This window comes from Ictidomys tridecemlineatus, chromosome 10, assembly GCF_052094955.1.
Source record: "Ictidomys tridecemlineatus isolate mIctTri1 chromosome 10, mIctTri1.hap1, whole genome shotgun sequence".
In the NCBI taxonomy this organism is placed as follows: domain Eukaryota; kingdom Metazoa; phylum Chordata; class Mammalia; order Rodentia; family Sciuridae; genus Ictidomys; species Ictidomys tridecemlineatus.
In genome coordinates this window covers 111,342,043-111,414,131 of record NC_135486.1, presented here as the reverse complement: position 1 = coordinate 111,414,131, position 72,089 = coordinate 111,342,043, and the positions used below count along the sequence as shown (strand labels likewise).

Sequence of the window (72,089 nt, the reverse complement as noted above, 5' to 3'; positions counted from 1 at the left end):
GTGTGGGTGCACCAGTGTACTGTCCATCTACATGTATTGCCATGTCTACATATATTTGGTACAAAAAAATTGACATCTGAGCTTATAAATTAAAATTAAAAAATAGATCCAAATACCTTTGGTTAATATGATTTAAAAGGTACAATTTAAATTGGAAAAATAAATAAAAGTTCAAATGTCATTAAAGTTACAGTTACAGTTATAAAGTGTCTGATATCCATTGTCTCTAGGATTTTTCTTCAACAGGAAAAAAGATTACTAACACTATTCAATGCACTTGTATGATACCTTGTTTTTTAAAAAAGAAACAAATTACAACAAAACATATATAAAATTAATCATGAATGTGTTTGTTAGAGACATATAATTGTTTTACAAACTTAAAATGCTAACTGTTAAATATAATATCAAATACTCTTATCTTCTTAAAATCCATAAGACAAAATACTCAAACAATGATGGTGTTTTCATAAATTGGTAAATTAAAAAAAATTATTTTGTGTCTGGCTCGGGATGTGGCTCAAGAAATAATGCGCTCCCCTGGCATGTGCAGGGTACTGGGATTGATCCTAAGCACCACATAAAAATAAAATAACGATGTTGTAATCACCAAAACTACAAAATAAATATTAAAAAATTCTCTCTCTCTCCCTTTAAAAAAATATTTTGTATTATCATAAAAATAAGGTTACTATAAATTAAAAGTCCCAACAGGTATAATTCTACATACAAGGAGTCAAGAGGTTTCAACTACATTTCAATTAAAGTACCATAAATAACAAAATATTTCATCTTATTAAAATGGATTAATTTATCTAAATTCAGAAATTTATAAGGGTTATTTCAAGGTACAAACAGAAAGAAGGATCAATGGATTAAAAATTATTAAAAGGTTCTAATATAAAACTATATTTAGTAAAAACTGTTTCCAGATAAAAAGTCTTTATGTAGTAAAGTATAATTATAATATATCTAAGTAAACAACAAAAGGGCCTAATTAATTAAGATATAGGTCTACATATAAAAGATAAATATTAAAAGGTTTATATGAAACTAAGTTGGTTATGTATGTAACACAAATAGTTAAAACTATTCAAGGTTGTTCCCTACAGATAAATATTAATATACTGATATATTTATATGCTAAAAGGACAAAAACTTCTAAAAAATTAATTACATTGTGACTGTTAATTTTATCCTCTAGAACAAGTAATCTTGGTTAAACAGCAAAGTTTATTTTAAAGTATTGTCCTACATTACAGAGTCTAGATTTTTCTTTAAAAGCTAACCTTGATTAATATAAAAACATCAATAAAAGTGTGGTAAATTACTCTTCTTTACAGATTAAATATGTTCATATCTTTCAGGTATGCAAGTCTTTAAGGTAAAAGCTGAAAGGAACATTTTATCAAGTTGGTATTCTCCAAACTAAAATTGTCTGTAATGATAATTTGAAACTATGAGGATAATAGATTTTATTGGGAAGTTATTTATATTATTTGATGTTTTGTAACAAAACTTTATGTTACCTTTTACACTGGGATATAAAAATTTAAAGGTATTTTAAAAGATGAGAGCCTGATCTGTTTAAAGGTTAATATTATAAAACATTTTTTCCACTTTTCCACATAAAAAAGAGAGCTCAGCTTTTTCTTAATTAGTGTTTCAGATATATGTCATATTGCGCTAGCTAATATTTATACAGAGTCAGAAAACAATATATGTAAACTTCATAAAATAATATCTAAAAAGAGAGACAAAGATCAGCTTTAGAACTAAAACACTAAGATTTGTGAAGAGCCCTGCCTCACTTGAGATAAGGCTCTGCCTCCCACCTTACAGCATATCAAAATAACTCCAAAGTAGGCCAGATTTCAGTTAATTTAATGTTATATTCAAATATTGATTTTATTAAAAAGATTAATATGATCTCAAATAAAAAATATATAACTCAGGCAGGGTTCAAAATTATATACAAGCTAGTACAAGCTAGATATGTTTTTACTATTGTTAATTTCACTTTGTATTTTCTTTTTTTAAAGAGAGAGAGAGAGAGAGAGAGAGAGAGAGAGAGAGAGATTTCTAATACTTATTTTTTAGTTTTAGTTTCTTTGGCTGACACACATCTTTTGTTTGTATGTGGTGCTGAGGATCGAACCCATGCTGCACACATGCCATGTGGGCGTGCTACCACTTGAGTCACATCCCCAGCCCTGTATTTTCATTATGACTAAAAAAAGTGATCATGACACTCAGAACAACCAACAGATTTTTATAGTGGCATTGTCTGATTAATAGGAAAGAGAGAGAGAGAGAGAGAAAGTACAAGGGGGAGGACAAAGGGTATGAGAGAGGGAAAGAAAGAAAGAGAAAGAGAATGAGAGGGAGAATGAAAGAGAGCAAAAGTGAGATAAGAAAGAGAGAACAAGAGAGGGAGACCTGGCAAGAGAGAGATTTTGTAGCCAAATCTAATGGGCTCTCTGGGTCTACAAGCTGCCTTGTTGGAGTACAGTGATTGTATCACTGTAGTTGCTAAGGGTGTCATCTTCTGCCTTCAGGCAGACCAGGCAAGGGACAGATGTGGGTTTCCATTATAACAGATGGGTGAAAGATGAGTGTTCAACCTTGAGTGGGGTTGAGTATTCAGACTTGAGGCAAACAAGTGAAGCTAACATTTGTTCAGCCTGCTCCGCAACTAAAAATAACTGATGTCTGTTAATGTTTTACAGAGGTAATATTTCATTAACACACAACCTAAGTTAATTTGAGATATTAAGCCATCATCTGTAGACTGATAATAATTAAAATGAATTAAACTAATGGTAGGATTCCAACATGGCGGCGGGCGCGGAGAGATCAAGTCTCTGACCTCTACAGCTGTGCAGGCATAGGGAGTCGTAAACAGCCTAATTCTGTTTGCTCAGGATCACTAGGCAATGCTGAGCTGACGTGGATCTGGGACGAGCAGTCTGGGCCTCTCAGAACACACACTGAACCCGGATCGGCTGAATTCAAGCTCCCGTTCGCCTGCTTCCCGCAGACAAACAGCTGTGACTCAGCACTAATCCATCCGGCTGAAACAACTGGTCAGCCCTTCTGATCCTACGGAGGTAAATGCCAACCGAGCCTTCATAGTTAGTGGCCACAGGTTTGAAACGGGGCTTGGGAGAGACAGTAAGGACCCACCCGTTGCACTGGTCACCCGGCAAAGGGAAACGAACTGTCGCCATTTGCAAGAGATACCACCATGGCAGAGAACTGACGTCATCAGACTGCGGCAGAGGAGATTACTTCATTGAAACCTGCGGCTACAGGTGTGTAATCCCCTAGCCTTCCCTCTCCACACATCGGGGAAACCTTAAGGGCCAATCTCAGCTCTCCTGTAAGGGCCCCTCCCAGCTCTCCCCTGAGCACGGTAGCCAGACCGAGGGAATTAGAGGTGGCGCGGGACCCGCAGCGCGGGACCACCGCTCCAACCAGTGCTAACAGCTGAGGTCTCTTGCACCAGCTACCGGGGGTGTGGCTACCGGAGGGGCAGTAAAATTCGCTGAGGATTCTCAGCTCCAAGCTCTACAAACTTAGGGTCTGAGGGATTGGCAAACTGGAAGAGTGTGCCCAGTCATTCATGACAACAGGGCTCCCGGGAGCAGCAGACCTGGCGTGTACCCAGTATTGTGGTGAGCGGCACCCGTGAGAGGGGCCTGGCTAGAGGAAAAGTGGGGAAGTGACTAGACACAAGAGGACGCCCTAGGCACCCAGGATTGGAGACTCGCCCAGTCTGGGAGAAGGAGCTGCTGCACAGTGATTGGTTTCTGCGTATTGATAGGAGAAACTTGGCCTGGTGGTCACAGCGCCACCTACTGGAAGAGAAGTTAATCAAACTCTAAGACTGCATTTATTAGTTTTTTTTTTCTTTTTTCCTTTTTTTTTTAATTTTGATTTCGTGTTTTTTTTCATTTTCATTTTTCTTTCTTGTTTTATTAATTTTTTTTACATTTTTTTCTTCCAATTTTAATTTTAATTTTTTTCTTATTATTTAAAAATTTTTTTTATTTCGTATTTTTTTCTTCTTTTGTCTTTTCATTTCTTTTCATTTATCTTACCCCCCCTTCCTTGAATTCTACCTGCTTACTCTCATTCTCTTTAGTGACTTTTTCCCTTCCCTTCTAATACCTTTCCTCCCAAGCATCAAATAAATTTATAGGAGTAAACAGTAACTCAGCAGTCAAACAGAAGAAGAAGTAACATGAGCAGCTTCAAAAAGCAAGGAAGAAAAGGAGTACAAACAATGCAGGACAGCCTAAATATTCAGGAGGACCTAGAGTCATCAGAAAAATGGTCATATAAAGAACTCAAGGAACACCTTAGACAGATGGAATGGAACCTTAAAGAGGATACGAGACAGCAAATTCAAGCAGCGAAAGAACACATTGAGAATGTATTACACAAACAGATAAAAGAAGAAGTTAAGCACCTTTATCAGGAGATAGAGATTATAAAAAAGAATCAAACCATAATCTTAGAAATGAAGGAAACTATAAACCAAATTAAAAACTCAATTGAGAGTATCACTAACAGAGTGGAGCAAGTAGAAGCCAGAACGTCAGATAATGAAGACAAAATATTTCATCTTGAAAAGAGTCTAGCCAACTCAGAAAGGCTGGTAAAAAATCATGAGAAAAACATCCAAGAGTTATGGGATAACATAAAAAAACCAAACTTACGAGTCATCGGGATAGAAGAAGGTACAGAGATTCAAACCAAGGGAATGAGTAACCTGCTGAATGAAATAATTACAGAAAACTTTCCAGAAATAAAAAAGGAAACAGATATACAAATTGAAGATGCATACAGGACACCGAGCACACAAAATCACAGTAGACCAACGCCAAGACACATTGTTATAAAGATATCCAATATACAGAACAAAGAGAAAATATTAAAAGCTACAAGAGAAAGGAGACAGATTACATTCAGGGGTAAACCAATAAGGTTAACAACGGATTTTTCATCACAGACACTGAAAGCAAGAAGGTCATGGAACAATGTATTTCAAACACTGAAAGACAATGGATGCCAACCAAGAATTCTGTATCCAGCAAAATTAAGCTTCAGGTATGACAACGAAATAAAAATCTTTCATGATAAACAAAAGTTAAAAGAATTTGCAGCCAGGAAACCAGCATTGCAAAGCATTTTGAGCAAAACACTACACGAGGAAGAAATGAAAAACAATAACCAAAACCATCAGAGGGAAGTGCCTCGGTAAAGACAGAGGGCGAGGGGAAAAATAATCATGGAGAAACAAACTAAATTTTTTTTTTAAAAAAAAGGATAAATAATCAAACATGGATGGAAGTACAAACCATATATCAATAGTAACTCTGAATGTTAATGGCTTAAACTCTCCAATAAAGCGACATAGGTTGATATCATGGATTAAAAAAACAAATCCAACAATATGCTGCATCCAGGAGACACATCTGATTGGAAAAGACATACACAGGCTGAAGGTGAAAGGATGGGAAAAAATATACCACGCACACGGTCCTCGTAAGCAAGCAGGGGTGGCCATCCTCATATCGAATAAAATCGACTTCAAGACTAAGTTAATCAAAAGGGATAGAGAAGGACATTATATACTGTTGAAAGGAACCATTCACCAACAAGACATAACAATTATCAATATTTATGCACCAAATAATGGCGCTGCGACATTCATAAAACAAATTCTCCTCAAGTTCAAGAATCAAATAGACCACAACACAATAATTACGGGTGACTTCAACACACCTCTCTCACCATTGGACAGATCCTCCAAACAAAAGTTGAATAAGGAAACTATAGAACTCAATACCACAATCAATAACCTAGACTTAACTGACATATATAGAATATATCAACCATCATCAAATGGATATACTTTTTTCTCAGCAGCACATGGATCCTTCTCAAAAATAGACCATATATTATGCCACAGGGCAACCCTCAGTAAATATAAAGGGGTGGAGATAATACCATGCATTTTATCTGATCATAATGGAATGAAACTGGAAATCAATGATAAAAGAAGGAAGGAAAAATCCTACATCACATGGAAAATGAACAATATGTTACTGAATGATCAATGGGTTACAGTAGAAGACATAAAGGAGGAAATCAAAAAATTCTTAGAGATAAATGAAAATACAGACACAACATATCGGAATCTATGGGACACAATGAAAGCAGTTTTAAGAGGAAAATTCATCGCCTGGTGGTCATTCCTCAAAAAAAGAAAAAACCAACAAATAAATGAGCTCACACTTCATCTCAAAGCCCTAGAAAAGGAAGAGCAAAACAACAGCAAATGTAGCAGAAGGCAAGAAATAATTAAAATCAGAGCGGAAATTAATGAAATTGAAACAAAAGAAACTATTGAAAAAATTAACAAAACTAAAAGTTGGTTCTTTGAAAAAATAAATAAGATCGACAGACCTTTAGCCATGCTAACAAAGAGAAGAAGAGAGAGAACTCAAATTACTAACATACGGGATGAAAAAGGCAACATCACAACAGATGCTACAGAAATACAGAAGACAATTAGAAATTATTTTGAAAACCTATATTCCAATAAAATAGAAGATAGTGAAGACATCGATAAATTTCTTAAGTCATATGATTTGCCCAGACTGAGTCAGGAGGATACACACAATTTGAACAGACCAATATCAATGGATGAAATTGAAGAAGCCATCAAAAGACTACCAACCAAGAAAAGCCCAGGACCGGATGGGTATACAGCGGAGTTTTACAAAACCTTTAAAGAAGAATTAATACCAATACTTTTCAAGTTATTTGAGGAAATAGAAAAAGAGGGAGCTCTTCCAAATTCATTCTATGAGGCCAACATCACCCTGATTCCGAAACCAGACAAAGACACCTCAAAGAAAGAAAACTACAGACCAATATCTCTAATGAACCTGGATGCAAAAATCCTCAATAAAATTCTGGCGAATCGAATACAAAAACACATCAAAAAAATTGTGCACCATGATCAAGTAGGATTCATCCCTGGTATGCAAGGCTGGTTCAATATACGGAAATCAATAAATGTTATTCACCACATCAATAGACTTAAAGATAAGAACCATATGATCATCTCAATAGACGCAGAGAAAGCATTCGACAAAGTACAGCATCCCTTTATGTTCAAAACACTTGAAAAACTAGGGATAACAGGAACGTACCTTGACATTGTAAAAGCTATCTATGCTAAGCCTCAGGCTAGCATCATTCTGAATGGACAAAAGTTGAAGGCATTCCCTCTAAAATCTGGAACAAGACAGGGATGCCCTCTATCACCACTTCTATTCAATATAGTTCTCGAAACACTGGCCAGAGCAATTAGACAGACAAAAGAAATTAAAGGCATAAAAATAGGAAAAGAAGAACTTAAATTATCACTATTTGCAGATGACATGATTCTATACTTAGAAGACCCAAAAGGGTCTACAAAGAAACTACTAGAACTAATTAATGAATTCAGCAAAGTGGCAGGATATAAAATCAACACACATAAATCAAAGGCATTTCTGTATATCAGCGACAAAACTTCTGAAACGGAAATGAGGAAAAACACTCCATTCACAATATCCTCCAAAAAAATAAAATACTTGGGAATCAACCTAACTAAAGAGGTGAAAGATTTATACAATGTAAACTACAGAACCCTAAAAAGAGAAGTAGAAGAAGATCTTAGAAGATGGAAAAATATACCCTGTTCATGGATAGGCAGAACTAACATTATCAAAATGGCGATATTACCAAAAGTTCTCTATAGGTTTAATGCAATGCCAATCAAAATCCCAATGGCATTTCTTGTAGAAATAGATAAAGCAATCATGAAATTCATATGGAAAAATAAAAGACCCAGAATAGCAAAAGCAATTTTAAGCAGGAAGTGTGAATCAGGCGGTATAGCGATACCAGATTTCAAACTATATTACAGAGCAATAGTGACAAAAACAGCATGGTACTGGTACCAAAACAGGCGAGTGGACAAATGGTATAGAATAGAGGACACAGAGACTAATCCACAAAGTTACAACTATCTTATATTTGATAAAGGGGCTAAAAGCATGCAATGGAGGAAGGATAGCATCTTCAACAAATGGTGTTGGGAAAACTGGAAATCCATATGCAAAAAAATGAAACTGAATCCCTTCCTCTCGCCATGCACAAAAGTTAACTCTAAATGGATCAAGGAGCTTGATATCAAATCAGAGACTCTGCGTCTGATAGAAGAAAAAGTTGGCTCTGATCTACATATTGTGGGATCGGGCTCCAAATTCCTTAATAGGACACCCATAGCACAAGAGTTAATAACAAGAATCAACAAATGGGACTTACTTAAACTAAAAAGTTTTTTCTCAGCAAGAGAAACAATAAGAGAGGTAAATAGGGAGCCTACATCCTGGGAACAAATTTTTACTCCTCACACTTCAGACAGAGCCCTAATATCCAGAGTATACAAAGAACTCAAAAAATTAGACAATAAGATAACAAATAACCCAATCAACAAGTGGGCCAAGGATCTGAACAGACACTTCTCAGAGGAGGACATACAATCAATCAACAAGTACATGAAAAAATGCTCACTATCTCTAGCAGTCAGAGAAATGCAAATCAAAACCACCCTAAGATACCATCTAACTCCAGTAAGATTGGCAGCCACTATGAAGTCAAACAACAACAAGTGCTGGCGAGGATGTGGAGAAAAGGGTACTCTTGTACATTGCTGGTGGGACTGCAAATTGGTGCAGCCAATTTGGAAAGCAGTTTGGAGATTCCTGGGAAAGCTGGGAATGGAACCACCATTTGACCCTGCTATTGCCCTTCTCGGGCTATTCCCTGAAGACCTTAAAAGAGCATGCTACAGGGATGCTGCCACATCGATGTTCATAGCAGCACAATTCACAATAGCTAGACTGTGGAACCAACCCAGATGCCCTTCAATAGATGAATGGATTAAAAAAATGTGGCATCTATACACAATGGAGTACTATGCAGCAATAAAAAATGACAAAATCATAGAATTTGCAGGGAAATGGATGGCACTAGAGCAGATTATGCTTAGTGAAGCTAGTCAATCCCTAAAAAACAAATACCAAATGTCTTCTTTGATATAATGAGAGCAACTATGAACAGAGCAAGGAGGAAGAGCAGGAAGAAAAGACTAACATTAAACAGAGTCATGAGATGGGAGGGAAAGGAAGAGTAAAGGGAAATTGCATGGAAATGAAGGGAGACCCTCATTGCTATACAAAATTACATATAAGAGGTTGTGAGGGGAATGGGAAAATAAACAAGGAGAGAAATGAATTACAGTAGATGGGGTAGAGAGAGAAGATGGGAGGGGAGGGGAGGGGGGATAGTAGGGGATAGGAAAGGTAGAAGAATACAACAATTACTAATTGGGAATTATGTAAAATTGTGGATGTGTAACCGACGTGATTCTGCAAACTGCATTTGGGGTAAAATTGGGAGTTCATAACCCACTTCAATCTAATGTATGAAATATGATATGTCAAGAGCTTTGTAATGTTGTGAACAACCAATAAAAAATAAAAAAAATTTAAAAAAAAATAAACTAATGGTAAAGGGGCTAAAGTTATGGATCAGCAGTAGAGTGCTAGCCTTGCATGTATGAGTCACTGGGTTCAATAATCAACATTAAATAAGTTAATAAGTAAAATAAAGATATGTGTTATGTAAAAAATGACTCTAAAGTTATAAACATTAAAGTTAAGACAGAGTATTCTCAGTTTAAGACTTATAAAACTGACTTGCTAGATGCTTAAGGTCAAACTTAAAAATTAAGGTTAAAATTAAGGGGACAAGAAAATCAATATTTGGCTCTTGCCCTCTGAGTCAGCCTGAACCCAGGACAGGAGGAAGAGCTTTGCAACTCTGGGCCACATAACCTCCTGATAAGCGAGATTAATGAGACTACTGGAGAACAGAAAGCCAATGAGTGTGTATGCTGCAAAAGAGGAGGATCATTAAAAAGAGGAGTCATGCCTGATGCTTCCAAGGGAAGCCATATGGTCAGCAAGACCTTGACCCATCCTATTGCAGATGGCACTAGCAGAGCTGAAATATGGCTCACAATTTCCCAAGAGTGTCCTCCAAGGAAACTCAGCTGACTCTTACCAATAGGTTGGAAAAAGTTCTGTTTGACCAGCTTGGTCTTAAACACGTAGCAAAAACAATTAAAAACCAAAGCACAGCCATTCTCATTCCTGGGCATTTAAAATAAACAACAGTTATTTTAATTTAACTTAAAATGTACACTTGTGTTAACACCCCCCCCCAAAAAAAAATAAGTAAGACTGGAGGCAACAAAAGAAAAAATTTTAGGCAAGAATGCCTGATAATAAAAATTGCCAGAGCCAGAAGTTTTTAGTCAGATTAAGGCCTACATATTTTCCTAACCTCATACACAAGTAGACATAATCAGTGTTCACTAGTATAATTATCTACCCCTAAGTAACAAAGAAATCTCTACTGAATGTTGAGGTCATGCCAATAAAGATATTTTACAAAAATCAGATGACATTAACTAACTTAGAACTAAATGTTGTGTCTACATTCCTGATAATTCTGAAAATGTTAAAGATTTATGTCCATAAAAAGGGATTTATTAGTCTTTGTTTTGCCTTGTTATGGAGACAATTTCTCAAGTCTTCCACCTCCTGGTAAACAATAATTAATTTATGTCATTTTCATAATATTCATAAAAAGATTTCAGATGCTACAACTACTATTTTGCATTAATATTATTTCAGTACTCATGTCTTTTTGTTTCTCTCAGAGAAGTACCCATCCCCAGGTGAATTTACAATCTGTTCTTCCTGAACCAGACTTTTACCATGGACTCCTTGACCCTCTCAGTTTCCACAAAGGGACTCCAAACTGCTTGCCCACTCTGCATTGTCCCCTCTCTGCTCGAAGCAGCAAGAACGGTCATCGCCCTTTTCCCTTACAGCAGTAGTAAGTCCCTAATATTAGAGAAAAAATTATGGTCAGTATAGATGTTCGCCAATATGTCTAGTTCAGAAAGATATACCTAGAAAACTACCCCCAATATCACCCTGCATCATCTCCCAGAAAGAGACACTTGCTTCCACAACTCAAATTATTAGTGGGACAACTCTCTGTTCACCAAAAATTGTGCTTCCCAGCTTCCACATCAAACTCCTTGCCTAAATCTCAAAACTGTCAATACTCTGAACTATATAACCTACTATTTTGATAGAGAAAAAGGAAAAGAACCTGGGCTTATTAAAAGACCAGGGCCCACTGATTTATCAACATAGACAGGCTGCCTCCATTTTAGTTCCCCTCCTGGCTGGTATGGAAATAGCTGGATCAGTATACTACTTTGGGAACTGCAGATCTTATCACAGTCTCTAAAAATTTCACGTCCCTCAGCCATCAAATAGATAGAGATTTAGGAGAACTAAAAATGTCAATCTTCAAATGAGAGATTTCACTAGACTCTGTGACAGAAATAGTATTACAAACAGATGGGGTCTAAATCATGTCTTTCTAAAACAAGGAGGACTTTGTATGGCTCTAGGAAAAACTTGTTTTTATGCAAACCATTCTGGGAAAATAAAAAACAGTTTGGTGCTAGTGAGAAAGAAAAAAAAAACATAAGACACTTCAGGCAATTACTTCCAAAACCTATTATCATGGTCTCCTTGGCTGACTACCATCATCTCAGCCATAGGTGGCCCCCTTCTCCTGATTGGGAATACTATAGGGCCCTGCCTCTTAAACTGTGTAGCTGAGGTCCAAATTTTGGTCTTGTGAGCTTAGTATGGTTCCTTAGATGCAGAAGGATGAAAAAGAAACTGAGTTCTAATGATATGCAGAATTGACATCAAATCTACTAAAACTAGTGGAGAATGTGATAGTAAAAGCAAATGTGACTCCATTTTGTTTCTTGACTCCATTCTGTAAAACAGTAATGTAAAGTAGAAGGGTCATGACTAGGTCAAGATATTCTGTTTCTTTTGCTATGGAAACCTTTAAGAATATGGAAGTACCTAATGGGGAATTGTTTCTGTAACTAGGGTAATGGGGCTCTGATTCTGTAACTGGGGTGACTGGGACCACTGTGATTGGTTAGGCTTCCTGCCACTTGACTGCACTCTCCTGCTTCTGTAATCTGGCTTGCTTGCATTTGCTCGACTCCTGAATATCCCTTTTGAGATTTTCAGGCTTATAAGGAGCACCCTTGCAATTGTTCAGGGCTGATCGGGGGAACAGGTTTATGTTCTCATCAGTGGCCACAATAAAGTGTGCTTCAATAAAGGGTTGATGAAATTATATATGAGTGCAATGGAAGTCAATTTCTGAAGCCCTGGGATGAAGCTTTAACTATAACAACATAATAAAATTAAATTACATCACTTCTAGATGCTATATATTCATTCTTCCATGCTGGAGTGTAGAGGGAAATAAAAAAGAAAAGCCCAATTGGGTTAGCAGTATTTGTCACCCCAAATATAGATTTCATATTGGGGGTAAATAAATCTCTTTACTGATGCTAATTTCCCAGAGGGAGGAAAGATAATACAAAAGAAAAGAATAAAACTTCTTAAAATTTCTGTCAGGTATTTTCTGTTCTAGACACTCACCATTTAGATATTTCTCTGAATTTCAGGGTGGGAGAATGGAGTTTTAGGAGGAAAGGATGTGCTATGAGAGGTTCATAGAAAAGAGGGAATTGTTCAGTCAGCCTCCCAGGGAGTCTAAGGGGCTATGGTGCATTGTACGAATGGTTCTACAGCCAGGAGGTCATAGGAATCACTATATAAATGGGTACAGGCCTCCAGAATGTCATTTTGCAGAAAACCCAGAAGATGGAGAGATAAAACCCAAGAAACCTGGTTTGCCCCAGAATTTCCAAAGCTTGAAATGGTGAGATTCCCACTGCATGTGATAAGAACTTACGCATTAGCTGTATATGGTGAATTCTGGTTCATCACTCTATGTGCAAACTCTGAGCCAATCAGATTATCCCTGGGGACACACCTCCGCATGAATCCCCAAACCCATAGTAAAATAGATTTCAGGACAGGGAGAAGCTCAAGCAGTCTGCCTAAGATCAGTAGAAAATTCTTAAGTGTTTATAGCAATTTCAATTACATCATCTATTTTGATCTTCCAAACAGTTAAGGAAAACAAGAACCTGATTAGGCCACCAACTTCAGGCTTCTGGAGGAGAAAAGGCTGGACAGTGACTCACAGATAGAAAAGCATAAGGCTGATAGCCAGGAGGATCCGGGTCTCTATGGAAGAATTTGGGGTCAGATTCTTCACCACTTTACTTCATCAGTTTTGAATTCTGTATCTTTCTTTCAGCTATGTGGGCTGCCCTTTGAAGAACTGTGCCTGCAGAGTGCCCCTTAAAAAGCTGCGATTCAGTGAGGCCAGTTGTTGTGCTGGGGAAGGAGGGGAGGCCAGAAATGAATTCAGCGAAAAGGCTACCTTTGCATCTCCTGGAATTGGAGGGGTCAAGTGTCCTCTTTGCAGTTGGCAAAGAATCATGCTGTCTTCAACATTCACCTTTGTTTGAAAACAGGGACGTACAGATACTGCCTTGGGTAAAGACAATGACTCTGGGGCCTGCAGCTGTACAATGAGTAACTAAAAGCAGGATAAAGCTTGGCATTCTGCCTTCATTCAATATCCTTTACTAACTTAATATTTGTGACTGCTCAGCTCTGCACATAGACATGTTAATGATTTAAGGAGTGCTCATATAAAAACTAGCAATAGATTACAAATTTATCTAACCTATCTTATCCCCCTTGAAGATTGAAGCAAGATTGAAGGGACATTCAACTATCAGCTTTTATAAAAATTTTCTTTTTAGTTGTACATGAACAAAACACCTTTGTTTAATTCATTTTTAATGCACTGCTGAGAGTCAGACCCAGTGCTTCACACATGCCAGTCAAGTGATCAACCATTAAGATTGAGACACAACCTGGCATCAAGAAAATTTGGCTGAGTTTAATTGGGTGAGATTGTTGTGATTGTGCATGATACTTTCTCGGGAGTTTTTGGTGACCACTCCATCTTCCTGCTTTGTTAATATACCTAGAAGAGTTTTCTCTGTGTCAGTCACCTTCACTGTACTTTCAGGCCATTCTGTACTAATTCTGTTGGGAAGATGGTCTCTCAAGGAGAGATGGGACATAGACAAGATGGAGCTGATGGTCCCACCAGTGTGTATTCATGTTGCTGTGCAGTCCCTGAAGGAACATTTCAGTACACAGCAAGTTACCCAAATTCTTGACAAAAGAGAGGTTCATGCTTTCTGGAAACTCTGTATGTCCCAAACCAATGGATGTGAAAGGAAAGAAAAAGAAAACAGCGGCCTGCATGGACACATAGACCTCCAAACACCTTGGTGCAATGCCAGAGCAGATACAAGATCTAGGAACACCAAAATATGATTTGAGCTTTTCCTTTGGGATGATAAGTCAGAATATATGGCCTCATGATTTTTGGTGAATATATGATTAATTAAATGGGTAGACGTTGAGTCTGGGCAGCTAAGAGAGGAACAGCTCTGTAACAGGTGTCATTACTACTTGTGAGCTCACATCACTTTAGTGATGAAAGACATCCCCTGTTTGCTTGGAAATAACACGAGTTCATTATCTAATGTCACTATATGATGGACTATCTATCTAATTGGAATATTATCTAATATTCTGTGTCTACTTGGTTTAAGGAATAAAGAATTAAGTGATAAATCTTCAAAGTTCTTAAAAATCAACAGAAAGAGTAGAAATTTAAGCAGCAGAAGCAGGTCATTCTTCTTTTATCTGTTCTTAGTGTTAACCTTCTGTATAAACTTATAACCACCCCAGACAACTCTTCCCATCCCTCTCATCTGTAAATCCCCAGGGATTCCTGACACTGGCCTGAAAATGTGGACTTCTCATTGGCAAAATATGATAAGATTTGAATGCATGTAAAACAACATTCATTCAACAAGGAAAGTTTGGCATATTATTTTATGACTATAAACAATTTAATTAGTCCACTAAAACCCCAAAACTTTTTATTTTCTTTTAGAAACACATTCCTATGGAAACTATATGTTTCAATGTTATAAAAACTTGTGTTTTTCTGAGATGATGTTATGACTAAATCCAAGATGACTTTCCACCTGCTCTGCTTACATGAGGAACAGCTCATACATGTTAAAATGGACATAAAGGAGTTTTACTCAGCCAGAAAGAATAATGAAATTATGTCATCTGATAGGAAATGCATGCAACCATAGAACATCAGGATAAGTGAAATAAACCAGATTCAGACAGACAAGTGTTGAATGTTTTCTGTTATATGCAGAAGCTATACCAAACTAAGAAATAAATAGGGGAGTGGAATCCCATGAAAGTGAAAGGGAGACCAGTGGGGAAGAGAAAGGGAATTGAGGGGAAGGGAGGAGGAATGGGAAAAAAGGGAGAAAAAATAAAATCAAATTGGCCAAATTATGCTATGTCCATAAATGAATGTACTACATACATTGAATTTCACCTTTGTGTACATCTACAAACACTAATTTAAAAAGCTATAAATAAATAGAACACCAATAGATTAAATGAAGTGGAACAGGGGAAAGAGGAGAGGAGGGATAGTGGACGCACTGGGGACAAAAGTGAAGCAAATCATATTTTATTTTTGTATGATTATGTCAAAACAAACCCCACTATTATATATAAAACACACAAATAGAATCATTAAAAACTGACATCAATATCAATAGGCTAATCTGTGCTTAGGATTAAAATATATTATGTTCCAGGTCTTAACCAATGCATTGGCCCATTCATTGATTGGATTATGTGTTTTTTGTTATTAAGATTTTTTTAGTTCCTTATATATTCTAGATATTAATGCTCTATCAATGTGTATGTGGTCATAAATTTCCTCCCATTCTATAGGCTCTCCGTTCACCTCATTGATAAGAAGCTTTTCAGTTTGAATACATCCCATTTATTTATTCTTGATTTTTTTTCTTGGACTATAGGAGTCTTATTAAGGAATCCAGGGCCTAATCCAACATGATGAAGATTTGAACTTACTTTTTCTATTAGGTGCAGTGTCTCTAGTTTAATTCCTGGTTCCTTGATCCACTTTGATTTGAGTTTTGTGCAATGGTGAGAGACAGGGTTTAATTTCATTTTGTTCCATGTTGATTTCCAGTTTCCCTCGCCCCATTTTTTTAAAAAGCTATCTTTTCTCCAATATAATTTTTGACTCCTTTGTCTAGTATGAGATATCTACATTTATATGGGTTTATCTCTGTGTCATCTATTCTGTACCATTGGTGCCAATATCATTCTGTTTTGGTTACTATTGCTCTATAGTTTAGTTTAAGTTCCGGTGTAATGATGCCACCTGCCTCACTCTTCTTGGTAATGTTTGCTTTATGTATTCTGGGTCTCTTATTTTTCCAGATGAGTTTCATGATTGCTTTTTTTATTTCTATGAGGAATGTCATTGGAATTTTGATTGGGATTGCATGAAATCTGTATAGTGCTTTTGGCAGTATAATCATTTTGAAAATATTAATTATGCCTATCCAGGAGCATGGGAGGATCTTCCATCTTCTGAGGTTTTCTTAAATTTCTTTCTTTAGTCTTCTGTAGTTTATTTTAGTGGTCTTTTACCTCTTTCATTAAGTCAATTCCCAAATATTTTATTTATTTATTTTGATTATATTGTAAAAGTGGTGATTTTCCTTGTTTCTCTTTCAGATGATTTGTCACCATGTAAAGAAATGCCTTTGATTTATGGGTATTGATTTTACATCCTGATACTTTTCTTAAGTCATTCATTAGTTCTAGAATTTTTCTGGTGGAATTTTTTTGGATCTTCTAGGCATACAATCATGTTGTTGGAAAACAGTGATAGTTTGAGTTTTTCTGTTCTGATCCATATCCATTTAATTTCTGCCACAATCTAGCTGGGCACAAAATAACCAAGCCACCACAAAAACTTGTAGATTCCAACAGCAACTCTTTATTCCCGAACACTCACTGACACTCTACAAGCACGTTCTGGGAAAAATACACTCCCTCCACTGGGCTCTGAGTACCAATTCTCTCAGAACCCCTCGAGAACTCAACAGGAACTCCAGGAGCGGACACCTAAGGCAGCAAGATATGCCCTATTCCCAAAAGGATCCACCCTAAACTCGGATCCACCCTAAACCCAGAGCCACCCTAAACCTGGAGCCACCCTAATCCATCAGGATCCTTTCAAAGCAAAATGCCATGCATGATTCCTACTTGGCTATGGCTCTCATCAAATTTCTTTCATCTATCTAATTGTTTTGGCTAGATTTTCAAAAACTATGGTAAATAGAAGTGGAAAAAGAAGGCATCCCTTTCTTCTTCCAGCTTTTAGAAGGAATGCATTCAATTTTTCTCCATTTAGAATAATGATAGCCTGTGGCTCAGCACAGATAACTTTTACCGTATTGAAAATATTCCTGTTATCCCTAGTTTTTCTAGTGTTTTGAGCATAAAGGCATGATGATAATTTTGTATTTTCTGCACCTATACAGATGATCATATGATTTTTATCTTTAAGTCTATTAATGTAATAAATTACATTTTATAATAAATAGTCTATTGATGTGATTAGTATTGCCTTCATAGTGTCCCAGAGATTTGATATGTTGTGTCACTGTACTCATTTACCTCTAAGAATTTTTAAAATTATTTTAGATTTTTGAGTAGTTGTACATGGACATCATGTCTATTTTACTTATTTTCATAAGCAGTTCTAAGAATCAAACCCAGACCTTATACATGCTAGGCAAGCACTCCGCCACTCAGCCACAACCTCTAATAATTTTTAATCTCCTCTTTGATGTAGTTCACAACCCATTGTTCATTCAATAGAATAATATTTACTCTCCAGGTTTTGGAGTATCTTATATTTTTTATTTTATCATTGATTTCTAATTTTATTCCATTATAATCTGATGGAATGCAGGGTAGTATCTCTACTTCTTTGTATTTGCTAAGAGTTGCTTTGTGGCATAATACATGGTCTATTTCAGAGAAGAATCTATGTGCTGGTGAGAAGAAAGTGTATTCACTCATTGGTGGATGAAATATTCTCTATATGTCTGTTAAGTCTAAATTCTTGATAGTATTAATGAGTTCTATAATTTCTTTGTTTAGCTTTTGTTTGGAAGATCTATCCTGTGGTGAAAGAGGCATGTTAAAGTCATCCAGAAATACTTTACTGTGGTCTATTTGACTCTTGAAGTTGAGAAGAGTTTGATTGATGAGCATAGATGCTCTACTGCTTGGGGCATACATATTTATAATTTTATGTCGTATTGATGTATGGTTTCCTTAAGTAGTATGAAATGTTCTTCTTTTTCCCTTTTGATTAACTTTGGCTTGAAATCTATTTGATATTAGGGTATAAACCCCTACTTGTTTCCATAGTCCATGTGCGTGTGTTTTTTCCCAACCTTTCACCTTTGGTCTGTGGATGCTTTTTTCTCTGAGAATGAATGCAGCATATTGTTGGGTCTTTTTAAAAAATTCAACCTGCCGCTCTATGTCTTTTGATTGGTGAGTTAAGGGCATTAATATTGAGGGTTACTATTCAGACATGATTTGTATTTCCAGTTATTTTTGTTTATTTTTGGTATTGATATTGACTTGGTTTCTCTTTTGGCTGATTTTTCCTTTAGTGTAATCACTCCCTTTGCTGATTTTCATTGTTGTTTTTCATTTTCTTCTCATGGTCTGTTTTCCCAAGATGTTCTGTACTGTAGGCTTTCTAGTTGTAAATTCTTTTAAATTATGTTTGTCATGGAAGGTTTTGATTTCATCATCAAATCTAAAGTTTATTTTTTCTGAATATGATTTTTGGTTGGCATCCATTTTCTTTCATAGCTTGGTACATATTTTTTCAGGATATTCTAGCTTTGAGGGTCTGGATTGAAAAATCTTCAGAGATCCTAATTTTTTCCATATATGTGATCTCATTCCTTTCTCTGTGGCTTTTAAATTTTTATCCTTACTCTGTAGCTAGACCTTTTCATTATAATGTAACTTGGTGTAGATTTGTTTTAATTTTGTACATTTGGTTTCCTATAGGCCTCTTGTATTTGATTTTGCAATTTATTCTTCATGCTTGGGAAATTTTCTGATATTATTTCATTGAAGAGATTGTGCATTCCTTTGGTTTGAATCTTTGTGCCTTCCTCTATCCCAATAAATCTTAGATTTGGTCTTATGATGTTATGCCATAATTATTGGGTGTTCTGTTTATGCTTTCTTAACATCTTCACTGTGTGCTCAACTTAATTTCAAGATTGTATATTTTGTCTTTATTTTCTGACATTTTTCTTCCAAGTGACCTAATCTGCTCTTTATGCTTTCTGTTAGGTTTTTGTTTGTTTGTTTGTTGATTGTTTCCTTGATTTCTAATTTTATTTTCAGAATCTCTCTTTCTTGAAGTACTCTTTTGCTACCGGTATTTGCCCCCTTATCTCTTTGTTGGTATGATTAATGGTTGCCTGTGTTTTCTCAATTAGGTCACTTTTTACTTTGTAGGTCATTTTAATTATGTATATTCTTAATTCCTTCTCTGATATTTCATCAACTGCACTTTCCATGGATTCTATTATTTTAGTATCTTGGTGTGTTTTTTCATGTTGTCTATGTGTCTTCCTTTCTTGCAGTGTAAATCTGAGTTATTACAGTTTCTACCCTATAATCTTATAGCGACCCTGAAGATTACTTGTACCTCACCTTGGTTTTGAACTTCTAGCCCCCAGTCAATGCCCCATGATAAATGCTACTGCAAATAAATGTGGTGGTGCAATAGTGGAGATAACTCAAGATAGCTGTGAAGTTGTGTCAAAATGAATGCAACTGCATTCAGAGATGGGGCTAAAAAAGTGGGCCTTACAGAGGCTTTGGGCTGCTGGTTCTGAGATGCAGCTACCTCCAATCCCTACCTATTGTCCCAAGGTGGAGGCTATTGCATGGTGAGGGCCATGGCGATGCTTACAGGGGCCCAAGATGGAGGTGGGATAGGCCTGGGTACACCTGGGACACCTTCCTCCCTTTTTTGAATGTGTTCTTGAATTTTGCACAAAAAGTATTAAAGGTTCAGTTTGGACTTTCCCAATTTTTAACCCGGAATCAGTCTTTTATCTAACTACCCTGTTTCCTATAGTGAAGTATGGTATTTTTATTCAAGGATCTGATCACTGAGACTGATCCACTGGTCCTTGCTATTAAAATGTCACTGTTACCCAGTCCCTTTAGTGCAGACAAGTATGAATTTAAATTTCTGAATTCAAACACTCAAACACACACACACACACACACACACACACACACACACACACACACACTTGTTTCTCTATTTTTCTATCTGGAAAAGCATGAATTCACAGTGATACATTCCATTTCAGTCCTACTTCACAGGTCTCACTCCAATTTGCTTTCCTGAACCAGAGAGTCTCTTCACCAACTTTTCCTATGAAAACTGGATTTCATTGTCCTTGATGAATTTACTTATTTAAACAATCTCTCTTTATACAGCTAAATTCCATTCATCCTATTCTAAAACCACATGCCCTCCTTAGCTCACTGGGGTGTTTTTTACCCTATTTTGTCAACGAGTGTTTATGACAGGCTACTTCTGTCTGTGGAGCCCATCTTAGGTTGCTTGATATCCCATATTCAGGCAGGCTGTCCCTTCTGAGAACACCTTCCCAATTGTATCTCATATCTGACTTGAAGCCACCATTATTTCCTCCTCCACCACAAAGTGTGCCCTCACATTGCTGGACTGCATCTAATGGCATTAGGAGTGAATTATTCAGGAAGGGAAAGGGGAGTAAAGGGAGGGAAGATATGGGACAGGAATAACATGGAAAAATCCTCTGTAGCTCCTGATACAAGTTGAATCTGAGGAGCAATGCTGTAAAAATGATTGACCATCAACCATTTTCTAATTCAATGCTTATTGTGCTTGTTATCATGTTGGGAATTGAAGATGGACTACAAATATGTTTCTTGCTTTCCAGAATCAATAAGGGAGATAGGATGGGAATATGAAATCTAAACTAGAGATACTGTAATAACTACTTCAGTAGAATGTTACAAATTATGTTCTTCAAAAATTGCAGAAGGACACTATGAATATACTTTTCCAGCAATGTAAAAATTCACATTGGGTTAACTGTATCTATCTTACTATTTAATTTGAATTTCTGAAAAAGCTCCATGTATTCAGTGATTATGAGGATCAAAAGATTGAGTTTTGACTTTCACTGATTCAGTACTATATATCCCCTTAAATGGGCATAGAGGCTTCAGATAAATTTTATAAGGATATTTTTATTGACTTTCTCATTATAAAACTTATCACAGCATATTTCAAAGAATGCATCGTATATCAACATCACTACAAAAGCTACCACAACCACACTCATTTTCATTAAAAATTGTTGACAAATTTAGTGATAATTGTTGATTCTCTGATCAGAGATCAGGAGGAGCTGCCAGTACTAATGGGCAATGAGAGGACAGAGACCATTAGACGTAGAAAGGGTGAGTCTTCACATGTGGCACTGAGATTGGCACCTACTTTCCATCACAAATTAGATAATATTCCTCTGCACAGACCCTGAGCAAGGTCAGCGAAGGTTTAGCATCTCTTATCATCTCTTATCATTCATCAATTGAGGAATATAGAGTCTACTTTCATTTTGAGTTTTCTTCACAAAATAAATTTTTGTTCTCTGATGTTCTGTGTCCACGTCTCCAAGAAGAACCATTCAAAAATCCTTTGGGAAGTTCAGGCTCCACTAATTGTTCCATCTCTGCACAAAACCTTCAGAATAATGGGCTTTTCAGGTTGAAGAAGTCCTAGATTGCCTAATTTCAGAGGAATCTGTAACATATAGCCAAGCACATGGAGAATGAAGCACAATGAATGAAACAACAGCAAACGCAGGAGCAAAGTAGAGAAGATACATTAAGTACAGTCATGCTTTACAAACATGAGAACTACTTTTAGTATCATGTATCTTGAACTCCTCCTACTCCTTCTCTAAATGTGTCATGATGGAATAGTAAAATTATTCATTTATGTGAAAAATTATTTCATGAATATCTCTTATACAAGGCCTGAGACAAAAATGAGATTGACTTATTCACTTTATTGATAAAATTGTAAATAAAGGACTGGAGTTGTGGCTTAGTGGTAGAGCATTTCCCTAGCATGTGGGGCACTGGGTTCGATTCTCAGCACCACATATAAATAAATAAGGTCCATCAAATAAACAAAAAGTGATTTTAAGAAAATTGTAAATTAAAAAAAAAGTTTCAAAAATTTAAAATAGACTACTACACATTAAGGCAAACTTTTAGAGAACTATACAAAGTTAATTTTGTGCCTTCTGAAACTTAAACAAGAACCCTGAGGAGGTTTTATACACTTCAATGTCATGAGCAGTCTTCAACTTCCAAAGAGTCTGTTCATTTCTTCCAGTTGAACTCAATATGTAGAATGATGGAAGTGGTCTTAATTCCTTAAGACCACTATGCTTTGCTTTGCTCTTTGGGAATCTCCTCTTGGCTTCAAAGCACAATGCAAATGGGGAACTTCTGATCCCTTCAGTGTTTTGACTAAATCCTCATGCCATTTCCAGAATCACTCAACAGGGCTGGGGGGATCTCCAGCAGGGTACTCTTTTGCTCTCAGTAAAAAATAAATTATTGTTTAGATTGAGAAGTACCAGCCTGGAGAAGACAGAGCTTGCAGAAAGTATCTGCCACATTCCTGGTGTGTCAGATGACCCCTTTATATCAGCCAATTGGCCCTGAAACCATGTCTATCCTCCTCTTCCATGCAGATGGCCCACCAAGAAGGAAAAGTTGCATATTAAACCCACAAGTCCTGGAAGTGAACCACTATCAATAGGGAGATTGTGTAAGTTCTGGTGAGGGCAGCTTCACTCAAACATCATAATCCTGTGGTCACCACACCTCATGACTGTGCACAGGGTCTCTCCAGGAGACTTAAAGCTGAATTTACACTGTGCTCAAGTTCACAGTCCATACATACACATGTCACACTAATCTGCATTAAGCCCATATGTTTTTATACTTTGGCCTTCATAAAGCCATAGACTTAGAGCCCCCACAGTGAAGGACTCTAAAATCTCAAAGATAATGCAAAAGAGACTCATTGGACTATAGATCTACGAATTAAATGATGAATGAGCATATGTTTTTCTGTGACTAGGTCCCTCTGTTTGGAAAAAAAAACATCTTCAAGTAAAACATTTACATGAAAATCTACTGACCTGTGTTTTCTTACAAGGTTGAAAGGAGAAGTTCTGCATTAATCTGACAAGAGCAAGTTTCATGTTCATGAGAGCAAACCTCATGCCAATGCAGTTTCAGGGGCCATTTCCAAAGGGCATGTACACATAAGGATCGATGCTGTCCTTCTTCTTCTTACTGAACCTGTTTCCACAATAGATGACAAGTCAACAAAACATTAAAACCACAACAATTACTTGTTTCACAATGTCTCATAGACACCCCCAAGCAACGGTGTAAAGGATGCTTTTCTGGGCTGATTTTTATTGAAATCCAGCTGTGGTTTTGCTATGAGAATTGTTAAGCTATGGAATTTTTCCACCTACCCTCCTCCCTTAACCTATAGGATCTTTCAGTCATTTTGAGATGAGATTAATGCTGTTTAAAAGGAATCATGGAATATTTGAGATAGTAAAGGAAACAACACAAACACAAAATATATGACATATAAAACACAAACACATAAAATGAAATGATATAGTGGTTATATCAGTTTTGGCACATTGTATAAAATTTGAAAACACACACACACACATACACACACACACACTTACACACACACACACACACACACATACACACACATGCATGCATACACACAAACACAGTCATGGTGCCATATATAAGGAGGATTAGTTTCAGCATCAGGCCACAACAAAATCTTGGGTGATGATGTCTCTTATAAAAATAATGGGGAAATATTTGTATACCCTAAGCACATACTGAAATATATTTTAAATCATCTCTGGATTGCATATAATAACTAATAAAATGTACATACTCTATAAACACTTATTGTATGAGACAGTTTATAGTGAAATCACAAGAAAAATGTTTATATTTAGTTGAAATCATAGATGCAAAACCAGTACATAGTGTCATCAAGTGATAATGGAGAATTTACCGCTTATTGTTAAACATTTGTTCAAAATAAAATAAATTTGATACAATCTAGTTTTGCAAAGAAGTCTATATTTACACAGAAATATATTTCTGAGAACATAATCACATTATTAACTTGTGATTATTTTAAAAATTTGAGATACTGGATGGACATAGCATCCTTTTTATTCCTTGTCACAAATTTATAGCATTTTGCAAGAAAATGTCATGTTTGTAACATGAAAACAGCTTAAAATAAAAAGACATACATGAAAATGTTTGCACAGTTACCTGTATGTCACCTATGCTAATAGATACAAGGATATGCTTGAATCAGCCTAGCCCAGTTTTTTCCCTTTCCCCGGGGTCCCTGTACATTTCAGGGCAGAAATCCTCAGGCTATGGCCAATACTTTGGGTCTCAATGAAGAACAAAGATTGGTATCATCACCAGTGTCCCCTTACTAATAAACACTCCATTGATTTCAATATCTTTCTTACAGATTCTGTCAATTCTGACACCAATTGGGTACAACCTGAGAGTTTCACTTTCTACCATGTCCAGGTATTCCATCTGCATCAGGGTATCATAGGTAACTGGTGCCTGAAGGGAAAAAATAAAATTTGGGGGAATTAAGGTTTGAAACTAACTTTAAACTCAGTCTATGCTGTATTATTAAAGTGTTAGAAGATCCCAAAATATACTCAGAATGGTGAAGGAGAGTAGTGCTTACAATTGACTAAGCATTGTAATAACAATCATGCCCATTTGACAACCATGTCCATGGCCCATTGAGAAGTGCAGAGCAGTTATGTACATAAGAGACCTTTGTGACAATCCCAAATTCAGTTTGTAATATCCTTAGCAGCATCATGTACTACTTTTTCTCATGTGAGGAAAAGTGACTAATAGCACCAAAAAGAGAATCTGACAATTACACTCAGGCAAAATATGTGAAAGTCACTGTCACCTTTCACTAGAAAACTCATGTATCTGTTTCAAGTAAATAGAACATAGAAAAAAGTAAATAACCATTATACATCAGTTTATAGTTGAATAATTCTGCTTTGGGGATTTTATATATATATATATATATATATATATATATATATATATATATATATATATATATATATATATCTCATAGAGATAACACTACATTATGTAAAAAATATTGGGAGAAACTGGTAACTTCCACCCTAATACCTCCAAAAGAATGCAAAGATTCGATGGCACCATGCCACACAATTTTAGTTTCAGAGAACATTCTAAGGAGGACAGGAAGCCACTCTCAGCCCCACCCTCTCTTTCTGGACCAATCTCCTGGTTGTTATTCAGGGCTTCATTGTGAGCTCTGAAGAAGAGGCTTTGTGCCTACTTCACTGCCATGCCAGCCCCAGAAACCATGTGTCTTCATATCTGATAGACTCCCTGTTTAGGAAGAGGTGTGAAGACAGCAGAAACAGCACGTGGCTAATGCCTGATGTGACATTGGAGAGGACACAAGGTAGAAGTAAATTGTTTGGCTCATGAGCCAGAAAACCTGACTCATCCCTTGGCTGCTCCTCTCTAATACATGACTAGAGTGTGAAGATGTGTGGAAGAGAGCAGAGTCGGCCTGCCCATCAAGCCCAGGCTCACTCAGCAGACAGCCAGGCAGGAGCTCTTGACACAGTTCAGCAGATTCAATGATCTGAACACTTGAGTGACACATGCTTACACTTCCTAGGTATCATCATGGTAACTGGTAATGGGTACAAATGAAATTTCATTCTTTTAAAAATTCCTTGTAGGTTTGGGAATAATATTTTCCCCCAAATGCTGTTTTCTCCTTCATATGTTTCTTCAGAGCCTTTCTGAATAGAGCTGGTGAAAAGAATCAGTGACTATATTTTGGAAAAATCCTCCTAGGAAGTGACGAGGAGGCAGTCTTTTTGAGGCTCTGCCTCTCTCCTCCCTCTCCAGTTACCATCTTCTCACCTTATTGGGCAAAGCCGAATCAATCTCCTGCTGAAATTTGGTCTGGACATAAGGATGGGTGGCCAGTTCATACAAAATGAAGGAAAGAGCACTGCTAGTGGTCTCACAGCCAGCAAAAATGAAGATAATTGATTGAGCCACAAGCTCCAGATCAGACAGGGCTAATGGAAGAAGAAACACCATTTAGGTAAATCCAGCAAATCACAACATTAGGTTTTAGATGAAGAGAAATCCTATTAAAACCCACAGATCATCAGGCAGGACCATGGAAAAGCAGTTCAGGGTCATTCTCAGAGTGGTATTCAGTCTAGCGTCTATCTGATAGGGGAGACAACGGAAAACTTTTTTTTAATCCAGTTTTCCTGAGGTCTACACAACACTTGGACTTGGCTACTAACTGTACCATTCTCAGCACCACCAAAGATAGGTAATTTCAAGAGACACCATTTCTATCTAAGATACACAGTATGATCAATATATCCCTTAGATTATTATGAATCTATTTTGTGTAAGTACAAAAGTGGATGATATTGTTTTCCAGGACAATTTTAATTCTTCTAGGTAACATATAGCCTGAAATACTAATTTGATTGTTTGTAATACTAAGGTTTCAGTGTGTGGGAAATTGAAGAATCTTTCATCTAAGCATGTTGGAGGAAATGTACGAAAATATTGGGCAGCAAAGGGACTGTTGCTATTCAACGCCTGGTCCATAGACAAGCAGCATCAATAGCACTTGGGAAATTATTAGAAACACAGAATTTCAAACCCATCCTATAACTACCAAGTCAAAATATGAACTTCCATTTTATGAACTTCCATAAAATGTGATGATACTATTCTATGAAAACTGTCAATAGAGCGACAGTGGGCATTACATGTGGCGAAAAAAATGGGTCAATTTTAGTAAAACAGAACACTTATTCAGTCAGACTGAATTTCACCTTCCTTAGTACATTCTCTCTTTCTGCTCTACATCATGCACACCAAACAGATCTTCTCATAGAAGCTGACCTCTATGTTGATTTTTCTCTTGACAGAAGCTAAACACAATCATGAAATTAACTCATGTATCTTGGAATGCATCAAGACATTTAGATACATGGGGCCCTGAAATAACATGTTCCCTATGCCAAACATGCAATTCAAGATATAAATAGAATACACAAAACAAGTGTTTGAAAGGTATACAGAGTTCAGATTTACTGATGTTTTTTTCTATGATGATGTCATGAGAGCATCTAATTATGAAATTTTTTATCCCAGTGAGTTTGAACCCCATGAAGTAGGACTATAAAGTCAAGGTTTGGGCCAGGTGCTGTGGCACACACCTGTAATCCCAGTGGGAGGCTGAGGCAAGATATTCATGAGTCCTCAGCAACAACAAGGGTCTATATAACTCAATGAGACTCTGTCTCTAAATAAAATACAAAGTAGGGCTGAAGATGTGGCTCAGTGGTTGAGTACCCCTGAGTTCAAACCCTGGTACCCCACTCCCCAATGCCAAAAAAAAAAATCAAGATTTGAAGCTCAGATGTTTGCATTCATAGCTACCAATTATATGGGAATGTTTAAATTTTAATTAATTAAAAGTCAATACACTTCAGTTCCTCAGGGGCACTAGCCACATGTCAAATGATCAGTAGGCACATGTGTTTGGTGGTTATTATATTGAAACAGTTAAACTATAGACTGTTTCCATCATCACAAAGAGCTGAATAGAAGTGGGTAGATACATATAGGATAGATGAATGGATGGATGGATGGAAGGATGGATGGATGGATGGATATGCACATGTGAACACAAAAATATGAGGGGCTGGAGTTATGGCTCAGTGGTAGAGTGCTCACCTCACATGTGCAAGGCCCTGGGTTTGATTCTCAGCACCACATAAAAATAAATAAATAAAAAGTATATAATGTGTCCATCTACAACCAAAAAAATGAATATTAAAAATTTATGTATACTGGGGTTAGGATTGTGGCTCAGTGGTAAACACTCACCTAGCACACATGAGGCACTGGGTTTGATCCTCAACACCACATAAAAATAAAATAAAATATTGTGTACACCTACAACTAAAAAATAAAGATATTTTTAAAAAATATGTACACTGGCAGGCTGTATTAAACTCAGCCCTCATCTCTAGAATTAATTGTTCAACTTTCAGGAATTCTTTCATATGATTGTGAAGACAATGGGTACCAAAAATTAGAACTGCAATGGGAGTATTTATGTCACAGAAATAAGCTCTAAATTAGAAAATTTCTTTTGAAAGCGAGAGAAAAATAATTTATATCACTGGATGTGAGTAGATACAGAAATATTTCTTTCCTCTGCTTCATGTAGAAGTATTTCATGTTAATAATCTTATCTGCTGAGAGTATCTAAAACAAAAATCCACAAGATGATCACAGATTTTGATTTCTAAATTCCATTAATTGCTAAATAAATAAAAATCACGATTCCAAAGCTATAAGGAGAAACAGAGCAGAAACCTGGAATATCTTAAATCAGAAAGCAAGAAAATACTTGGAAAATAAATGAAAAGGGCACAGAATATAATGTATGTTCCTATAATGTAAATACGTGTCAGAGAATGTACAAGACCAAGAGCAAACTCTAAGGAAATCTGTGGACTTTAATTGAAAGAAGTGTGTCAAGACAGGTTCCTGAACTCTGACAAATATAACTCTCTTGTGGTGGATATTAAGAGTGAAGCAGTGTATTCAAGACTACGTAGAAAACCTCAATGTTTTTAGCTCTATATTGTTATGGATGTATAATTTCTCAGAATAAACAGAAGCTACTTTTTAAACAATCACAAGGAAAGGTGACAAGAATAATAGAGGACTCAAGAGCCTGCATAAAACGGATTCCAGTGGACAAATAAGGGAGAAATTGAGCATCAAATAAAAATATTAAGAAAATAAGTTGAATAAAAATACCATGCTAGTGAAACAAATACTTGTTTATATCAGCTTCAATATTGAACATGGCTCTATGTGTCTTTCCAGAAAGTTCCTCAGGGTATTGTATATAATATCCAAGAATGGCCTTTGTGCAACTTGGTAGAAATGCTCTTCTTCATGGAAAACCTGCTGAAAATTTCAAGAACAACCCTTCCCACTGAGTTTCCCCATAAGTAGACAAGGTAGCAACCTTAGTTACCTTTAGGAGATTCGACATCTTTTGAAATCTGAGAATTTATCATAAGCTGAAGAAAATCCACCCGATGCTAGAAATAGAGTGATTTCAAAGATAGAATGTTAATTATGAAGTCAGAAATAAATTAAGAGGACAGAACTTATCTACCCTTCTGGGACTATGGCTTCTTTAAGTACAGAATTCCAGCTGGAGTTTCCTAAGTCATCAGTGAAGAAAAGTATACATCTATAAACTTTGGAGAGTAGGACGTTTCCCTGAGTGAAAACTGGCTGTAGGGTCCAATAGCTACTGGTCTTTGCTTTTTCTGATTGTGAGCTCTGTGGATTCTGAACACAGCCTCCTGGCCAGAGAATGGTTGGATTTGTCTCCTGTTACATTTGTTTTCTCAGGGAGAAGTCCTGGACTGCAATATTTTGTTTTACTGCCTTAATTCTTCACCAAAGATACCACAGATTAGTCTCCTTCCATTTATAGAGCTTATCATTAGATTTTGGGCAAGCTTCTTGAAAGATCCAATCATGCTTGAAGCTATGAACTTGTACTGACACCTGGAGGGCCCATACTGGCTTCCTGGCCTGCACACATCCTTGTGCTGGCCTTCATACATGAAACAAACCTTCACCTAAAGAACCCATGCCTGCTCCATCAGGGGCCAGACAGTACCAGCTACACTGAGGATGCCTTCTGTGGAGAATTTGTAAAGTGAGAGGTTTAGAAATGCAATGATTCTTTGTCAATATAAAATCTAATAAAATTAAAGCACCAGGAAAAAATATTATTGAAATTTTATCCATTGAAGACAAGCGATATGATAAAATTTTATTCCTCTATTTAAAATATCATTTCAACTGATGTATAAAAATATTTAGCTATACTCATATTAACAAGGTACCTGATTACTTTGATATATATATATATATATATATATATATATATATATATGCTGTTTGATGTTTATGTTAGTTTAGACACATCTTTAATTGCATTTATCATTTCCTGATACTGGACATTTCCAAAATCTATTTGGCTCAATTAATAGGAACAATTTTTAAATACTGCAGCAATAAACATGGGAGTACATATCTCTCTTTGACATACTGATTTCACTTTCTGTGGCTAGATAACCAGTAGTGAGATTGCTGGATCACATGATGGGTCTTTATTTGATTTCTGAGGGCCCTCCAGACAATTTTTCATAAAGGAAGTCCTAATTTACATTATATTCAATAATGTACAAAAACTCCTTTGGGACTTTTTCTATCAGCAATATTTATGCCTTGACAAATTAATTTCCATACCCATCATTTAATTGTAAATGTTTTCTCTTTGGTTAACTATTTTTTCAATATTTAAAATATATAATTCTATTTATTTTAATCTTTTTATTAGTTCTTTTTAGTTATGTATGAGTGTAGAGTCCATTTTGACATTATTATAAGATCTTGGAATACATCTTACTCTAATTAAGTTCCCTCTCTGATTCATTAATGTATCGAAATTACCAGATGCTAAACTCTTTATTCTCCCCAAATGAAAACCCTCTACTACTCTCAACCAAATGTTCTTCATCTACTTTTTAAAAATATACAAAGAAGTATGGAAGTCATACACCCATAGGCAAATAAGTTATCAAAAATGAACCTCCTCTGTAACCACCACTGGATTTTACCTGTTATTTCTCTTGCAGGCGACTTTCTTTCATTCTGTTTATAGCTTTCTTTAAAAAAATTGTGACATCCTTTGGAAACAGAGAAATATCCATTGCCTCACAAATCGGAGTAAGGAATGGAAAGATTGCTGCAGGGGAAAGAAAAAACAAAGGACACTTCAGTGAAAAATGTAAAATTTACCTGGAGCAATTACATCTTTTCTACCAATCAGAAAAGTGGAAATCATAAAGGTTCCTAAAGAGGAACTGTTCCTGTTAGGACCACTGATTGGGCTCCAGGCCCCTGGCTGAGCAAGAGGAGATCATATATAGGACTACCATCATAGCAGTGATATCAGTGGCTCCTTGTGCCTGTGTGGAGTGACCAAAGGAGCAGGATGAAAACCCTAAACCCTTTCCTCTTCATGTACTTGAATAGAGTGTCTTTGGATAAAACTAGGCTTTAGTCTGAGACTGTGATTAATCATGCTCTTCAAGAAAGAGCAGTGAGGATGGGATAAAGAGAATCCACCACAGGAAGAATCCAGAAGATATTATTAGAAAGAAAATTGGAAAACTCAATGTATGGGAAAATTGATCAATATTCACCTAATTAAACTCTGGATGAAAGAAGAAATATAAAGTGAAATGGATAAAGAACTGAAAGGAAAAAAAGAAGAAATAATATATTAAACTTTATGGAAAGAAAAAAAAGCCATTATTGTGTAGTGAAAAATTCTTATCTATTAAATAAAAACAAAGATCACAAATGAACAATAAAACTTCACACAATAAATCATGAAAAAAAGGACAAATTAAACGTAAAGAAAACAGAAGGAAGAAAATATTAAGGACCACAGTGAAAGCTAATCAAAGAGAAAATAATGTCAAGAAAAGAAATTAATAAAAACAAATGCAATTAATTGAAAAATATCACCAATATTGCCAAAATAATAGCTAGACTGAGCCAGAAATAGAAAGACTACAGTTACTAGCATTCAAAATGAAAATGGGAAATACTGACATTATAAACATAGAAAGAAATATAAAGATATTTTAACAATCAGATTATCACAACAACTATACAAATTACATAAATGAAATGGACATATTCCTAGAAAAACACAAACAACTGAATCTGACACAAAAAGTAATAGAGAATATACACAGACATACATCACATGATGAGATTAAAATAGAAATTAAGAACTTTTCTTCAAAGAGCAGCTCAGGTCCAGATGTTCCATGGATAATTCCACCAAACATTCAAAGAACTAATACCAATTCTTAACTTCTTCACAAAAATTCATAGAAATATCTAGTATTTTCTAATATAGAATATAGTGAACACTTGTAAAAGATCCTAAATGTCTATGTTAACCTAATCATAAGACTTAACACAAAGATAACACAGGACAACTACAAACTGATATATCTTCTAATTATGGATGCAAAATCTCAACTAGTATTAGCAAATTAAATCCAGCATCATATTAAAAGAATTATATACAACAAAAAAAAAAACAGATTTGGAGGTCAGAAAAAATGGTGTATCAGCAGAACTCACAATATCCCAGCAGTCCCTGGAGACTGAATTAAAACAACAGTTCTGTGGGGAGATGGGAAGGCTATGGGAAAATGATAGCAAGCAACCCAGAAAACTAGCAATCAGGCAAAACCCCAAAATATCAACTTTTAGAATACAAAGAGAATTAATTCATGGGATAGATGGCAGCAGTTCTGGGTGTGCATTGGTTCCATGGGGGAGAGGAAGCTCCTCCCCAATGGGCCCAAATTACTCCCACCCAGTTTAAGATGAATGGTGCTGCTCTCCAAAAAAATCATCATCTGAGAAGAAAATAAGCTCATCAGAGCTAGCTCAACAGAGAGACCAGGCACTCTCCAGCAGAGAGTAAAAGTGGGGAAGTGGCATCAGCTAAAGACATTCTCTGTTAGTACTTCCTGGGAGGGAGAGTAGGAATCCCTGCCATTTACCCTTGCTTTTCATGTTTCACTTTTTGCTCCTTTTTGTATTGTTTCTGGTATATTTTCTTTTTGAATACCAAGAAAAATGGCCACCTAATCCTTACCTTTTACTGTATTGATGTGTGTCCAGATCATGCATCAATCTGGACACAGGAGTGGGACTACAACACAGAAAAGGAGAAGCTTTGTGGGGCAAGCTGCAACTGTCTGACAGTCTGCAGAGTAAAGTGTTAAGGGCACTTTAATTTGAAATTGGCAGTCTGACCATGGCTGGCAGGAGATGGAAATAGGACAGATCAGGGTCAGGTTGAAAACCCTGGGCCTGTGATAGCATCCCACAGCACCTGTGCCACCTCCCCAAGCTACAGAGGGTCTGAGGGATGGAGGCAAACATTCCACATACACAACCCAGCACAGGGACTCAGGCTTTCTGAAGGAGGGGTGTGAGACACCAAGATTCTTTACTGATTCTCTTTGTTTTCTAGAAGTTGACCAACAACCCTACCACACTCACATTCCCACCCCAGTCACAAGAACAAAGCCATTTTTAAAGTGAAGTCTCCTCTGAATCAGACAACACTCACACAGCAGATGCTGCCAGGCAGAGGGGTCAGAGCTCAGCACACAGACTCCTCCATCAAGTTTGGCCAGCTTGGGCCAGAGCTGAAAACAGACAAAAAGCATGACATTGGTGTCACATGAAATCCTTCATAACTGGGAGATTCTAAAATCAAAACCCCACAAAGCAATGTCTTCAAATTTAAAGCTTCAACAGGAAGAAAACTGAAGCTCTATGAGTGGTCTTGCATTCACTATTGGAGATAAAGTCCCAGTGTCTTATCATTATGAATTTTTTAGAATTGATATAATTTTATTTATTTTTTGAATGAAAAGAATCCCATGTCAATTCTGCTTCTCTTTTACCTTCACTCCATTCTCCTGTGCTTCATTGTTTTTTCTCTCCTCCCTCTCCCAAATTTTCTTTATTTTTCTTTTTATTTTACTTATGCTTTATCCCTCTAATATAGTTTGCCATACTATATTAGTAATGCTTAAGCTTTTCCACCTACTTTATGTTACTCCTCACTCACTTTTCTCTTTGGTTAATAGAGTTGCAGAACTCATTACTAATAAATGCTATAGTATATGTTGATATATGATTTGCTATTAAGTTATTACTATAACTGGCACTTATTTTCTGAAAGTGGTACTTGTTCTTGAGCCTAAGACTGTTTACTCCCCCACATACATGAGCAAAAGGAATCCATCTCAACATATACACAAATACAGAACCTCAGCAAACAGGCTGTCATCCTGTCTCCAAATGCTTATTATCCTCCAATACTAAATTCACAGATATTGCAGTTGATGAAATCCCAAGCAAATAATTTTAAAAGTTGATTGTTAATATTACGAATAAACTAAGACATGATCTAAGGAATGAAATCTGGGTGAGTACACAGGATGTGAAAGATAATCTGGAAAGACCAAACAAATTTGAGAAATAAAAATCTCAATAAATCAAATAAAAATTTAGCTGAATTTTTGCAAATATATTAGGTCACCTGGAAGATAAAACTTCACACTTGAAACATATAAAACTCAGTCAGCATTAAGGGAAACAAGAGGAAACATGATCAGAATATCCATGAGCTCTGGGATGACATAAAGGGGGCATATAATTCACCATACTGAATTTCATCTTTTTGCATATCCATAATGCATTGATTAAAAAGAATGATAAATGAATAGAATAAAGATCAGTAGACTAAAGGAAAGGGAACATGTTAGACGGAGAGGAGAGGGACAGGGGAAGTACTAGAGACTGAATTAGAGCAAATTATATTCCATGCTTGTATAATTATGTCAGAATGAAGCTCAATATTATGTGTAATTATAATGCACTGGTCAAAAATTAAAAACACTGAAATAGCAAAGAATAGGAGAAAATTCCTTCAACATCATTAATTTCATATATGAAAACCCCAAACAGCATATGGACAAGAAAAAAAATAAAAGCATTTTCTTTAAAACAAGGAATAAGACAAAGATGTTCACTGTCACCACTCTTAGTCAATATATCAACTGAAATCTTTGAGCAATTAGGCCAAAGAATGAAATAAAAGGAATTGGAAAAAGAGAAGTCAAATTATTATTCTTATCACAAAAGATGTGATCTTAAAATTCAAAGACAAAAAAAACTAATAGAAGAATTGTAGTGTTGATAAGAAATAATTCCATGTGTCTATGGTTCAAAGAATTTTGAGAAAGGTGCCATGACAGTAAAATATGGAAAAACCACTCTTTTCAATAAATGCTTTTGGTTGATCTGGACAGAGACACGCAAAAGATTAAAGTTGGGCCCTGAATTCATACTGTAAAAAACATCCAACTAAAAATGGACCATAGATGTAAACATAAAATTAAACCAACTCTTAGGAAAAAAAAGAAAGAAATTACACCTTTACAATTTTATATCTGGAGTCTAAGATTGTGAAGCCAAAAAAGGGAATAAAAACACAAAAATTGGGGCTGGGGATATGGCTCAAGCAGTAGCACGCTTGCCTGGAGTGCATGCGGATTCGATCCTCATCACCACATACAAAGAAAGATATTGTGTCTGCCAAAACCCAAAAAATAAATATTAAAAAATTCTCTCTCTCTCTCTTTAAAAAAAAAAACACAAAAGTTATATATTATAAATATAAAAAGATGCTACTTCCAAATATACAATCAAAAAGTCAAACCAGACCTGTAAATGAGGAGAAAAAAATTGCAAAGCACATCACATCAGGAATCTGTATCCAGAATAAAGAAATCATCCAACTCGCCTACAAACAGAAATACAATTGTGACTTGAAAAGACCTTTATAGAAAGAAGACATAAAAATAGCTCAACTTATTAAACATATTAGTTTATAGAAATTAAAATCAAACCCACAATGAGAAGCCACAATACACCCAGGAGGATAGATAGAAACAAAACAATGGGAAAAAGTAAGTGTTGGACAGGATAGGGAGTAACAGGAGCCCTTGTGCATTCCAGGTGGGAAATTGAGATGGGTATGGCTTTTGTGGAAAACATACCGACAGTTACTTTATTAGGTAAACATTAAATTGCTATGCAAGGCAGCACTCCCTAGTAAATACATATACCCCCAAACAATGGAACATCTACATTCATCAAACTCTTCTCAATTTCAAGAGTAAAATAGACCACAACACAATAATACTGGATGACTTTAACCAGTATAGATCTAATAGATCTTCCAAACAAAGGCTAAACAAAGAAACTATAGAACTCAATAATACAATCAATAACTTGGACTTAATAGACATATAGAGAATATATCACCCATTAATGAGTAAATACACTATCTTCTCAAGTGCACATGATTCTTCTCTAAAATATACCATATATTATGCCACAAAGCAAATCTTAGCAAATAGAAAGAAACAGAGATAGTAACCTGCATTCTATCAGATAATGGAATAAAATTAGAAATCAATGATAAAATGAAAAATAGAAGGTACTCCAACACCTGAAAACTAAAAAATAATGCTATTGAATGAGCAAGAGATAGAAGAAGATATCAGAGAGGAGATGTAAAAATTCTTAAAGGTAAAGGAGAACACTCATGCAACATATAGAAATCTCTGAGACACTATGAAGGCAGTACTAAGAAGAAAGTTCATTGCATGGAGTTCATTCCTTAAAAGAAGAAAAGTCAACAAATAAATGACCTAACATTACATCTCAAAGCCCCCCCCCCAAAAAAAAACAAGAACAAATAAAAACCCAAAGTAGTAGAAGACAGGAAATAATTAAAATTGGAGCTGAAATCAATGAAATTGAAACAAAAGAAACAACTGAAAAAATTGACAAAACAAAAAGTTGGTTCTTTGAAAAAAATAAAATTTATAAATGCTTAGCCACACTAACAAAGAGAAAGAGAGATAAATCTTAAATTACTAAAATCTGTGATGAAAAAGTAAATATCATGATGGACACTTCTGAAATACAGAAGATAATTAGAAGCTATTTTGAAAATTTATACTCCAATTAAGTAGAAAATACGAAAGACATCAATAAATTTCCAGAGTCATGATCTAAACTGAATCAGGATCACACACACAGGTTAAAAAGACCAATTTCAAGCAAGGAAATAAAAGACACCATCAAAAGGCTATATTCAAAGAAAGCCCCCTACCAGACAGAATCTCACAAGTCCTTCAAAGAAGACCTAATACAAATATTCCTTAAATTATTCCATGAAATAGTAAAAGAGGGAACACTTCCAAACTCATTATATGAGGCCAGTATCACCCTGATTCCCAAAACAGCAAAAGACACATCAACAAAAGAAAATTTCAGACCATTATCTCTAATGAACATAGATGTAAACATTCTCAATTAAATTCTGGCAAATTCCATACTACCAGAAATGTTTTACACATTTAATGCAATCCCTATTAAAATCCCGTGACATTCTTCATAGAAATAGAAAAAGCCATTGTAAAATATGTTTCAAAAAAATAAGAGACCCAGAATAGCTAAATCAATCCTTAGCAAGAAAAGTGAAACAGGAGACATCACAATACCAGAACTTAAACTATACTACAGAGATATAGTAATAAAAAGGCATGGTATCTGCACCAAAATAAACTTGTTGACCAATGGTACAGAATAGAGGACACAGAGACAAACCGACATGAATATGTTTGTATCATACCAGATAAAAGGTGACAAAAGCATTCACTGGAGAAAAGAGCCTATTCAATAAATGGTGCTGGCAAAATTGGAAATCCATATTGGCACCAAAACAGATTCGTAGACCAATGGTACAGAACAAAAGATATAGAGATAAACCTACACGAATACAGTTATTTCATATTAGACAAAGGTGCCCAAAACATTCATTGGAAAAAAGGATGGTCGTTTCAACAAATGATGCAGGGAAAACTGAAAATCCATATGTACCAAAATGAAATCAAGCCCATATCCTCACCATGCACAAAACTTAATTCATTATGAATGAAGAACCTAGGAATTAGGCCAGAGACCTTGCACTTAATAGAAGAAAAAGTAGGCCAAAATTTTGATTATCTGTGATTAGATACTGACTTCCTTAACAAGAATCCTAAAGCACAAGAAATAAAATCAAGAATCAATAAATGGAATAGATTCAAACTAAAAAGCTTCTTCTCAACAAAAGAAACGATAAGGTGAAGAGAGAGCCTAAAGAATGGGAGCAAATTTTTACAGCATACACATCATATAGAGCACTAATCTTCAGGATATATAAAGAACATAAAAAAATTAACACCAAGGAAACAAATAACCCAAACAATAAATAGGATATGTAACTGAACAGACACTTCATAGAAAAAGCTATACAATTGGTCAACAAATATATGAAGAAAGGTTTAACTTCTCTAGTAAATACAGAAATGCAAATTAAAACTCCTCTCAAGATTTCATCTCACTTCTCTCAGAATGGCAGTTATGAAGAATATAAGCAAAAATGTATATTGGTCAGTATGTGGGAGAAAAGGCGTACTCTTACATTGCTGGTGGGAATGCAAATTGATGCAACCAATATGGAAAGCAGTATGGAGATTCCTCAGAAAAGTTGGAATGGAACCACCATTTGACCTAGCTATCCCACTCTTCAGTTTATATCCAAAGGACTTAAAATAAGCATACTACAGGGACACAGCCACATCAATGTTTATAGCAGCTGAATTCACAATAGCTAAACTGTGGAACCAACCTGGATGCGCTTCAGTAGATAAATGAATAAAGAAAACTATGGTGAATATACACAATGGCATATTATTCAGCATTAAAACAGAATAAAATCATAAAAATTTTAGATAAATGGATGGATTTGGATAATTCAATGCTCAGTGAAGTAACCCAATCCCAAAAAACCTAAGGCCAAATATTTTCTCTCCTAATTGGTTTCTGATCCATAATGGGGGGTGGTCATTGGAGGAATGAAGGAACTTTGGAGAGGGCAAAGGAAAGAAAAGGGAAGGGAAGGGTTATGGGTATAGGAATGATGGTGTAATAAGATGGAAATCATTACCCTGGGTACATGTATGATGACACAAATGGTGTGAATCTACTTTATGTAAAAGTACAGAAGTGGAAACTTGCACTCCATTTGTGTATTATGAAGTGAAATGCATTCTGCTGTCATGCATAACTAATTAGAACAAATAAATAAATAATTTCTTTAATAAAAGGAATGAAGTACTCATACATGCTTTAGGATGGAAGAATTTGAAAACATAATGATAAATGAAAGAAGTCAGACATGACTTTTAGGATTGCATTAATAGAAAATTTACAGTATCAGCAAATCTATAGAGTCAGAAAATAGATTCATGGTTGCTTAGGCTTGGAGAATAGAGAGTTAGTAATGAAATGATAGCCTGCTTCTGAGTTGATAAATGGTCACTAGTGATGGCTGCATATATCTTTGTACTGAAAACCATTTAATTCTACAAGTTAATTGAGATGTTCCAAAGGTATATTAATTATGTATCAGTAACACTCTTATTTAAAAAGAGAATGAATGAATAGCATGATAGTTCACATACTTATTGAGAAGCGCAAAGGGTCAAAGAAATCAAATCTTAAGAGCCTCTTGACTTTCTCCACAAAGGGATCTTGTGGGTTGTTGAGGGAACCAATGTTCACTCCAAATGATGTAGCATTGATCACATCCATGCTGTAGGCCCCAAAGATGCTTAATAGAGAAAGATATAGAAAGTTGAAACCAGTGCCTCCTCCCAATCCTTCCACTACACATGCAGCAAGGAGTAGGAGTAAGTTCATGTGCCCAAGCAAGACAAGCATTGAGCCTCACACTGTCAACAGTTATCTGATGGACCATCAGATTAGTCTACAATCCCTTCACACTGACCAAGAGGTCATTATGAGTTTCAAATGAGGTACTGCCCTTGTGCTAGGAGTCATGGGGACAGTGAGGTGACTTAGACTCACCTCAACTCAAGAAGTTCACCCACACAGGGGATAAGATCCAAAATCAGACAAACTATAGTACCACAATAGATTGTAGATGATGACAGTTGTATACAAACAGCTTCAGCAGGACAAGGGTGGTATAACTGAGTCTTGTTAGAGGGCTCAAAAAGATGACCTTAACCTTGACAGTATTTTGTCTTCTAGTTTATCCAGTCATAAATAGCAGCCAAACAAACCTTGGTGGATACAGGAGAGATCCTTTCTCCCCCAGTTTCGCTGTCTCCTCCTGGGAGCAGCTATTTCTTAGATGAGAAGTTGGAGTTGTGACTCCAAACTTGCTTTTGTCTGCTCATTGTACAAGCTCAACATTTGGAATTCGGTTCTGTGGCAGGCAGTTAGAGGGGCTCCTGCTGGAGCTTGGAATGCCAGAGCTGCCCTGCTACTTACTCTTTCAAGTTGATAAGCTTGCCCTTCTCTGATTCCAGTCTCATGTTTTTCACCAGCACATCTCCATACTGGTTAATAATGGGGAACATCTACGCACAAAACACAAAATCACCCATAGTTAAGTGAGAGACTCAGTCCCCAAGGTTATGATTTTCCTAGGATAAAGAAGTATGAGACATTTAAAATGAATCTTACTATATCTCTTCTAAAACATAAAGACAAAAGAACATTTTTAGGAAGTTCAAATTCAGAGAACTATCCCTTTAAAAGGAACTACTATCTATCTCATTGTCTACCCATTCCCCAGGTTTATTCTCTAAGTTTTCAATGAAGAGCCCTCCTTACCTCCTTGAGTTTTCCACTGGTGAAGGTTGGAGAGAGCAGTGTTCTTATTCTTTTCCACTCTTCATTCTCAGACAAGGAGATGGCTTTTTTCATAAATCCCATTGGACCAAGATTCTAGAGCTCAAAGGAAAAGAGATTTTGTCCTACATAAGTGTTGAGGTCCCCAAAGTTGCAAAAGTTGTTAAATAAGTATCATTTATTTTAAAAAATATTTAGTGACTGCCTACTAGGTAGCTTGCCCTATGTCAGACACTCAACAATATTTATTCCAAGTGACATAACCTCCTGAGAGTTTGAAAGAGATACCCAGGTACCTCACAAAGCTTTTGGACTTGATATTCCAACCTTTGTTTAGATGCAAAATTTCCACTTGGTTGGAAACTTTTTCCAGGGGAATAGACAGGAAGAAGACCTAAGAAGACCTAGTACAAACTCCAGGGCTATGCAGAGCAAAAATTGGTTGGTGACAGATACCAGATGTTCTTGGTCAACTGTATGTTACCTAAGATCAGTTCTGTCCTTACATGTATTTACGGCATAAGCGTCTTGATAAAAGGGTGCTTAGGTATGATAATTTTAAAAATAATAATATTTGAAACTTAAAGGATTTGGAATATAAGTGTAATACAGGGAGAAAACACAAGTTTTTAATGGAAGTCCTTTCAGTATTTTCTAAAAGGACAGAGGAGAAAAGGAAGATAATTCTATTTTTCACCTGGGTGCTAGACTTCCAAATTAAAACCCTTGAAACTTAGTTCTGTCATCTAAAATATATTTTTGTGTTAAAATGTATGTTTCCATCCAGGCACAGTGGTGCATACCTGTAATCCCAGCAGCTCAGGAGTCTAAAACAGGAGGATCACAAGTTCAAAGCCAACCTCAGCAGTGTTGAGGTGCTAAGCAACTCAGTGAGACCCTGTCTCTAAATAAAGTACAACATAGGACCAGGAATTTGGCTCAGTGGTCTAGTGTCCCTGAGTTCAATCCCCAGTACGCCACTACCACCAAAAAAATGTATGCTTCCAGCACTCATTCACTGTAAACATTTAGGGGATTAGGAGCAGAGGGAAGCTTCTTCAACTTGTCAAGAGATTATACAAAAAACAATTTTCAGCCAACAATGTACTTACTGGTGTCAAACTGAATGCTTTCTCCCAAGCATCAGGAATAATTCAACAATGTCTGTTCAGTCATATACAGAAAGACAAGTAAAAATGTTCATCTGAGTGTAGATTAGTGATTTATACGTGTTGGGAAGGGATATGTAGAAGGCAAGTAAATAGAGGCTGGATTTGTGCAATATATGCATGTATTGAAGATCACAGAAAATCCAATTATCATGCACAATTATCATACATTAATCAAAGTTTTTAAATTTGGATTTGAATCCCAGGTCTTGTGCCTGAAATGCAAGCACTCTACCAACTGAGCTATATCCCTAGCCCTCAAAGTTTTTAAAAAGTGAAGATAGAGATTGTATGGGAATCCACACACACACATTAGCCTCATCTAAAATTGGGGTAAACTTTGGAAGATTAAAGTCTATATATTTCAAAAGAAATGTTCACTCTCATGGCTATTATTCAACCTCACACTGGAACTCCCAGCTGATGTCAGAGGAAAAGAAAAACAAATAAATAAAAGAAATACAGATAGGATTTTCCCTATTTATAGGTGGAATCTGTTCAATGTGGTCAACACACAAGAAATCAGGCACATTTCTAAGGTTAATGAAGAAATGGTGAAAACACATTAAAAACACAATCAAATCTACACAAATGTAGGCATGTGATACATTTGGACAGAGCTGTGCACTCATTCATATAGGCACACAAAATGGGAAAAATGAAAATAAAAAGCCTAGATTATATCAATTTCCTGTTAATATAGGAACAAGAACTTAATAAATTTATAGTCATGTAAGAAATTTTCATTGGATAGAACAGAATAAATTATACATGAAACTGCCTGGTAATTTTTTTTAGCAAGGAATACCCTCTGAATTCGTAAATATCTCAGGATAAAAAATGAGTTAATAAATTAAATAAATAAATAAAATATGTTACTTTGGATTAGACAAAGGGGAACAAAGGGAAGGGTGAGGGGGTGGGAATAGGAAAGACTGTAGAATTAATCAGACACAACTTTCCTATGATCATATGTAAATACACGACTAGTGAAACTCCACATTATGCACAAACACAAGGATGGAAGTTGTACTTCATGTATGTATAATACATGTATATATACATGTATAATGTCAAAATATATTCTAGAGTCATGTATAACTAAAAAGAACAAATAAAATCTTAAAAATATAAATAAATGTTACAATGTTGAAAAGTGAGTACTTACCCGCCGGTTGGTGAAGACAGAATAACATTCTTTGATGAGCACTGTTTTGATAATGCTGGGCTCTGTAGTAGCCAAAACAGGTTGTGAACCATCAAACAGGCTGTGTTGGGAAAGCAAAGCTGATTAAATTTAACAGGCCAGATTCTGCAGCAGAAATCCAGACTTTGATCCTGATGTTACATATTCTACCTGCCTACTCCTACAATACATAGGAATATGAAGTTCTGGTTGGGGATTCTGACCATAGAAGCCACTGGAGTCTTAATAGCATAAAGGGTAATGTAGGTAAATTAGGTAGGAAGAGAAACTTAGAGACAAAATACACCTTCTAAGAGATCATAATTAGAAATAGCATTGGAACACTGGTTAAATCTAGATGGTGAATGCAATAGTATTGCCTATGGTACATTCCATAACTTATTTATTTGTTTATTTATTTACTTATTTACTTATTTTTTAATTACAGGTGGATAGAAATCTTTATTTGTCTATTTTTATGTGGTGATAAGGATCAAACCCATTGCCTCATTGTGCTATGCAAGTGCTCTGCCACTGAGCTACAACCTCAGCCCATAGTCTCCACAACTTTTTACATGGAAAATTATAGGTTTGTGAAAAGTTGAAGGCAGATAATTGACTAACATCTCACAATTACTAAGTTTTGCAAGTGGTAGCTGAAATGGGGCCTTTGGAGATTCATTGGGGCACGTTGTGTCCTTGGATCACATGGTGTCTATGGGCCATGTCAACTGAGCAGAACCTCTGGCCAGCCCTGTGGCTTTCTGGGGATTGAAGAGAGAAGATGGAGAAGAAGGGTCAATGTCTTCTACCACTCTTTTTACTGCAGAGCAAAATGATTACATCTCTTCTATGGTTCCCACCAAACCCCACCAGCTCTGAAAGGGAATAGTTGCTACAGTTAACTGAGGCCACTCTCCAATATAAACCCCATCAATCCACCAGGGAACTCCCTGGTGGAACTAAATCCTATGTCTGGTCTTAACATCAAATAGATGAAGGAGAGAAAGAAATGCTTCATTGAAAAGTCAAAGCTGAAAACTTAAAAATGGCATATGAGCAACAATAATTATGACAAATAAAAAGAAAAAAAAAAGAAATTAAAGGAAATGAAAAAAGCTGAGCAGAAATGGTTTCCCATCTGCTTCCCAGTACCTCCCAGCCTTTTGTTCAAAAGCATACATTAAATCTGAAATTTAAATAAGGGAATTTTGTCTTTAAATTAAAAGGAAATAAATGGAGGAAAGAGATGATGCCACAGATTTATAAGTCTATGATTTTTAAAAAAATGTTCTCAAAAAATATATTTTATTCATCTAAATGGGACAAAAAGAAAGAAAATTGGGAAAGATAGGAATAGCCAGACATTGGACACAAAGTAAGGCTGGAGACTCTGGATCATCAGAAGCAGGAGAAAAGTCAAAACATACAACATTCTCAGCCTAAGTCAGAATGTAGATGCAGACTCCTGGTGACATGCAGGACCTTTGGCAGGACAAGCCTCCAAGATCTTTGCAGCACAGAGGGTTGCATCTCAAAAGATCTGAGCTGAGGTTGTCCTCATGCATTGGGGCACCACATCATAACAAGTCTACCAAAGAGAAATTTCCAGAATACTCACCCCCATGTTTTTCCATACTTTTTATAACATTCTGTGTCAAAATTAGACATACCCTAGGAAGAAGAACAAATGAAATTACATTATTGTTGCAAATGTACTGACATCGCATCAAATGACCCAAATTCCATGAAATCAGGCTTGATGTTCCTAACTGGTGGTTAGAGAGAAGATCTTATTCAGAGGCTTCTGAGGAGAAAAGAGAAAACATGCAATATTTGAAATGAAACATGTAAAGTCACTTGAATTTTCTCTAAATATTATACATAATCTACCAATTACACTTGTCAATAAATACAACATGCTTCTCTTCTGCATTATTTCTTTGTCTGCTTGTGTTGTCTCATAAATACTGGGACCTTCTGAATTATCACCTCCATAGGCACATGAGGAATCCCAGGGTTAGGGAAAATGAGTGCATTCCAGGACCATGCATGATCTTTTATCTCCTCATCAAGTTTGATTTTAATTTATCTCATGTTTTCTGGTAGAATTCTGGTAGAATTAGGGAGTAAAGATGCCAGGAAACTCTTCTAGCCTAGGAGATTTATGTTGTCACAATCATGTTGTTGAGTAAGTAACTGACATAGTTAGCAAATAAAAGTGGATTTTCCTTCCTGTTTTGGGGCTTAACTTGGAAGAGGGGAGATGCCACATCTCTGCACATAGTACACAGATAGTTAGACACTGGCTGTGAGTTTTAATTATAGAAACTAAGCAATTATTCTTCCTCATGCTAAGTTTTATTTGTAATATTTTAACTGTGCAAATAAAGCATCCCAGAGATATGAGTGTATCTTCCTAGAATCTGCCCTGAGGAAAAAAACAATACACTGTGAGAATGATCACAGTCTGAACATAAAGTCCACAGTCTGAACATAAAGTCCACAGCTTACACTGTTGATGTGCCAGAGTCCTGAGCTCATCAAGAGAAGTGAACCTGAAACTATGAGGAGTTGTAAACAGAGCCCCAGGGTAAACCTAACTGTGCTCTGGATGGGCCCTCACACAGTTTCTGAAGCTTGAAATCTCAAAACTTCTCTCATGGAGTTAAATTTCTACTGATGTAACTAAGCAGGTATTTGCAACCAAAAGAGGCAAAACAGGGAGCTCAAATGACACTCACCAGGCAATAATTAAGAAGAGTTCCCAAAAAAGGCAGAGGTGTTGGCCCTGGAATTCCCAGGTTCTTAAAATATCCATGTGAATACGTCCCATATCTATAAAATGGAAGAGAAATCCAGGTGAAGGGATTGTGACTGTGTGTATATAGTGGCTCACGAGTCACTGATCAAGAATAGGAACAGTAAAGCCAGGCAGGTAACATGTAGGCCCTAAATAACAACAAAAACTCCAATGGCCCTAATTACATCTGCTCATCATCTCCTCTCTCACATTCCCTGAGAGACCACAAAAGTCATAATAATTAGATCAAAGCAGCTGATTATTGTTAAGTTCCATCATTAGGCTCCCAATGCTACAGTTAATATTTGTATAAGTCCTGGAACATGAGTTTGAATACTCCTGAGTCATTCAGACTAGATTTCTTCCAGGTCACTTCACTCACTGGTGTCAGTTTAGGAAGTTGACTTGATGCCATCATGTTGGCCCTCTAGTGGCCTCCAGTGGGGGCCATCCCCACTCTGGGACTTCTTTACTGAGCAGACAGAAGTATTTTCTCACTTTTTCATAACTCCTATCTGGATGCCTTTTATTGCATCCCTGGTCTACATTTTCCTTACTCATCTGCTGTAAGAGATTAAGAACACTGGCATATGGGGAAACTGTTGAGTAAGAATAACTGGCTGGCAGGTATATTTAAAGACATGTGCAATCTATGTCATGGATGTATGTATTAGATTAATATTCCTTCAATTTTTCAAAAAAGATGAAGTCATTTTTAAACAGGTGGTTTTTCACAAATTCAAAATCCAAGGGCTCTATTTTGACCTTCAGAAGAAATGTGAGGAACTTACCTCAAAGAAATTGTACTATTGAGCAGAATAAAATTAAAACATTTTCATTATTTTTACAATGCTACTGGAGGGAAAATAGATGCAACAAAAGCCTGAATACTACCCTTTACTTTAATTGTTACAATCAGGTTTATATTTTCTATTTTTACATCATTATGAATACGTAGTCTTGTAAAAGTGGATATAAGATAGAAGTAAAAGGTCACCTTGGGGCAATGTCTTCTACCTCAGTCATAAATAACTGCTCTCTTCCCATGCTCCATGAAACCAGGAATCCCTCTATTTTAAAAAATATTTTTATAGTTGTAAGAGGACACAATACATTTATTTTATTTATTTATTTTTATGTGGTGTTGAGGATTGAACCCAGTGCCTCACACATGACAGATAAGCTCTCTACCACTGATCCACAACCACAGTCCAGGAATCTCACTATTTAAAAGAATTCTTCTACTAGATGGTTTTATTCATGCTCCTGTACTGGAATTTCATAAGCAAATATTTAAAATACAAAATGGGCTTGGAAACTTCTGTCTCTTGAAGCTGTCATTAGATTTCAAATCAAGGGAGAAACAAATCTCTACACTGATGCTAACTTAAGGCATAAAACTTCCAAATTTCTCCCAGGTCTTTGCTCAATGGTTTTATCATTCAGAAGTACTTGCATATTGCAGAGTGGAGGATTTGATTTTTTGGAGGGAGGGCTGTTCCAGGAAAAGGGAAGAGAACAGAGAGAAGAACTGAATCTGAGCCTGTGGTGGCACCTGGCATGCCCTTGGTGCATTTTACAAATGGTGCTGGGATGTGGAGAAAAGAAGCAGGAACCACCTGTTCCACCGGAGAGAAGCTCCTACACATCTCTTGTAGTGCACATAGAACATAAAAGATAAACAATGACACAGAAACTTGTGAAGTCCCCTCTATACCCCCAGAATTCTGAAAGTTTGCAAAGTGTGCATCACTTTTCAGAAGATGTCCAGTTGTTTGTAATCTTCATCTACTGAACTCTTCTGGTTGATTAATCTGGGTTCAAACTTAGACTCACTCTGAAGTTCATCCTCCAAATCAAATCATATCACTAAATCTCCTAGTCACAGAAATGGGTGGTTTCAAGAGAAGAGAAAATGGGACAGTTACTCACAGATAGAGGAGCACCAGGCTTATTCCCAGGAGAACCCAGGTTTCCATGGAAAAGTTTGGGATCAGGTCCATCACGACTTTCCTTCCAGATATGTGATCTAGAAGTGCCAAGCTTGCCTTCTGTGAGCAGATGTGAATCAATGAAGTCAGACTGGCATATTTATATGCTGAAAAAGGAGGTGGGGCTGAGTGTTCAACCAATAGAAAAAACTATTGGTTCACCACCCACTATTGAAGAAGCCAGGTGCCCCCTCCACCTTGGTAGTTGGCAGTGAGACTTGGGGACATGCCTATTTGGATCTTAGAGTTCAGTTTTTATTTTAAAAAATTATCTATAAAAACTTCATTGTGGCTGGGGTCGTGGCTCAGTGGTAGAGTGCTCTGAGGCACTGGGTTCAAACTTCAGCACCACATAAAAATGAAATAAAGATATTATTTCCACCTACAATTAAAAAATAAATATTTTTTAAAATACTTTGATCAGTGTTATCATTATGCCCAAAGGTTATTGCTTCTTATCAGAAACTCAAGTGAAACATTAGAACTAAATGTCCTCTACTCCATTTTTTTCTCTGTGGATGTTCTCATTACAAAATCCTTGAATTGTGGGGGTGTGACTGATCACTGACCCCAGGGGCCCAATCACTGACCCTGATCTTGGAGTGCGGCACCCCCCCAACCTTCATTGGATGGAATTCTCCCCTGAATTTCTTGTTCCCCAATAAAAGTCTACTCCCTGGCGTGCTTGCTCTCTCTCTATCCTGCTAGCCCTCAGTAATCTTCGCTGTCCTGCTGGCGGTTAGAGGTGGGAACCAGAGAGGGGAGCCGTCTCGGACCTGGTCATAGAAAAAAGGTAACTGAGTCTGTGTGTTTTATTTCGATCTCTGCTAGCTAACTTTTATGCCAAGAACCTCATTAATGAAATCATTGCGCTGGCCACATGGTGGACTTCGCAATTACTAAGTTATAGAACCAACCTAGGTGTCCATCAACTGGATAAATAAAATATGGTATATGTAATCAGTGGAGTTTTACTCAGCCCTAAACACAAATAGAGTTATGCCATTTGCAAGAAAATTAATAGAAATGGAGAATGATTTAGTCAGTTTTTTTCTTCTGTGACTAAAGGACCCAGCTAGTAGAATTGTATGGGGAGGAAAAGTTTATCTAAGGGCTCATGGATTCAGATGTCTTAGTTCATAGAAGGCCAGCTCTATTCCTTGGGGCACAAGGTGAGGCAGAATATCATAGTGGAAATTTGTGGCAGAGGGAACCAGCACTCATGATGATCAGAAAGGAGAGGGAGAGGGAGAGAGAGAGAGAGAGAGAGAGAGAGAGAGAGAGAGAGAGAGAGAGAGAGAGAGACCAGTATTCACTTGCCATATACAAATATATACCCCAAAGCCATAACCCCAATGAATCACTTCCTCCAGCCCCATTCCACCTGACTACAGTCCCCACTCAATTAATCCAATCAGGGACTAATTCACTGATTAGTTTAAGACTATGCTATATAACCCAATTATTTTTCCTCCATACCTTCTTGCATTGTCTCACACCTCAACTTTTGGAGAACACTGCACACCCAAACCATAACAGAGAACATCATACTAAGTAAGATAAGCCAGATTCAGAAAGTCAAGGATTATATGGGTTTTTTTTAATATGTGAAAACTAGAGAGAAAAAGGGAAAGAAAGGGAACTCAGGTAAACAGAAGAGGGACCAGTAGAGAAATGGAATTGGTGGAGGGAAAAGGGGGAGCAAAGAGAGGGATATGAGAATGAAATAGACAATGTATGCTATGTGCATATATGAATATAACACAATAAAAATCACTCATCTATCTAGTTATAATGCAAAAATAAAAACTTAAAAACCATAAGAGAAAAAAATAACTGAGAAATATTAAATAAAAAAGAAAAGATATATTTGGACTCACAGTTTAAGAGATTTCAGTCCATAATCACTTGAATCCATTGATTCTGGGCTGTGGTGAGGCAAATTGCCATGGCAGAAGTGCACCATGGAGCAAAGTTGTTCCCCTCGTGGTGACTTGGAAGCATAAGGAGGCCAAGGTAGGGGCCAGGGATTTGATTAGCTCTTCCAGGATCTGCACCTGGTGACCTAACTCCAACTAGGCCCTAGGCCCTTTCCTCCCTACCACCTTCTGAAAATGCCATACAATTGTGAATCCATCTATGGATCATTCACAGATGAAATTAGGGAAGCTCATGATCATACCACCTTCCCAAAATCTCCACCTTTGCACATGGATGCATTGGGAACCAAGCTGTTAACCCTTGAGCCTTTGGGAACATTCCAGTGCCAAACCATATCATGATATTTTCTTTATCCCTTAACTCCCTCCTACTTTGTAAGTTATGAAAGCAGAATACACAGGACTTGAGGGGTTGGTTGTGTGAGAACTTGAGTATGTTTAGCTCTAATTCCTCATCTGACTGTAGAAGGGGCTCAGTAAATGCCCTTCAAATCACAGGACCTCAGGGATCACCTGCCTCTCTCTACCTCTATGATTCTCTTGTATTTTCATAAACATGCCACCTGCACATTATCCTCTTTCTCTTGCATATCACTGAGAGTCCCCCAGACCCTCAAATCCAGCCAACAACCAAGAACTCCTGAGGGTAGAATTAAGCACAAAGACAGCAGAATAGACTGGGCCTTGAAGAAGATACCTGCCAAGAATGTTCTAGCTTTAAAATTCTAAAGTGGTTTCTCAACTAGGGGTACAGAGTAAAGGGCATCATACACATGCACACAAACACATATTTGCCCAGAAACACAAATGCATACACACACACACACACACACACACACACACAAACACACACACACACACACACACACACAATTTTTTTTTAGTAGCAGTGATTGAACCTAAGGTTCCTTAAACATCAGCCACATCCCCAGCACATTTTATTTTTTTATTTTGAGGCAAGCTCTCACTATGTTGCTTACAGAATTGCTAAGAATTTGCCTCCAAATCTTCAAACATGATCCTCCTGCCTTATCCTCCAGAGCCCCTGGGATTACACATGTGCATCACTGTGCCCAACACACACACAGAATATACCTCAAGCAACAATAGTGTTACTGAAAGCTCAGTCTTGTCCCTGATGTCAATTCAATAAAAGGAATGGTTTTGAGAAAAGAAGAAAGTTTTATTGTTCCACTGGGGAAGGAGAAGAACAGGGGACTCCTGTCCCAGAGGCTGTGATTCTGCCCATCAGGGAGAACAAAGGGTTTGGGGGTTTTGTTTGTTTGTTTGTTTACGTTTGATTTTTGTAGTGGTAGATGGACAGAATTCCTCTATTTTATGTGTTTATTTTTATGTGGTGCTAAGAACTGAAATCAGTGCCTCATATATGCTAGGCAAGTGCTCTGACTCAACCAATAACAGAGGGTTTTTAAAGACATAATCCATTCCAGGTGTTCCCTGTGAGAGGTTCGATTCACCAGTTTATTTGGGACAAGTCCTGAAATCTGAATTACTTTGTTCCTGTGGTGGGTGTATCCTAAAAGACAGATGGATTACTCAGCCTAGGATGGGAAAAGATAATCTTGTTCCCCACCCCCAGGTTATGAAGATAGAGGGGTAGAAGAGAAAAATAAAATCCTGTCCATTTTAAAATAAGCCTCAGTAGCAAAGCAGCCAAAGACTGTATTCAAAGCATGAGGTGGATGACTGATACAATAGGTGAAAATTTTGTCCAAAAAAATTTAACTTTTTTTTCTATTTCCTGAAACAAATTGAAGAGTATTGGTATCAGTTCTTCTTTCAAGCTGTGTATCCACCTGGTCCTGGGCTTTTCTTGGTTGGTAAGCTTCTGATGGCGTCTTCTATTTCATCACTTGATATTGGTCTGTTTAAATTGTGTATATCTTCCTGATTCAATTGGGCAAATTGTATGACTTAAGAAATTTATCGGAGCTGGGGTTGTAGCTCACTGGTAGACTGCTTGCCTAGCATGCCTGAAGCATAGGGTTCGATTCTCAGCACAACATACAAATAAATAAAAAGATCCATTGACAACTTAAAACAATTTTAAAAAAGAAGTTTATCAATGCTTTCAATGACTTCTACTTTATTGGAGTATAAGTTTCCAAAATAATTTCTAATTATCCTCTGTATTTCTGTAGTGTCTGTTGTGATATTACCTTTTTCATCATGAATGCTGGTAATTTTTCTCTCTACTTCTCTTCATTATCATAGCTAAGGACCTGTCAATTATATTTATTTTTTCAAAGAAACAACTTTTTATTTTGTCAATTTTTTCAATTGTTTCTTTCGTTTTGATTTCATTGATTTCAGCTCTAATTTTAATTATTTCTTGCCTTCTACTGATTTTGCTGCTGATTTGTTCCTGTTTTTCTAGGGAATTGAGATGTAATTGAGGTCATTTATTTGTTAGCTTTTTTTTTCTTTTAAGGAATGAACTCTATGCAATTAACCTTCCTCTTAGTACTGCTTTCATAGTGTCCTGGATTTTAATATGTTTTGTCTATGTTCTCATTTACCTCTAAGAATTTTTTTATCTCCTCCTTGATGTCTTCTGCAACCCATTGTTCATTCAGTAGTGTATTGTTTAGTCCCATGGTGATGGAAAAATATTTATTTTTTATTGTTGATTTCCAATTTTATTTCATTATGATCTGATAAGATGCATGATTGTATCTCTACTTTTTTGCATTTGCTAAGAGTTGCTTTGTGGTATATTATATGGTCTATTTTGGAGAACGATCCATGTGTTGCTGAGAAGAAAGTGTATCTGTTTGATGCAGGTTGAAATATTCTATATATGTCAGTTAAGTCTCAGTTATTGATTGTATTATTGAGTTCTAGAGTTTCCTTATTCAATTTTTGTTTGGAAGATATATTCAGTGCTGAGAGAGGTGTGATAAAGTCACCCAAAATTTTTGTGTTGTATTCAGTTTGAACTTGAGAAGAGTTTGTTTGATGAACATAGCTGCACCATTGTTTGGGGGCATATATATTTATGATTGTTATGTCTTGTTGGTTTCCTTCAGCAGAAGGTAATGTCCATCTTTATCCCTTTTGACTAACTTTGGCTTGAAGTCTACTTTATTTAATATGAGAATGGAAACCCCTGCTTGCTTCTGCAGCCCAAGTGAGTGGTATGATTTTACCCAACTTTTCACCTTCAGTCTGTGTATGTCTTTTCCTATCAGATGAGTTTCCTGTAGGCAGCATATTGTTCCTTTTTTTAATACAGTGTGCTAGCCTATATCTTTTGATTGGAGAGTGCAAGCCATTAAAATTCAGGGTTATTATTGATGCATGGTATTCCCAGCCATGTTTGTTTATTTTGGTTATTTAACTTGACTTGATTTTCTTTTTTGGTTAGTTTTTCCTTTAGGGTACTACCATCTTCTGCTTATTTTCATTGTTTTTTTTCATTTCCTCTTCATGGAATGTTTTGCCAAGGATGTTTGTAGAGCCAATTTTCTAGCTTAAAATTCTTTTAACTTTTGTTTATCATGGAAGGTTTTTATTTCGTCTTCAAATCTAAAGTTTAATTTTGCTGGATACAAGATTCTTGATTGACACCCATTTTTTCAGAACTTGATATATGTTGTTCCAAGATCTTCTCTCTGTATTTGTGGCATTGGCATCTCAGGTGGCTTAGAACTACAGCCAATATTTCTCTGGGGCCTCAAAATGTTAAGGCACTATTCTAAATCCCAAATAAAACTCTGTGTCTTTTTGAAGTAAAGACAAAGGATTTAATCTGGCCAGGGCCAGGGGAGCACAAAGCTGCCAGTTCTGCAGTCCAAGATATTGAATGCTGGTGGGGGGCAGCTTAAAAACATACAAAAAAGCACAAAGCAGGCAGGCAGGAGAGGCAAGTACAATCATAAGTATATTCATTTTATAAAGTGGAAAGCACCAGGTTCTCAGAATTGCCACCTTTTTGTGCATAGTCAGGAAGCAAGCTTGCATTAGTTCTACAGTTAAGGACATTGTTATAAGGGAGCAAGTTGGTAAGGGTGGGGATTTCAGCTTCGGTGTGAATGGGCTCATGCAGAAATGGGGGCCAATTCTGCTCAGGGTGAATTGTCTGAGCAAAATTGGGTCAGACTGACATAATTTTCAAATCATTTTATTGATTAAATCCCTAGAAAGTTTTAATGGGTGTGAACCATTTATAATTCTGCAGGGCTACAGGGTCTTCTCCATGGCAAATAAGATTTGAGTTACAACTGTTCTTCATGACAAGTGGAATTTGGATCCAAAGTGCTATCTTGTAAAGTGATCAGTTAATCAGTCTGATGATTTCACAATCTCAATGGGCCTGATAAGGGTGATTAAAATATGAACTTCCTAAGGTTTAAGTGTAAGTTGAGGTTGTTAGTTAATAGTCAACCAGGATTATATCTACAAGGTAGAAAAACGTTAGATACATGTCATGATTGGTGGCAGTCAAGATCTGTCTTTTAGGACTCGCTATGATATATATCATCTGTGACAAATTGTAAATGAAATCTTGACTTTTAGTGACAGGCTCTAAAGCAATCCCTAACAGTATGTTCCTGGGTGACACAAATTCCCATTCTTACCCTACCTGAACTGGTTGTTCTCTACACTTTCTGAGGTCCTTTTGATCACCTGAGGATGTTGTTTAATATTCGACCACAATTTTGATAGTCAGATAGTGTTGTAAGAAGCTATTGGATACATGTCATCCTTGCTGACTTTGTTGGAATTGTGACATCTTCCAGGTGGCTGCCAGTTTCAGTCACCTCACTTACTTTCTCTGACTAAGAACAAATAGTTGAAAGGTTTAGACTTAGAAGAATATAGATGTATTCCCATGGTCAGGTGTGTGATAGATTTGTATCTATGGTGTCTGAATTCCTGAAATTATTTCCCCTCAACACTGTTACTATTTCTTCTTTTTTCCTGAAATTCCATCTATGTTTTGATCTGGCTGTTTCCCAACTCTCCCAACCTATAGGCATTTTGCAGTTCTAAAAATGCTTCCACTTTTTCAGTTTAGTTATACTAATGACCATATGTTTCACTACCAATTTCTCTATATAATCTGTATTTTATTTCTAAAATGAAGAATTTGAGGCAGGATATTTTGTAAAGAAATAATGCCATTCAGTCACATCCATGCTGAACAAATGATAGAAATTCATCATTTGTAAGGCTGAATAGTGTTGTTTGTTGTATACATTCCACCTTTTCTTTTATGCATTCACTATTTTATGGACACTTAAGTTGATTTTTATTCTTGGTTATTATGAATAATATTGCAATAAACATGTGAGTACACATGCCTCTATGACACATTATATTTCATCTAGGTAAATATACAGAAGTGGGATGCTGAATCATATAGTAGTTCTATTTCTAATTCAATATTTGTTTGTGCTTGTAGGATTATCATCTTTTTCCTGTTTCATGTTAAACTCCATGAGAGCAATGATTCTGACCTTTATATGCAGTGCTGGTGCATGTCCCAAACACAGAAGGCATGCAGCCGAGCCAATTCACAGTGACACTGAGGTAAGGAACACACCTCCTCCAATGCCAGGAGAGAATGTCATGGGACCTGCCACTTTCCCTACAACATCCAACCATGAGGCCCACAAGAGTTGGTTGCTCCCCTCCTTCAGCAATCAAAGCTAGATACCACCTGGTTTCCCAAATAGGCCTAATCAAGTTTGCCCCTACTGAGAAGTGTAGGCTCTTGAGAACAGAGTTAGAAAAAAATCTAGTTTGCATTTAAAAAATTACTTTCTTTATTTGCACACTCAAGTTTAGTAATTGTGAAATTGAATCTAACACTCAAATCATTTCAGCACAACACTGTCTCCTTGCAATGAGAGCAAACACTTAAACAGTGGAAATCAGGACATGTTTCCCATAAGAGGAGAGACTTGGGATAACAATGTAAAGGATAATATTAGATTCGTGAAGATCCTTAGAATACTCTGAATCCAGTGATGGAATCTGAGCCTAATGCCCTGTGAATATTATATGAGACTCCACATTGATTATATAAAGAACACTGAGACAGAAACTCAGACATTCAATGTTGACAAAGATACTTATTATACTTGGATGGTTGCTGTAGTTATCTGTTTATTTGTCATTATTTTTGGCCAGAATATCTGAATCTCTGTCATCTTTGTAATCTCAGAACTTAGATCATACCTCTAAAATTACATGGAGATGCTTCAGTATAGCAAAGAGTAGACGGAAGACAAGGGGTGGTTTGGGTGCTTCCCGTATATGTTCAAATAAATTGTCAGTTTGCAAACTTTTCTGTTCTAAGTCATTGCTTCTGGAGAATCAAATGGCACAAAAAACATGTCTCTTATTATTATCCCCTGTAGAGTAAGACCATTTGCATCAGTTGGGAAATAGTTCTGACTACATTTCATCCCAAGTAATGATAGCTACTGCTTTTCTTATGAAGTCTAAGAACCCTGTTTTGGGCCTAAAATGACAATGGCAGAGGAACTGTCACATTGGACTTGGTAATGACACAGTATTTGTAAATATATGCTTTGGAGGAAAATGAAAACATGAATTTCCACAGGGGATTTATTTCCGAAAAGAATAAGGAAGGCATTGGGATTACGTTGCCAGTGGCTATGAGATGAAACTCTGAACTTGTTTGAATGCATTCTGTGAACCCCTCTGGTGGAAATCATAGAGGATGATCCTACTCATCAATAACTTCAGTATCTCCCTGATTTGCCTACTTGTTTATCCCTGCTGAGGGAGGGAGGGAGGGAGGAAGAGAGAGAGGGGGGGGAGGTGTTCTTACTTCTGAAAATGCCACAGGGGAGATGCTGAGGGAGTAACCATGGGATAGGAACCAAATCTCAACTGATTAGCTGTTGCAGTCATGGATCTGGCTATGTCTGATGTTGACCCTGTCAGGTAATGGCAAGTACTGAGAAATGACAAGCAACAGAAGACTTTTCAAACTCCCTTCACGTTAGCTTGATCTATCCTACTTTGTTGTGATCCACAGCTGTTGTGAAGCCATTTGCAGTCACTGAGCCTCAGTTTCAACCTCTGGGAACCAGGGATAGTAGCCTTACTCTATGGAACAATGTCCATTAAATTCAAGGAGAGAAGTCATGCATGTGTAAGAATTGCCTGAGCTATAAATGCCACCATGCCTGGTGATTGTCTCCCAGCTTTCCTTTCCTGTACTTTTCCTTGCCTGTAAAGATCTCTGCCATATCTATCATTAATCACATCTCTGCAGAGTATCATTTTTTCAGACATTCCAGAGGAATACCACAAGTATGGCTCTATCTGAGCCCATTTATGTGTCTTCTGCTCACCTAAGGCTATTCCTGGGTAAGGAGACTGCGTGCCAGGAAACTACCTGGTACAACACCTCCCCTTGGCCTTGAATCAATGCATGCATAAATAGATGTATTTTCTTATTGCACTTTAAATGAGGAGCTGTAGTGTCTATCTAGTGTCTCCTAAAGAAATCTTTGACTCAAATGTGACAAACTATGATCGTCAACATTTCATGCTGCTTGATAAGCTCCAAAACAAAGAAAGCAGGTGGATGATATTTAGTATTGAGATGTCCACGTACATAGGCCACTGTTCAGCAGCCCATATACTTAAACCTAGAATAATGAGATGAAATGCAAGTGGTGATCTGTAACCTTTTAACTTACCAATAACACTGATAGGGGTGTTTATTGACTTCCCACAGAATAAGCACTAAAAGGAGATCAGACTGAAAGTGTACATAATTCTTTTCCAATTACCAATATGGGGAGGGAACTTGGGTTCTCTAAGTATAGGTCATGCATAATCTATAGTTTTCTTTGGAAAGTCTGACAATGATGAGAAAAGCTAAAGAGGAAGAGACACGCTAAGTGCAGCTCAAGTGTCTTTAATTTTGTTATGTATTAAAAACTATGAAGGTTTTTTTTTCCTTGTCATGAATCATGGTTTTTTTTTCAGAATAAAATTATTCAGGATCTGAGTCAGAATGATAATAATGAGCTTGTGTGATTTCCAAACACTCACTTGTGGGGTCTCTACCATTGGAGATGTTGTGGAAGCTCACAAGTAACAGAGATATCAATTACACAACATCCCCTGACCAGTATTCCAGGTCTCTTCATCACCCATTGAGTACTCACCATTCATCAAAAACTGGAACCCACTGTCTCTGACCAATGGACCCCTCACCTAAACTAGAATCATATATTTTGGATTATAAGGTGCTGTATATGCTGCCTGTAATGACATCTTCCACACCATTGGTAGCTAAGGTGTTTGGAGTCCAAGTGGCCACAGAAATCATTCTTATTTTCTGTCCATTTTCTCATTATGCCAGAGAGATAGGCCCATTCTTTGTTCCAAAATCACTCTTAATTTCTTTCTGTGTCAGACACCTTTGAGGGACTTCTCAAAGAGCACCATGAATTGATGGTGCTCACTCAGCTGTCAACTCCCTCTCAACCAAGTCCAGTCCCTTCTTCAAGGGTCTTTTGTCAACAAAACTCTGCTGGATCCACCTGAACTTACAGGGATAAAGGATGAGGCACAGGTGATACCTTCTGTTAGGTAGGTAGAGTGGATGCCAAGGGCTTACAAGGGAAGGCATGCAGGTGCCCAAGCATCACACTCAATTCAACTCAACCAAAGTTTCTGGATGCCAACTCTGTATAAAGAATTCTGCTAGGGACTAGGGACATAACAGTGAATGATACCCATTTTCCTTGATAATCTCACAATCTGGTGAGGGAACTATCATAGAAGTCCCCAAGGGAGGCAGAGCATAGAGAGGCCAATAATATAAATGGAGGTGGGGGAGACAGGTATAAATTACCCAGAGGAAGACACGATTTTATTTGTTGGAGGCTACTGCTGTGGAAACTTTCTATTAGAATGATTTTGTGCCTGAGTTGTGTTTTGAAGTGTGATTAGGAGCCTTCTATGGGGCACAGAGTCAATTTAGGCTGAGGAAACTACTTGGGTAATGATCTGTAGATGTGACTTGTTGGATTGAATTCAAGTATTTTAGAATGAGGGGAGCGATGGAAAATTAATGTCAGGAAATTTAATGTGAGTCGGCTCACTTAAATATCTAATATGAGTAAAAGATGTTTGGCATTAGGACAACACTAAGAGAATTGCTTATTGATTTTACACAAAACATGCACTCAGAGGAGGTCAGAGTAGGGGTGTTTATGACCCTTTTCCAACTGCCAGGGTGCAGAGGGCATTCAACACTTCCAACTTTAGGTGGAATACATGTGGCTCTACTCCTGGCCAACATACTATCTCCATCTCCTCTTCCATAATGTAAAAATGCAGGCTTGCCTCACCAAATAGATCTGGGCACAGAAGGGAAGCTCTGCAGGGACAGCCATGCATAGGGCAGCCCTAAAGGTTTTCGTCTTTAGCTGACAGGAAAACTCAGCATAGAGAATTGCCTGTCGAAAGCTGTGATAGACCTGATCCCCCACTTCTCCATGGAGACCTGGATCCTCTTAACAATCAGCCTGGTGTTCCTCTGTCTGTGAGTAGCTGTCCAGGCCCTTCTCCTCTGTAACCATGTAATTGGGGTGGTTATCAGGGCCGTATTTTTTAATGTGTATGGATGGTCAAAAGAGATAATGCTAAAAATGCATAAGCTCCTATTAATCTTAACCATATCCTTAATATCTGCTTGAGTTTCTATCCCTTCCCCCTACTTCTTATTCCTGTGTCTACCAGGGTTATTGACAAAAAATAGTTCCTGGGATGATCTGATTAACTGAATTTTAGACCAAGACCAATGATCCAGAATACAATGGAGGCAAAGTATAAACAACAACAACAAAAAAAAAAAAACCTGACTGCCATGTGCAGTAAGAACCTTACCCCTTTCTCTATTCCCTTTGGGAATTCTGGGGGCATCTGGGTTATTTGGATATTTGTCTTATTATCTTTACTTTCTCCATTATGCCCTTTCTCTATTCCCTTTGGGAATTCTGGAGGCATCTGGGTTATTTGGAGATTTGTCTTATTATCTTTACCTTCTCCATTATGTCTGCCGGTGTAGATGTGGCTGTCTTATGAATATCAGTGTTTTCTGTTCTCCTCCCTCCTAATCCCCATCATCATTTATAAAAAGCTCCACAGTGCACCCCATACCTAGTGGAAAGGTCACATTCCACCTTCCCTCTTTTCTGTGATCTTCCCCTGGAACCTCCATTCACTCCTAGACCTCAATTTCTACACCGTGCAATATGCAGAACTATTTACCTCTCAATGTTGAACTTTTAGAGCAGAGACAGCTGTTGGAAATATGAAGGAGGAATCCCAGAGCCCAGCTGGGCCTTGCTGAGGAATGCCTGTGGATTCTTCAAGCACAAGTCTTTTCCTGAAATAAATTTTATGATATTTTACAAGAGTTACTAGATTTTTACAAAATACTTGACACCTGTCTGCTTTAAAGGCTCATCTCTGGAGAAGAAGATGTTAATTTAACCATCTGAAACACATCACGGTTTCTCATTTGATATTGCATAGTGCATCTCTTGCTATGAACAGGAAGAAACGAACTTCAAAGGTCATCTCTATTGTAACTGAAAGATCTCTTGGGGAACATTCCTTTCATACACATAGAACTTTTCAAACCTTCCCTATTTGTCACTATGGGACCAACCTTCTGGGAATAACAGCTACAGGCTGGCAGACTCTTCCCTCTCTCTTCTTTCTTAAGTTTGCCCCATGTCAGCCACATTTAAGTAAGAGGTTTGCGGGATCCAGAACCCACAGCTGTGGGTATCAGGACATGACATATCAAAGATGAGTTGCAGGCAGGCCTTCCCTAAGGAGCATCAGCCATAATGGATTTCAAACAGAGGTAGTTGATGGACATAGGCAGCAAATGAATGGCTTTGTAACTGACCCTCTTGATAAGTGTGAGATTGGCTGGCACTGTGCTGACCATGCAAGCATTATTGGTTATAGATTTCATGAGGAAAGGAATGGCCTCAACATTGGTTCCTTGGTAACCCATTTTTGTGGCCAGTGCCACTCAGGTGAAATTTGGAAAATCAGCCTTCCCTATAAATCAAATCTATGGACTGTCTGACGACAGCAATTTGAGTATCTCTGAAGTTGTTCAGATTTCTCTGATGTCATTGGAAGCCTTGGACCCAGTTGTCATTCTATGCAAATAAGAGCACTGTGAGCAATCCCAGATCTTTCTGGGAAGACATATCTAAGTTCTAGACCCTAAAATAGGAGCATGCTTCAGAGAAAAGGATAATTATAAAACCCTCAAGGACAAATTGTAAGAGTGATGTTACCACAGGTGCTTCACGACTTTGTGATGTTGAGAAGATGCAGTTAAGCAAAATATTATCATTCTAGGAAAAGAAAAAAAACTTCCTAATTCTACCTCATTTATTATTCCATGAATGAGAATCATAACTTTATGGAGTAATCTATTTCACCAATTGACATAGGCAAATCAAATGCCCTGGCATAATTTTAGTCTGAACCTCTCAGGAACACTCTAGTTTGGAGATGCTTATCAACTTTTCATTTTAAGATGGGAACATAAAGAATTCACGTTCTTTTAAGTAATCATGAGTTCCAACAGGTCCCTCAGTGGAGGTGGAGGAGGAGAGGGTGAGTGAATGCAATTATTGCTTTGGGAATTTTTGCTGTCATTTTATCACCTACATGTCACCTCCCTGGCTTGACTGCTCTGGTTCCTGAGTCTGTGACAGGCAAGCCCCACATACTTTCACAATTCCTGTGACCTGACTTTCTCTTTTACAGTATAGCTATGGGACCTTCTCACGTGGACTTTTAAAGGAGCTGGGGATTCTGGGACCAAAACCTCTGTTGTTTGGGGAAACTATTCTGGCTTGCTGTAAGGTGAGTCTTGCTTGAGTTCCTGTTTTGCTTCTCCTGGTTGCAAAGATCCTCTTAGTTCCATTTAGATGCTGCTCCTTGGGAAGAAGTGCTGAGGTTTCAGAAACTGTGTGTGGGCTCCACAGAGAACACCCAGGATTTTTCTGGGACTCTAACCTCATTTCTTTGGAGCCTAGTGTTTGCCTCAGGTGCACAGCCCAAATATCTGGCACATTAAGAGGATTTATTTGTTTGAGGGAAGGACTCCATGCATTTTCTCTCTGAAAAGCAATAATTTCCTCTCCATTTATCCAAAATAAACTTTTCAATAGCTGTATCCCCAAATCCACATTTCTGTGACCTACTTTTGTATAGTTAAAATTCACAATTGCATTTTAACAATGGAAAGATTTATTCTTAGCTTTCCAAAGTGAAAACTCAGGGCAAGTGTTGAACTTGCCCTGTCCTTGTGTAGAGGTGGCAGTTCTCCCTCTCTCAATGCTGAGTGGGAAATCGTGAGGCAAGTTTTGTGATATTTGCTCACTTACTCACTTTCTACTATACAATATCCCTGAGGTGTACATAAATCTGTTGGTCTAAGCCAACCACTGGTGTCTTCAGGTTCCTAACTCTATGAGAACTCGAGGAGAGAGCTCATGAGGTAAGAGGAAAGCATGCCCATGGAGGAGATGAGCATATTGTTGTGTCTTGCTTTTTAATCCAGTCTGCCAGTATAGGTCTTTTGATTGATAAGTTTAGGCCATTAACATTCAAGGTTATTATTGAGATATGATTTGTATTCCCTGTCATTTTGCTTCTGGTTTTTAATTTGATTTAGATTCTCCTTTGGTTGAATATCATTTAGTGTAGTTTCTCCCTTTGCTGGTTTCCACTTTTTTTCAACTTCATTCTCGTGGAATATTTTGTTGAGAATGCTCTGTAGCTCAGGCTTTCTAGTTGTGAATTTTTTCAATGTTTGTTATCATGGAAGGTTTTAATTTCATCTTTAAATCTGAAACTTAATTTTGCTGGATGTAAAATTCTTGGTTGGCATCCATTTTATTTTACATCTTGTAATATTTTATTCCAGGAACTCCTACCTTTAACGGACTGGGTTGAGAAACCAGTTGAGATCCACATTCGTTTCTCCCACATGTAATTTAATTTTTTTTCTCTCACAGCCTTTAAAATTTTACCTTTATTCTCTATGTTAGTCATTCTCATTCTAATGTATCTTGGTGTGGGTCTGCTGTAATTTTGTACATCTGGGGTCCTGTAAGCCTCTTGTATTTAATTTTCCATTCCATTCTTTAGGTTTGGTAAATTTTTTGACATTATATCATTAAATTATTGTGCATTCCTTTGGTTTGTATCTCTGCTTCTTCATCTATTCTTATAACACTTAAATTTGGTCTTATCATGTTATCTCATAAATCTTGGATGTTCTATTAATGGTTTCTGTTTTTCTTCTCTGCAGAGTCAACTCTATCTTCATGATTATATGTTTTGTCTTCATCACCTGAGGTTCTATTTTCCAAGTGGTCTAGTCTGTTGGTGATTCTTTCTATTGAATTTATAATTTGGTTTACTGATTCCTTCATTTTGAGGATTCTGTTTTTTTTCCCCAGAATCTCTATGTGTTTCTTGATGTAATCTTTTGCTACCTGTATTTGTCTCTTATCTCTTTGTTGGAGTGATCTATTTTCTCCTATATTTGCTGTCTTATATTATTCTGTGCCTTGAAGATCACTTTAATTATGTATGTTATGAAGTCCTTCTCTGACATTTCTTCTACTGTGATGTCAATGTATTCTATTATTTTACAATCTTGGTTTGTTTGGGGGCACTTTCTTTCCTTGTTTTTTTTTAATGTTTTTATTGTCTTCCTCTATAGCAGTAAAGATCTGAGGTATTACAGTTTCTACTCTATAATTTTATAATGTCCCTGCAGGTTACCAATACATCAACTTTAAGGAGTATATTAATATTTACAACATCCAAACAAACAATATACAGTCTTAAACTATATAACTCCTATTTAGATAATTGCAGTTTTGTCATATTAAACAGAAATAATGTATCCAATTACTATCCACATGAAAAATAGTCTATTTGCATAAGGGTCTATAGTTTTGAATGATGAACAAAGGGGAGGGTATAGGATGTGGGAGTTGTGAGGTAGAAGGTAAGAATACAGAGGTATTAAGTCATAGGGAGAGTGAAAGAGGTAACAAGAGAAGTAGGCTAGCAAGGATACCTACGGTGTAACCAAGCCAGGACCTTGGTGATGGTCTTCCAGGTCTTGGCTTTTGTCTCTAGAAGGAAACGAGCCAGAAGAGCCATGCATTGGTAGATGTGGTTTGATCTTTTCCTTCACATGTGCATGGTTGATCTTCTCTTCCACACACACAGCTGCGGTCGATCTCCTCCTCCTCCTACATGTTTCTAGATGAGGTCAGTCTGCTCCTCCTATCCACATTTGGCTGGGGTCAGGTTCCTTCTCCTCTGTGTGTCTGGCTGGGGTCAGTCTGCTCTTCTTCTGCTCATGGGGCTGAGATCTGTCTGGTCCACCTCCTATATGTGTGGGGATGGGTTGGTCTGCTCTACCTCCTCCACATGTTGTCCCAAGAGGTCTCTCCTATACCTCTTTACTTTTACCAAGCAGTTTCTGATTATTAACACTGTTTTCTAAATGTATAAGAAATTTAAGGATATCCTTTGGTTTTTGGAAACCCATGCAGACCTATGATTATTGTTACTGTACTCTGGATTCTAAACTGTATTGTAAAAGTTAAAATTAGTAAAATGTAAAGATTAAGAGAGCACTTTGCCATATTGATATTCTCCAATCTAAAATTATCTGTAACAAAAGTCTCAGATATGTATAGAAATAACAAATTGGGTTGATATTTATTTATGTCATTTAATGTTTTACAATCAGATAAAGTAACCTGTTGTCAATAAGATATATAAAAAATTTTGGGTTACTCTTCACATTAGAATTGAAATTTCAATGCACTTTTAAAAATAATGAGAGTCTGATGTGTTTAAAGGTAATATTGTAAAACTTAAAAACATTTTGCCACCTACCCATGCAAAAGGAAAGCTAACAGCCGCCTTAGCCTTTCTCTGATCTGTTTTTTAAATGTAAATTTATATTGTGTTAACTAATGTTCATATAGACTCAGGAAACAATATATGCAAACTTTATAAAATGACATTTAAGAAAAAGGCAAAATCATCCTCAGACCTAAAACACTTTACCTAAAATTTGTCAAGTCCCACCTTACCTAAGATAAAACTCTGCCTTCCACCTACTACATGTTAGAATGACTCCAAAATGGGCTGGACTTCAGCTCATTTAAAGCTATGTTTAGAAGTGTGATACTTGTTTTAAAGATTACTATGATCTCAAAGAGGAAGATAATGTATAAGACAGCCATAATTCAAGATAGCTATTATACAAACTAAGCATGTTTTTAGTCTTATTAATTTCATTATTTAAAAAACAAAGACTATGAATTTGTCTATGTCAAATTGTTTTACAAAGGATTAACATCTAGCTGGATGGGATATTATTCACTCATCTTGACTACCCCAATGGCCATGAAGGTAAATGAATTCACAGAGTGGATTTATCTCACCTGAGTCAAGACAACAAAAATATCTCCTGCAAAAGAATGGACAGACTAAGAGACTCCAACCACCCTCTAAAGATAAAACTAAAAAAAAAGAAATGAAAAAAGTTAATTATGTTTTTTTCTCTTACTAAGACTGTGTTCTAAGGCCAGAACTAATAAAACAACATATTTTGTGAATCAAGTTTATATATATATAAACTTGATTGTAATGGCCATTTATATATATAAATGGCCATTACAACCCTCTACCTCATTCAAAAGGGGGAAATTTTATGGGCCAGGCTATATGTGCCTTAACCAGACAAACTCCATTTTACTCTGAGACTCCATTTCATACAAGAAATGGTTTTGCCAGGAGAAAACCCTGTCACTGCCATCCTGATCCTGCTTAGCATACCCTGCTTAGAGATGCAAATGTTGCTCTTCTTCTTATACAATGTAAAATTATTCTCTTTTTGGTTCCCATTTTTCTTAGCAATGTACCCTAACCACATAGAAAGAGCATACTATAGGGATACTGCCACATCAATGATCATAGCAGCACAATTCACAATAGCTAGACTTTGGAATCAACCTAGATGCCCTTCAAATAGATGAATGGATTAAAAAAACTGTGGCATTTATACACAATGACGTATTACACAGCACTAAAAAAGGTCAAAATCATGGATTTTGCAGGGAAATGGATGGCATTAGAGCAGATAATGCTAAGTGAAGCTAGCCAATCCTTAACAAACAAATGCCAAATGTCTTCTTTGAGATAAAGAGAGAAACAAAGATCAGAACAGGGAAGAAGAGCATGAGGAAAAGATTAACATTAAACAAAGTCGAGTGGGTGGGAGAAAGGGAATGAGAAGGGAAATTGTAAGGAAATGGAAGGAGATCCTCATTGTTACACAAAATTACATATAAGAGTTTGTGAGGGGAAAGGGGAAAAAACAAGGGAGAGAATTAAACAACAGCAGATGGGGTAGAGAGGGAAGATGAGAGGGAAGGGGAGGGGGGATAGTAGGGGATAGGAAATGTAGCAGAATTCAACAGTCATTAATATGGCATTATGTAAAAATGTGGATGTGCAACCGATGTGATTCTGCAACTTGTATTTGGGGTAAAAAATGGGAGTTCATAACCCACTTGAATCAAATGTATGGAAGATGATATGTCATGAGCTTTGTAATGTTTTGAACAACCAATTTAAAAAAAAAAACAATAATTGTCTAGATACTAGTAAACCATTCTTTCAATTGTACTCATTTAGGGTTGTTTTGATCCACTTCCCCTTCTGCTTATGATTTTAGAGCTTATGATTTATGTGTATAGTTTTGAATCATAGTAACAGCCACTTAGGTTTAATGTAGTGACTTGTGGTTTTGAACTATAAATGGTGTGCTCCAACCCTGGAGTGGGTCAAGTAGTGAAAACTTCTCTTGGCCCACCAGCTGGTGAATAAAAGTTACAATTAGTATATTGAGTTTGACTCAGTGATTTATTGTAATCTCATTATAAATATAAAGCACTAATTTTCAAAAAGTAGAAATAAATAGAAATAAGACTGGTAGAATAGAGAAAGGTTAACAGAGGGAAGGACAATGGGAGGAACAGAGAAATTACTAGGGTCTGGAGTGGGGCAGATTATGGTATCTGCATTTCTTAAGCCTCCCATTCACATCAATTTTAATGGAAATCCTGTGTTGATAGCAACTCATAGTTTCTTTATAGGAATTATGAGAGAACAGAAGTGGACTCTTCACCACCTCTCTGGTGAGTCAGTGGAAGGGGTTAGTTGGGATAGATGATGCCCTGTGTGACTCCTGAAAGTTGTATAGGAATTTACTTTTTGAAAAACACGTTGAGTCATTCCAAGAGAAGACTAGCCTGTACAGACAAAAGAAAACAAGAACATTTCACCTTTAGTGAGCTTGGGATGTGATAAATGATAACAATCCCTTAAAACATCTAATGGAGGTATAGAGTGAGACAAGACTGAAGAGGCCTGTGTGTCCTGGTGAAGAAGAATCAGGTGTTGCTGAAGGCAATTTGGTTTTATTCTGGAGGTGTTGATAGCATTTTGAAAGATTTTAGTACAAGAGAAATGTTAGCTGGGCATCGTGGTACACTCCTGTAATCCAAGTGACTCAGGAGGCTGAGGCAGGAGGATTGCAAGTCTAAAGCCAGCCTTAACAAATTAGTGAGGTCATAACCTACTTAGCAAGACCGAATTCAAAATAAAAAGTAAAAAGTCTGAGTACAAAAATAAATAAATAAATAAATATTAAAAGACCCGTTTTACAAGGCTCTGCCTGGTTCCCATTTTTCTTGGCAATGTACCCTAACCACATAGAATGATTGTCTAGATATTGGTAACCATTCTTTCAGTTGTACTCATTTAGGGTTGTTTTGATCCATTTCCCCCTCTGCTTATGATTTTAGAGCTTATGATTTATGTGTATGGTTTTCAATCATAGTAACAGCCACTTATGTTTAATGCAGAACATGCTTTACTTGTGGTTTTTAACTATAAATTATGTGCTCCAACCCTTGGAGTGGGTCAAGTAGTGCAGACAGTGATAATAAAAGTTCCAGTTCCTATATTGATTTTGACTCAGTGATTTATTGTAATCTCATTAAAATCAAAGCACTAATTTTCAAAAAGTAAAAATAAGACTAGTAGAATAGAGAAAGGTTAACAGAGGGAAGGAGAATGGGAGGGACAGAGAAATTACTATGGTCTGGAGTGGAGCAAATTATATTCCATGTTGTATGATTATGCACATCAATTTTAATGGGAATCCTGTGTTGACAGCCACTGGGTGTTTCTTTATAGGAATTATGAGAGGGCAGAAGTGGACTCTTCACCACCTCTCTGGTGAGTCAGTGGAAGGGGTTAGTTGGGGTAGATGATGCCCCATGTGACTCCTGAAAGTTGTTTAGGAATTCACTTTTTGGAAAACAGATTGGGGGACTGGGGATGTGGCACAAGCCATAGCGCACTCTCCTGGCATGTGTGCAGCCCAGGTTCAATCCTCAGCACCACATACAAACAAAGATGTTGTGTCCACCAAAAACTGAAAAATAAACATTGAAATTTCTCTCTCTCTCTCTCTCTCTCTCTCTCTCTCTCTCTCTCTCTCTCTCTTAAAAAAAAAGAAAAACAGATTGGGTCATTCCAGGAGAAGACTATCCTATACAGACAAAAACAAAACAAGAACATGTCACTTTTAGGGAGCTTGAGATGTGATAAATGATAACAATGCCTTAAAACATCTTATGAAGGTATAGAGTGAGACAAGACTAAAGAGGCCAGCATGTCTTAGTGAAGAAGAATAAGGTGTTGCTGAAGGCAATTCGGTTTTATCCTGTGGATGTTGGTAGCATTTGGAGGGATTTTAGTATAAGAGAAATGTTAGCTGGGCATTGTGGTACACTCCTGTAATCCAAGTGACTCAGGAGGCTGAGGCAGGAGGATCACAATTCTAAAGCCAGCCTTATCAACTTAGTGAGGTCATAACCTACTTAGCAAGACCAGAATTCAAACTAAAAAGTAAAAAGTCTGAGTATCAAAATCAATAAATAAATATTAAAAGACCAATTTTACAAGGCTCTTCCTGGTGGTGAGCAGGGCATTCCCTGGATAAGACCAGCCTATAGTTTCATCAAGCAAGTTATAAACTCACTGATCCATGTGGAGGGGAGAGTGTGCAGGTTTTGCAGTGCTTTTCAACAAGACCAAATGATGCTCATCTTCTCCTTACTCATTTTCTCTTTCATGAATTCTGATTTCTTTTTGATTTATTGGCTTTGTCCTCATTTGCTTCCTGCTTTCCTGACTATCAAAATGATTCAGATTGGATTCCAACATGGTGGCGTGGAGAGATCAAGTCTCTGACCTCTTCAGCTCTGCAGGCATAGGGAGTCATAAACAGCCTAAATCTGTTTGCTCAGGATCACTAGGCAATGCTGAGCTGACGTAGATCTGGGGCGTACACTCTGGGCCTCTCAGAACACACACTGAGCCCGAATCGGGTGAATTCAAGCTCCCGTTCACCTGCTTCCCGCAGACAAACAGCACTAATCCATCCGGCTGAAACAACTGGTCAGCTCTTCTGATCCTACGGAGGTAATGCCAACCAAGCCTTCATAGGTAGTGGCCACAGGTTTGAAATGGGGCTTGGGAGAGACAGTAAGGACCCACCCGTTGCATTGGTCACCCGGCAAAGGGAAACGAACTGTTGCCATTGGCAAGAGATACCACCATGGCAGAGAACTGACGTCACCAGACTGCAGCGGAGGAGATAACTTCATTGAAACCTGCGGCTACAGGTGTGTAATTCCCTAGCCTTCCCTCTCCACACATCGGGGAAACCTTAAGGGCCCCTCCCAGCTCTCCCGTGAGTGCAGTAGCCAGACTGAGGGAATTAGAGGTGGCGCGGAACCCGCGGTGTGAAACTACCGCTCCCACCAATGCTGACAGCTGAGGTATCTTGCAACAGCTACTGGGGCCGTGGCTACCGGAGGGGCAGTAAAATTCGCTGAGGATTCTCAGCCCAAAGCTCTACAAACTTAGGGTCCGAGGGAAAGGCAAACTGGAAGAGTGTGCCCAGACATTCATGACACCAGGGCTCCCGGGAGCAGAAGACCTGGCATGTACCCTGTATTGTGGTGAGCAGCACCCATGAGAGGGGCCTGGATAGAGAAAAAGTGAGGAAGTGACTAGACACAAGAGGAGGCCCTAGGCACTCAGGATTGGAGACTCGCCCAATCTGGGAAAAGGAGCTGCTGCACAGTGATTAGTTCCCGTGTATTGACAGGAGAAACTTGGGCTGGTGGGCACAGCGCCACCTACTGGAAGAGAACTTAATCAAACTCTAAGACTGCATTTATTAGTTGTTTTTTTTTTCTTTTCTATTTTTTTTATTTGGGTTTTTCTTTCATTTTAATTTTTCTTTCTTGTTTTTTAAATTTTTTGTTACAACTTCTTTCAAATTTTTTTTCTTCCAATTTTAATTTTAATTTTTTAAATTATTTTTTTAAATTTTTATTCTTTTTTTATTTCCTATTTTTTTCTTCTTTTGTCTTTTCATTTCTTTTCATTTATCTTATCCCCCCTTCCTTGAATTCTCCCTGCTTACTCTCATTCTCTTTAGTGACTTCTTCCCTTCCCTTCTAATACCTTTCCTCCCAAGCATCAAATAAATTTATAGGAGTAAACAGTAACTCAGCAGTCAAACAGAACAAGAAGTATCATGAGCAGCTTCAAAAAGCAAGGAAGAAAAGGAGTACAAACAATGCAGGGCAGCCTAAATATTCAGGAGGACCTAGAGTCATCAGAAAAATGGTCATATAAAGAACTCAAGGAACACCTTAGACAGATGGAATGGAACCTTAAAGAGGATACAAGACAGCAAATTCAAGCAGCAAAAGAACACATTGAGAATGAATTATATAAACAGATAAAAGAAGAAGTTAAGCATCTTTATCAGGAGATAGAGATTATAAAAAATAATCAAACAATAATTCTAGAAATGAAGGCAACAATAAACCAAATTAAAAACTCAATTGAGAGTATCACTAACAGAGTGGAGCAAGTAGAAGCCAGAACGTCAGATAATGAAGACAAAATATATCATCATGAAAAGAGTCTAGCCAACTCAGAAAGACTGGTAAAAAATCACGAGAAAAACATCCAAGAGTTATGGGATAACATAAAAAAACCAAACTTATGAGTCATCGGGATAGAAGAAGGTACAGAGATTCAAACCAAGGGAATGAGTAACCTGCTGAATGAAATAATTACAGAAAACTTTCCAGAAATAAAAAAGGAAACAGATATACAAATTGAAGATGCATACAGGACACCGAGCACACAAAATCACAGTAGACCAACGCCAAGACACATTGTTATGAAGATATCCAATATACAGAACAAAGAGAAAATATTAAAAGCTATAAGAGAAAGGAGACAGATTACATTCAGGGGTAAACCAATATGGTTAACATTGGATTTTTCATCACAGACACTGAAAGCAAGAAAGTCATGGAACAACGTATTTCAAACACTGGAAGACAATGGATGAAAACCAAGAATTCTGTATCCAGCAAAATTAAGCTTCAGGTATAACAACGAAATAAAAATCTTTCATGATAAACAAAAGTTAAAATAATTTGCAGCCAGAAAACCAGCATTGCAAATCTTTTTAAGCAAAACACTACACGAGGAAGAAATGAAAAACAATAACCAAAACCATCAGAGGGAAGTGCATCGGTAAAGACAAAGGGCGAGGGGAAAGATAATCATGGAGAAACAAACTATATTTTTTAAAAAAATATAAATAATCAAACATGAATGGAAGTACAAGCCATATATCAATAGTAACTCTAAACGTTAATGGCTTAAACTCTCCAATAAAGCGACATAGGCTGGTATCATGGATTAAAAAAAAACAAATCCAACAATATGCTGCCTCCAGGAGACACATCTGATTGGAAAAGACATACACAGGCTGAAGGTGAAAGGATGGGAAAAAATATACCAC

At 37.0% G+C, this 72,089-nt stretch overlaps 1 long non-coding RNA gene and 1 pseudogene across 3 annotated transcripts; one reads left to right on the top strand and one right to left on the bottom strand.

Annotated features, from left to right (window-relative positions):
• Positions 1-21,444: 21,444 nt before the first annotated feature.
• Positions 21,445-48,136, bottom strand: LOC101968211 (cytochrome P450 3A21-like; annotated as a pseudogene). Its single transcript, XR_013426837.1, has 13 exons — positions 48,019-48,136; positions 46,028-46,121; positions 44,905-44,957; positions 43,266-43,365; positions 40,911-41,024; positions 40,566-40,654; positions 39,731-39,879; positions 31,157-31,284; positions 29,491-29,557; positions 26,319-26,479; positions 24,715-24,941; positions 23,438-23,600; positions 21,445-22,020 (listed from the first exon to the last, which is right to left on the bottom strand). The product of XR_013426837.1 is annotated as a cytochrome P450 3A21-like (transcript).
• A 627-nt stretch (positions 48,137-48,763) lies between these two features.
• On the top strand, positions 48,764-67,027 carry LOC144367450 (uncharacterized). 2 transcript variants are annotated; one of them, XR_013426836.1, is made up of 4 exons: positions 48,764-48,870; positions 55,446-55,573; positions 61,841-61,939; positions 65,466-67,027. It is a non-coding gene; the product is annotated as an uncharacterized LOC144367450 (long non-coding RNA). The 2 variants fall into 2 exon arrangements; XR_013426835.1 differs by lacking the exon at positions 65,466-67,027 and adding an exon at positions 63,006-65,453.
• Positions 67,028-72,089: the final 5,062 nt, after the last annotated feature.